Genomic DNA, 72,089 nt, shown 5'->3' on the forward strand with positions numbered 1-72,089 from the left:
GCTTTATTTGTAGTTTTCTCAGGAAAATGTAAGGGACAGAAAGCTTTGGCTACTTTCCTTTCTTTTTGGCTGAAGAGTATTATTCATTTTGCCTATGAAACTGCTGGACTGCAACCTCCAGAGAGAGTTACGGCTCATTCCACGAGGGCTGTTGCTTCCTCATGGGCATTCAAAAATTAAGCTTCTGTGGAACAGATTTGCAAGGCTGCAACTTGGTCCTCTCTTCACACTTTTTCAAAATTCTACAAATTTGACACTTTTGCCTCCGCTGAGGCCACTTTTGGGAGAAAGGTTCTTCAAGCAGTGGCGCCTTCCATTTAGGGTGCCTGTCTTGTCCCTCCCTTATCATCTGTGTACTATAGCTTGGGTATTGATTCCCAATAGTAATTAGATGATCCGTGGACTCATTGTGTCATTAGAAAGAAAAGAAAATTTATGTTTACCTGATAAATTATTTTTTTCTTGACACAATGAGTCCATGGCCCGCCCTGTTCTAAAGACAGGTTGTTGGTTTGTTATAAACTTCAGACACCTCTGCACCTTGTTGCTTCCTTTCTCTTCTTTACTTCAGTCGAATGACTGGAGTGGGATGGAAGGGAAGTGATAATTAACAGCTTTGTTGTGGTGCTCTTTGCCTCCTCCTGCTTGGCAGGAGAGATATTCCCAATAGTAATTAGATGATCCGTGGACTCATCGTGTCAAGAAATAAATAAATTTATCAGGTAAACATACATTTTCTTTTATATGGCAAACAATTAAATAGTAGGATGGAATATTAAGGGCCCTGATACAGATCTATATCCCATCTTAGATTTATGTCAATTGGTTCCCTTGTATTTAACCTCTCTATCCAGTAGTTGTTTAAATCTATCTCCTCCTTTTAGCTGAAAAGGGACAAAATGTATTTCTTGAAACCTAAGTGCTTTTATCCCTTCTGAGTGTTTGCGGAAATGTTTGGCTATTGGGTCTTCGGAGGGTCCTTCTCAATAGAGGATAGATGTTCCCTTATTCAATCTTTAAGGTTGCGACTAGTGCAACCTGTATATTGTTTATTACAAATTTTACATGTAATTAAATACACAACATATTTTGAACAACAATCCAATCTGAAATTCATATTAAACCTATTTCCTTCTACTTTGGAGGTAAAATCTTTACCCACAATTGCATGTTCACACGTCATGCATGTATGTCTACCACATCGAAAAAAAAACTTTATTAGAGAGCCATGATTCTCTACCTGTTGTTGTTTGTATACATAGTTAATAACCTTGGGATTCTATGGTTGGAGCTCTCCTGGGTACATATTTTCATCCCTTTTCTAAAATAGAATTAATTTTTGTGTCCAACCTCAGAATATCCAGGGTTTGGTTTTTTTTATATAATATATTTATTTCCAGCAGTGTATACCAACATACAGATAAGATGTCATTATGTTGTGCAGGGCAGAGTATTTTCCAACATATAGACAAACAATTCAAGCAAGATTAAATATGTAAATTTAACATGATATAACATAATCTGGTGTAATTTCATTTAAAGGGACAGACAACACCAGAAATTTTGTTGTTTAACCCCTTAGTGACCGAGGACGTGCAGGGTACGTCTGAAAAAAAAAGGCAGTTAACGCCTGACGACGTACCCTGCACGTCCTCGGCTAAAGTGAGTGCTGGAAGCGATCAAGATCGCTTCCAGGCACTATTACAGTACTGCAGGGATGCCTCGATGTCTGGGCATCCCTGCAGTGCTGTTACGGAGTGCCGGGACCGGAGCGATCACTCCCCCTTGAGTGATCACTTCCGGTTTTGCTCCACGTGGAGCCCGGCAGTGCAGCAGAGCATCGGAAGCGATCGGACACGTTTCCGATGCTCTGCTAGTGTGCTAAGTGCCTCGGTGGGTCGAGGCACTTAGTTAGTGTATAAATAAACTTAAAAATGGGAATAAATAAATAAAATTTAAAATAAAAAAGCCCCACATATAGCGCCCCCCCCCCCTCCCCCATGAGGCTTCCAAAATGGCGATGCCCGGTGCATCATGGGGCATCTGGGGGTGTCCCTAGCCTGTCTCACCATAGGGGCAAGCTAGGGTCACCCAATCTGAGCCTTCTTAGAAAAAAAAAAAAATAATAATAAAATACCCCATTTGTCTGATCATGTCAATATTTGTAAATATTGACTCTGATCAGTGTGGATCTCCCTCCCTCTCCTCACTTGCCATTTTGTTGGAGAAAGAGAGAGACCTGTATTTTAGCAGAGAGAGATTTATTTCTTTTATTTGTTAAAAAATTTAAAATCCAAAGGCTCTTTTCAGAGCCATTAACCCCTAGCTTCACTGGCAGTAGCACAGCTGCACTTTTTTTTGCTGTCTGTGCATTTTTTTAGGGGTTAATTTTTGTTGTATTTTTTTTAAAAAAACTCAAAGGCTCCTTTCAGAGCCATTTAGCTAATTTAATTTAATTTAAAGACTATTTAACCCCTAGCTTGCCAGTGATCGCTATACATCACTGGCATTAGCATAGCTGTAATTTTTTGCTGTCTGTGCATTTTTTAGGGGTTAATTTTTGTTGTTGTAATTTTTTAAAAACCTAAACGCTCCTTTCAGAGCCATTTAGCTAATTTAATTTAATTTAAATAGTATTTAACCCCTAGCTTGCCAGTGATCGCTATACATCACTGGCATTAGCATAGCTGTACTTTTTTGCTGTCTGTGAATTTTTTTAGGGGTTAATTTGTGTTGTTGTAATTTTTTAAAAAACCAAAGGCTCCTTTCAGAGCCATTTAGCTAATTTAATTTAATTTAAAGAGTATTTAACCCCTAGCTTGCCAGTGATCGCTATAAATCACTGGCATTAGCATAGCTCTACATTTTTGCTGTCTGTGCATTTTTTTAGGGGTTAATTTTTGTTGTTGTAATTTTTTAAAAACCTAAACGCTCCTTTCAGAGCCATTTAGCTAATTTAATTTGATTTAAAGAGTATTTAACCCCTAGCTTGCCAGTGATCGCTATAAATCACTGGCATTAGCATAGCTGTACTTTTTAAAAAAAAAAACCAAAGGCCATTTAGTTAATTTAATTTAAAGAGTATTTAACCCCTAGCTTGCCAGTGATCGCTATAAATCACTGGCATTAGCATAGCTGTACTTTTTTTTAAAAAAACCCAAAGGCCATTTAGTTAATTTAATTTAAAGAGTATTTAACCCCTAGCTTGCCAGTGATCGCTATAAATCACTGGCATTAGCATAGCTGTACTTTTTTTAAAAAAAACCCAAAGGCCATTTAGTTAATTTAATTTAAAGAGTATTTAACCCCTAGCTTGCCAGTGATCGCTATAAATCACTGGCATTAGCATAGCTGTACTTTTTTTAAAAAAAACCCAAAGGCCATTTAGTTAATTAATTAATTTTGGTTTTCTGTGACAGATACAAAAATGTCACAGAAAAGATATAGTGTTGAGGAGGCGTATGCCATCCTTGCGTCAGAGTCAGATGCCTCTATGTCTGACTCAGACCCCAATTTTGACCCTGCCATATGCTCAGATACATCATTAGATGCAGTCTCAACTGATAGTGATGTATCTGTGGCTGCTAGCCCCCCTGCCAGCCCCCCTGCTAGCCCCCCTGCCAGCCCCCCTGCTAGAAGGAGGCGTGTTGCTGCCATTGCCGCTGAAGAGTGGGTAACGCCTCATCTCCAGAGGCCAGATATCCCACCCTTCACAGCAAATGCTGGCATAAATATAGATGTGGCAGGTTTTAGCCCCCAACAGTTTCTGGAGGTGTTTCTGGGTGATGATGTATTGGGGAACATTGTCGCCCAAACTAATTTATATGCCCATCAGTACCGTGCTGCAAAGCCTGAAACATATTTGGCAAAGCAGCAATGGGCCCCCATCAATGTGCCAGAATTTAAAAAATTCTGGGCATTGACTATGCTGATGGGCATCATAAAGAAACCCTCCGTTCGCTCCTACTGGAGCAGTAGCCCCATCTGCTCTACCCCCATTTTCTCCCAGAGTATGTCGAGGCAGAGATATGAAATGATTCTTCATTTCATGCACTTCAGCGACAACAGCCTGTGCCCCCCTAGGGAGCATCCCCAATTTGACAGGCTGTATAAAATCCGCCCCCTGATTACCCACTTTTCTGCCAGGTTTGCAGAGGCTTATACACCTGGAAGGAATATATGCGTTGATGAATCCCTGATGAAGTATAAGGGAAGGCTGGGATTCAAGCAGTATATTCCTTCCAAGCGCTCCAGGTATGGGGTAAAGGTGTATAAGCTCTGTGAGAGCGAGACTGGGTATACTCAGGCCTTCCGGGTGTATGAGGGAAAGGATAGCCACCTTGACCCTCCAGGTTGCCCAGAACATATGGGAACCACTGGCAAGATTGTCTGGGACCTGATATTACCCCTAATGAACAAAGGGTATCACTTGTACTTAGACAATTTTTATACAAGTGTCCTTTTGTTCAAGCTACTGTATTGCTTTGATACAGTAGCTTGCGGTACTATTAAAAAGAACCGCAAAGGTTTCCCAGGACAACTTGTACGCACCCGGCTACGAAGGGGGGAGACCTCTGCTCTGCGCCAAGAGGAGCTGTTGGCACTGAAGTACAGAGACAAGAAGGATGTATACCTTCTTACCACCATCCACACAGAGAGGACGGTGGCGGTCTCTGTACGTGGCAGAGCTGAGATCATAAGGAAGCCAGTGTGCATCAAATCTTATAACCGGCATATGGGTGGGGTTGATCTGGCAGATCAGCTGCTGCAGCCCTACCTAATTATGCGGAAGACAAGGGCCTGGTACAAAAAGGTTGCAATTTACCTAATGCAGATTGCAACCCACAACGCTTTTTTGTTGTTCAAAAAAGCAAACCCCGGAATGAAACTGACTTTTTTACAATTTCAGCTCCAGATCATTTCGGGGATTTTGTACCATGATGCACCTGCTCCCCGGGCGGTGATGGGAGAGAGCAGAGTTGGGGCTACTCATTTTATTTTTAAAATCCCCCCTACTGCCGCAAAGCAGAGACCACAAAAAAAATGCAGAGTCTGTACCAAGAGGGGGCAGAGAAGGGACACTGTATATCACTGTCCTGATTGCCCTGGACAGCCTGGACTCTGCATTGGGGACTGCTTCAAGCGGTACCATACAATGGTCAATTTTTAAAAAATAAATAAATTTGCTGTTATTTTTTTTTTGTTATGTTTACTGTTAAATTTTTTGTTATTTTTTTACTTTTAATGTGCCAGATTTTTACATTTCACTAATATATTTTTTTTTCTAAAATGGGGCTGTTCTTTTTTTTTTTTTTACAAAAACCCCTGTCAAACCTATGCATGGGGACATAGGTGTACTCAGGGTGCCTAGCAGAAAACAACCTGTAGTATTTTTTTTGCACTAACTTACAACAGTCTCTCCTAAATCATAGTCAAAAAGCAATGTGTGTGTAAAAATGAAAATTGAAAAAATGCCACCATACACTTTCTCCAATTTTTTTAGCTAAAACAGTTACTTCAAATGCATCAAAGCACACCATATACAATACCTTGGGGTGTCAACATTTCAAAAATATGCACATTCATGGCAATAAATAAAAGTGGGGTTTACAATAGGCCCCAAACTAAAGATAGGCCTATCAGAAGAAATACTCTCACTTAATAACTAAAATCACAAGTCATAAAATTGTAACATAACCTTCCCAAAATCCTGGCAAACCTATGCATGGGGGGCATAGGTGTACTCAGGGTGCCTAGCAGAAAACAACCTGAAGTATTTTTTTGCACTAACTTACAACAGTCTCTCCTAAATCATAGTCAAAAAGCAATGTGTGTGTAAAAATGAAAATTGAAAAAATGCCACCATACACTTTCTCCAATTTTTTTAGCTAAAACAGTTACTTCAAATGCATCAAAGCACACCATATACAATACCTTGGGGTGTCAACATTTCAAAAATATGCACATTCATGGAAACAAATAAATTGGGGTATGTTAAAATACCCCCAAAAAGACAATAGGCAAAGAAAATATGTTAAATGTGAAAAAAAAATCACAAACGCATGTTGGACATTTGGCATTACACCCCCCGAACAAGCCAAGAAACTTATGCATAGGTGGTATCACTGTACTCAGGAGATGTTGGTGAACACATATTGGGGTCTTCTTTGGCAGTAACACATAACAGGAGCTGAGAATTCATGTCTAAAGTACAATGTGTGTGAAAAATAACACACAAAAAATGACTGCCTAATAGTTTGACAAAGAATTAGTGCATGGAAAGTGTTAAAATACCAGCATTTGAAATACCCTAGGGTGTCTACTTTTCAAAAATATATGGTTTGATGGGGGTAAATTACATTGGCCGGCTTCAGAAATGTCCTACATAGGACATGGGTGCATGGGATGTGAAAATTCCAAGTTGAAAAACTGGAATGCGCCCCCTAAAATTAAGGCCTTTTAGCCCCCAGAGAACCCAACACACCTATACATGGGGGGTATCACTGTACTCAGGAGATGTTGTTGAATACATATTGAGGTTTTTTTTGGCAGTATCACATAACAGGGACTGAGAATATATGCCTAAAGTACAATGTGTGTGAAAAATAATGCAAAAAAATGACTACCTAAAAGTTTGACAAAGACTAGTGGTTGAATTAGTGCATGGAAAGTGTTAAAATACCAGCATTTGAAATACCCTAGGGTGTCTACTTTTCAAAAATATATGGTTTGATGGGGGTAATTTACATTGGCCGGCTTCAGAAATGTCCCAAATAGGACATGGGTGCATGATGACAGATGTGAAAATTCCAAGTTGAAAAACTGGAATGCGCCCCCTAAAATTAAGGCCTTTTAGCCCCCAGAGAACCCGACACACCTATACATGGGGGGTATCACTGTACTCAGGAGATGTTGTTGAATACATATTGAGGTTTTTTTTGGCAGTAACACATAACAGGGACTGAGAATATATGCCTAAAGTACAATGTGTGTGAAAAATAATGCAAAAAAATGACTACCTAAAAGTTTGACAAAGACTAGTGGTTGAATTAGTGCATGGAAAGTGTTAAAATACCAGCATTTGAAATACCCTAGGGTGTCTACTTTTCAAAAATATATGGTTTGATGGGGGTAATTTACATTGGCCAGCTTCAGAAATGTCCCAAATAGGACATGGGTGCATGATGACAGATGTGAAAATTCCAAGTTGAAAAACTGGAATGCGCCCCCTAAAATTAAGGCCTTTTAGCCCCCAGAGAACCCAACACACCTATACATGGGGGGTATCACTGTACTCAGGAGATGTTGTTGAATACATATTGAGGTTTTTTTTGGCAGTATCACATAACAGGGACTGAGAATATATGCCTAAAGTACAATGTGTGTGAAAAATAATGCAAAAAAATGACTACCTAAAAGTTTGACAAAGACTAGTGGTTGAATTAGTGCATGGAAAGTGTTAAAATACCAGCATTTGAAATACCCTAGGGTGTCTACTTTTCAAAAATATATGGTTTGATGGGGGTAATTTACATTGGCCGGCTTCAGAAATGTCCCAAATAGGACATGGGTGCATGATGACAGATGTGAAAATTCCAAGTTGAAAAACTGGAATGCGCCCCCTAAAATTAAGGCCTTTTAGCCCCCAGAGAACCCGACACACCTATACATGGGGGGTATCACTGTACTCAGGAGATGTTGTTGAATACATATTGAGGTTTTTTTTGGCAGTAACACATAACAGGGACTGAGAATATATGCCTAAAGTACAATGTGTGTGAAAAATAATGCAAAAAAATGACTACCTAAAAGTTTGACAAAGACTAGTGGTTGAATTAGTGCATGGAAAGTGTTAAAATACCAGCATTTGAAATACCCTAGGGTGTCTACTTTTCAAAAATATATGGTTTGATGGGGGTAATTTACATTGGCCGGCTTCAGAAATGTCCCAAATAGGACATGGGTGCATGATGACAGATGTGAAAATTCCAAGTTGAAAAACTGGAATGCGCCCCCTAAAATTAAGGCCTTTTAGCCCCCAGAGAACCCGACACACCTATACATGGGGGGTATCACTGTACTCAGGAGATGTTGTTGAATACATATTGAGGTTTTTTTTGGCAGTAACACATAACAGGGACTGAGAATATATGCCTAAAGTACAATATGTGTGAAAAATAATGCAAAAAAATGACTACCTAAAAGTTTGACAAAGACTAGTGGTTGAATTAGTGCATGGAAAGTGTTAAAATACCAGCATTTGAAATACCCTAGGGTGTCTACTTTTCAAAAATATATGGTTTGATGGGGGTAATTTGCATTGTCCGGCTTCAGAAATGTCCCAAATAGGACATGGGTGCATGATGACAGATGTGAAAATTCCAAGTTGAAAAACTGGAATGCCCCCCCTAAAATTAAGGCCTTTTAGCCCCCAGAGAACCCGACACACCTATACATGGGGGTATCACTGTACTCAGGAGATGTTGTTGAATACATATTGAGGTTTTTTTTGGCAGTAACACATAACAGGGACTGAGAATATATGCCTAAAGTACAATGTGTGTGAAAAATAATGCAAAATAATGACTACCTAAAAGTTTGACAAAGACTAGTGGTTGAATTAGTGCATGGAAAGTGTTAAAATACCAGTATTTGAAATACCCTAGGGTGTCTACTTTTCAAAAATATATGGTTTGATGGGGGTAATTTACATTGGCCGGCTTCAGAAATGTCCCAAATAGGACATGGGTGCATGATGACAGATATGAAAATTCCAAGTTGAAAAACTGGAATGCGCCCCCTAAAATTAAGGCCTTTTAGCCCCCAGAGAACCCGACACACCTATACATGGGGGGTATCACTGTACTCAGAAGTTGTTGTTGAACACATATTGAGGTGTTTTTGGTCAGTAACATATAACAGGAACTGAGAATCCATGCCTAAAGTACAATGCGTGTGAAAAATAACACACCAAAATGACTACCCAAAAGTTTGACAAAGACTGGTGGTTGAATTAGTGCATGCAAAGTGTTAAAATACCAGCATTTGAAATACCCTAGGGTGTCTACTTTTTAAAAATATATGGTTTGATGGGGGTAATTTGCATTGTCCGGCTTCAGAAATGTCCCAAATAGGACATGGGTGCATGACGACAGATGTGAAAATTCCAAATTAAAAAACTGGAATGCGCCCCCTAAAAATAAGGCCTTTTAGCCCCCAGAGAACCCAACAGACCTATACATGGGTGGTATCACTGTACTCAGGAGATGCTGCTGAAGACATATTGGGGTGTTATTTGGCAGTAACCCTTAACGTTCTCAGTAAATGTATTCTTGAATTGCTATTTTGTCAAAAAATCACCATTTTTTTTTTTTTTTTCAAACTTTGGCATAGATTGGTGGTAAAATAGTTGCATGGAAAGAGTCAAAATACTCCATGTTTAATACCTTAGGTTGTGTTCTTTTAAAAAATATATATATGTGAAGGGTTAATCAGGGATTCCTGACAGATATCAGTGTTCCAATGTAACTATCGCTAATTTTTTTAAAATTTTTTTGGAAATAGCAAAGTGCTACTTGTACTTATTGCCCTATAACTTGCAAAAAAAGCAAAGAACATGTAAACATTGAGTATTTCTAAACTCAGGACAAAATTTAGAAACTATTTAGCATGGGAGTTTTTTGGTAGTTGTTGAAGTGTAGGAGATTTTGAGGGTCAAAGTTAAAAAAGTGTGTTTTTTTCAATTTTTTCCTCATATTTTATAATTTTTTTTATAGTAAATTATAAGATATGATGAAAATAATGGTATCTTTAGAAAGTCCATTTAATGGCGAGAAAAACGGTATATAATATGTGTGGGTACAGTAAATGAGTAAGAGGAAAATTACAGCTAAACACAAACACCGCAGAAATGTAAAAATAGCCTTGGTCCCAAACGGACAGAAAATGGAAAAGTGCTGCGGTCATTAAGGGGTTAAAAAAGATGGATAATCCCTTTATTACCCATTCCGCAGTTTTGCATAACCAACACTGTTATATTGATATACTTTTTACCTCTGTCATTAACTTGTATCTAAGCATCTTCTGACAGCCCTCTGATCTTATGATATTTTATTTATTTTCTATTGACTTTTATTTTAGCCAATTAGAGCAGTGTCTGCCACAAATCACAGGCGTGATCAAAGTTTTATCTATAGGGTTTACATGAACTAGCTCTCCCCTGTTGTGAAAAGCAAATAAAAAAGCGTGATGAGAGGTGACCTTATCATATGAGCCGTCCTAGGTTTAGCTCTCAACTAAGAATACCAAGAGAACAAAGCAAAATTGTTGATAGAAGTAAATTGGAAATTTATTTAACATTACATGCCTTATTTGAAACATGAAAGTTTTTTTGGACTTGACTGACCCTTTAAGTACTACTAAGATATCAATAATTATCACTCATAAATTGTATACATTGTTGGGTATTTTCTTTTTTTTTACCCATACTTCCACAACATTAAACAACAACAGATAAAATAAAACAAAACAAAAACTAACAAACAAAAAAAAAAGAAGAAAAAAGGGGGGACCCCCTCCCGCTCCTCCATCCTCCTTCCAGACAGTCAGCCAAAGGATCAGATCAGATCGGGGGGAAATTTCTCTTAAGGCCAGGGATTGAAAAAAGTCAGATTTATGTAATTGTAGCGTGAGCATATATTGAGTCGTTATTGGGAAGGATAAAATAATGTTAAGCCATTTAAAGATAAACAATTGAGATCTGCCTATCTTGGGATGATTTGAGATTGAATTGCTCAAAACTAATTTGGGAATGTATAATTTTGATAAATGTAGAGAAGGTAGGAGCTTTTCTAGATTTCCATTCCTTTAATATTAAAGGGACACTAAACCCAAAAATGATTCAAGTAGAGAATACAATTTTTAACAACATTCCAATGTAGTTATATTGTCCAATTCGCTTCATTCTTTAGGTATCCTTTGTTGAAGAAATAGCAATGCACATGGGTGAGTCAATCACACGAGGCATCTATGTGCAGCAAGCAATCAGCAGCTACTGAGCCTATCTAGATATGCTTTTCAGCAAAGTATATCGAGAGAATGAAGAAAATTAGAAAATAGAAGTAAATTAGAAAGTTGTTTAAAATCACACGCTCTTTCTAAATCATGAAAGAAAAAAATTGGGTTTCATGTCCCTTTAAGTTACATCCTATCATGATAATAGTATTAACAAGGTTACGTTCGTGTATTTACATCTGTGTGAAGAAAAATAATATGTTTCGGGTGAATCATGATTCTAGACTCCATTATTTTGTTTAGTCAGTAGAATTTTTTTCCCAAAATTGACACATTTTTGGACAGTACTATAAGCACTGTAAAATATCCACCTGAGGGAACTTACATCTGGAACATGTTCCATTCTCATCCTGTTTCCATTTAGAGATTCTTTGGTGGGTAATATAAACCTGAATTATCAACTTGATATGCGATTCTTTCCATGTATTAGAGATTAAAGCTTCTCTGATCCATCTAATACTATATTTTATATCTATTAAATTAAGATCTGAGAAATGTTTTACCCAACTGGCTTTAATTGTGTGTAGGAAATCTTGACCCTGTTTTATTAAGCAAATTTTATATAATAAAGAGGAAGAATAGCTTCTGGATCGATATAATTTAATATAATCTTCCAGTTTCCCTAGATCAATTGTCATTTGGGCCACAACTACCTTACCTTGAATGAAGTGCCTAAGTTGCAGATATGCATAAAAAGATTTATTTGAGATCATATATATATATATATAATTTCAAAGGATTTTATCTGCTTAGTACTATTCAAAATTTGGGTTATGCAGATCAGTCCTTTTTCTGCCCATGTTCTGAAAGCTTGTGAGTCTAATCCTGGTATAAAGTTAATATCCAGGTTTGATTTAACTATGTGGACAATTTGTTGAAATTGATTACTAAAGGGAGTGACAAAGAATACTTTTTGAAATTTTTTCTTTAGTTTTTTTTCTCTTGTTGGCCTTATTCCTGCTACCTTTTAGAAGCTTGGATCTATCACAATCCCTCACCTGTGCTCTTAAAGTGAATGTAAATTTTTATGCTAAAGTGCCTGGTTTTTAAAACTTTGATTAAAAACAGGGGCACTTTAATTCATCAAAGTTTACATTTCACTCCTGTTGTGACAAAAAACTTACCTTTTAAACTTCACAGAAGCTCCAGGTTCCTCTGGTCTCACAAGCCATTTATGATGTCAGAAATGATTGATAGGTCATCCTCCAATCACAGCTTCCCCCCCCGGGGGATTCAGTGTCTGATTCACTGCTGTAATTGGAGGAAGCCAGATGCCTCCTTTTAGACCCAGGAAGAGGCTTTGAAATGGGTGGAGGAAGCTGGAGCTGCTTTGAAGATTAAAAGGTAAGTTTTTTTTCACAACAGGAGTGAAATGAAAATTTTGATGAATTAAAGTGCCCCTATTTTTAATCAAAGTTTTAAAAACCGGGCACTTTAGCATCAAAATTTACATTCACTTTAACATCATAAGATTTTGTTTATTAAATCCTCTACATTCTAAACGATTAACTAGGTCTAAGGAATGTTCATCATACTTTGATATTGTATTGCATAGTCTTCTAATTCTAATCAGTTGGTCTTTAGGAATCGCTTGTGTAACATGTTTTGGATCAGGAGTCCGCCCTCAGTATTGTATTCCTTGCTATACTTTTCTGACATAATTCAGTATTTACAGTATTACCTCCGGTTAGTTGAATGTCAAGATATGCTATACATTTATCACTCAACTTATAGGTACACTCCAAATTAGTTTCATTGTCATTAAGGTATTCGATGAAGGACTCCACCTGCAGACCCGTGCCATTCCATACTATTATTAAATCATCAATATACCTTGCATATAGTTTGACTTTATCATGAAAGATGTTATTATCACCAAAGATATATGATGATTCAAACCATCCCATGTAGAGATTGGCATAAGTGGGGGCAAATTTTGCCCCCATCACCGTGCCACAGGTCTGCAGGTAGAATCCTCCATCGAAAAGAAAAAAATTATGTGTTAACAGGAACTTTAGAACTTCCAAAACAAAATCAATCAAATCACTCGAAAAAAGTGCTTTTTAGTAGAAGAATATCTCATGGCTTCAATACCTAATTCATGTGGGATACAAAAATATAGTAAACTCACATCAACAGTGAGCCACTTATAGTTGTTATCCCAAGGAAAATTTTCCAATTTCTTCAGAATGTGTGTTGTATCTTTAAAGGGACAGTCAAGTCCAAAAAAAACTTTCATGATTTAAATAGGGCATGCAATTTTAAACAACTTCCCAATTTACTTTTATCACCAATTTTGCTTTGTTCTCTTGGTATTCTTAGTTGAAAGCTAAACCTAGGAGGTTCATATGCTAATTTCTTAGACCTTGAAGACTGCCTCTAATCAGAACACATTTTGACCACTAGAGGGCATTAGTTCACATGTTTCATATAGATAACATTGAGCTCATGCACATAAAGTGACCTAGGAGTGAGCACTGATTGGCTAAACTGCATGTCTGTCAAAAGAACTGAAATAAGGGGGCAGTCAGCAGAGGCTTAGATACAAGATAATTACAGAGGTAAAACGTGTATTATTATAACTGTGTTGGATATGCAAAACTGGGGAATGGGTAAGAAAGGGATTACCTTTCTTTTTAAACAACAAAAATTCTGGTGTTGACTGTCCCTTTAATAAATCCTGGTAGAATTTTTGCAAAAAGTTGTAACAAGTTGTCAAGCCATTCTCCTAATTTTTTTCCCAGCGACCCTTCCCCCACTACTATTGGCCTTCCTGGAGGAGACATGGGGTCTTTGTGAATTTTTGGTACCAATCTAAAGTTAGCTGTTTTTGGAAAAGGTCTGTATAGATAATCACACAAGGCCTTGTCCAAAATACAATGGAGACCCCAATCCAATAGTTTATGGAGCTCCAATTGAAATTGTTTGGTGGGATCCCTAGACAGTTTTCTATATGTATCTCTATCACTCAGCTGACAGATGGCTTCCCTATGGTAATCTTCCAAGTTTTGGACTACAATTGTGCCCCCCTTGCCTGCTGGAGTGATTGAGATATCTGTTCTCTGTTTCAATTTGTTTAAAGCAACTCTTTGTATGTTAGGTTTGACATGGCTCGCTTTTGTGTATTGTTAGTTATTTTATCATGTAGTTTAACCAGATCCATATGTGTCTTTTCCTGAAATAATTCTATATATGAGCTGCGTGAGTGAACCGGGTAGAAGAGGCTTTTATTTTTTAAATGCTCATTGCATTTCTTTTGTTCATAAACATGCTCTACATCTCTACATGATTCACACCGCAACTCCACTAACATCTGAATAGACCTGTCATCATTAAAGGAGGTGTGTACTTCCTGATTATTATATGCTGAAGGGTAGGATGATTGGGCTATACTTTAGGCTATTGCAAATGTATCTTGGCTCTCATATACTGGTTGGACTGTGTTGTCCTTGGGCTCTGAAGGAAAGAAGTGTTTCTTCAAAACTAGAGTTCTGACAAATTTGTTTAAATCAGTTATGGTTTTGAATAAGTCAAAGTTAGTAGTCAGAGAGAAACCAAGTCCTTTTTGCAAGACTTCTTCCTCAGTAGTTGACAATGGATGCAATGAGAGGTTAACTATGGTTTGTATCTTGTGGACATCTTCTTGTGGTTTTTTGACGATTGGTCTGGTTTTGTTTGTAAATGTTGTTCATTTTTCTTTTCAGTTGTTGTCTGCCCCTATGTGGGAGGAGTCTGCTTCTGATTTTTGTCTTTAAGTCTGGCTCCCAAATCTTTGGCGGACTGTTCCAATTCCTCTGTAGTTTCACAATTGTCTGTACAATTGAAGGATCGTGTAATAGGAGTAGATGCTTGATTACTTCGTACTGAAGCATTGGAATCAGAGAAGCTCACTTTTCTTTCGCCTCTACTACCTTTTTTTGTTATTTTTATCTCTGTTTCCTTTTTTAATTACCATTTATTTTCCCCTTACTATGTACAAATTACGTGTTCCAGCTGTATACTGTATCCAAACCATAGTCCTTTTCATCTCTTTGCATCTTTGTATCCTTTCTGCTTTTCAATTCAAACTCCAATTTGTCTAGATGTTTGGCCAATTCAGCATTGTATTGCTCATACTTTTATTGATCTTGCAGAGCTGTTAACTTCATCTATAGTTCTTTTATTTCGACTAGAACTTGATCTCTTTTCTCACTTTTATGAGATTGAAGTTTCTGCATAAGTTTGAGTGAACATTCGCTCAATGTCTCATTCCATTCAGCCATAAATACCTTTTCTTCATCCTTTTCAATATTTGGATACTTTTTGAATCGCAGACCTCTCGGTATGATTTTTTGACTTTATATATTTGTCAAGATAGATGATCTCATACCATAATTTCAGCTCTTTAACCCTTAGGTTTTCCATAAGGATAAAGGTCTGCCTCAAGTCACTGTGTTTGATGTGGTGTTAAATCCTTCCTACACTCCTCGTATGTTAATTTACAATTGAAGATGTCCTCTAGTGCTTTGGATTGTGAAATAATTATTTATTTATTCACTTTGAAAACCAAGAATTGCTTTTTCCAAAAAATTGTAGATAAAAAGCAATATTTATAAAATTGATATCTTCTGCCTTTTTGTGGAAATGTACGGGATGTCTATCCCCCTCTCTTTCTCTTGTCATGTTGCTATTCAAATGTATAAAAGATAAATGCCAAGACATTTTCTTGCAACCTGACTTGTCAGAGGGCCACAGAAAAAAAAACTTAAAAAAAAAACTTTTAGAAAAAACGGTTTTCAGTCTGTATTATGCAGAATTCAGAGGTGAGTCTTTGAAACAAAACGATAGCCCTCAGCTATCTAGCAATAAATACAAGAGGTAAGAACTCCTATAACTGAAATCACTATGAATCCTACTCACTGTGAATAGAAACCATCCGATGTTTCACCAGCTGAAAATCCACAGCGTGTATAACTTGAACAAAGAAAGATTTTCTAAACAAGTGAGTAGGCCAAGTTTCAAGGCAACAATATTACAATTGCACTAGTGTAAAGTTAAAAACTAAAATATTTATTGACAAACTTTAAAACTTACAATTTGCAGAGGACACAAACGGAGGAGTGTAGGTGATGAGGACACAGCCTACGTCATCTGACGCTTTTTACGCCTTGATGTGTAGTGGATGCGGGCAGAGTGCTATTTTTTTAAACCTTATGGTAACACCCTATTGATAGCTCTGACCAATAATAGTACAGATCCAGTACCAGCCTCCACTGCACTGTGTTGCGTAGGTAAACACTCAATATATTAAACAGCCAACACTTATTGCTTTTTAAAAACACAGAATCAAAATAGAAATTTGTTACTTTTAAAGAAAAAGTTACATCAAACAAAGTATCCAAATATTGAATATAAATTGATTTAGATCGTTATCAAGGGAATATTGGAGTTTAGACATTCATACATTGCAGAGCAATACTAAATGTACTATTATGGAGTTCTGGACATAGTTAGGGATATATATCTGTGATACCCATCAACAAGTGCACAAATGTAACAATAGATTGAGAATTATATATATATATATATATATATATATATATATATATATATATATATATATACATATACAGGGAGTGCAGAATTATTAGGCAAGTTGTATTTTTGAGGATTAATTTTATTATTGAACAACAACCATGTTCTCAATGAACCCAAAAAACTCATTAATATCAAAGCTGAATAGTTTTGGAAGTAGTTTTTAGTTTGTTTTTAGTTATAGCTATTTTAGGGGGATATCTGTGTGTTCAGGTGACTATTACTGTGCATAATTATTAGGCAACTTAACAAAAAACAAATATATACCCATTTCAATTATTTATTTTTACCAGTGAAACCAATATAACATCTCAACATTCACAAATATACATTTCTGACATTCAAAAACAAAACAAAAACAAATCAGTGACCAATATAGCCACCTTTCTTTGCAAGCACACTCAAAAGCCTGCCATCCATGGATTCTGTCAGTGTTTTGATCTGTTCACCATCAACATTGCGTGCAGCAGCAACCACAGCCTCCCAGACACTGTTCAGAGAGGTGTACTGTTTTCCCTCCTTGTAAATCTCACATTTGATGATGGACCACAGGTTCTCAATGGGGTTCAGATCAGGTGAACAAGGAGGCCATGTCATTAGATTTTCTTCTTTTATACCCTTTCTTGCCAGCCACGCTGTGGAGTACTTGGACGCGTGTGATGGAGCATTGTCCTGCATGAAAATCATGTTTTTCTTGAAGGATGCAGACTTCTTCCTGTACCACTGCTTGAAGAAGGTGTCTTCCAGAAACTGGCAGTAGGACTGGGAGTTGAGCTTGACTCCATCCTCAACCCGAAAAGGCCCCACAAGCTCATCTTTGATGATACCAGCCCAAACCAGTACTCCACCTCCACCTTGCTGGCGTCTGAGTAGGACTGGAGCTCTCTGCCCTTTACCAATCCAGCCACGGGCCCATCCATCTGGCCCATCAAGACTCACTCTCATTTCATCAGTCCATAAAACCTTAGAAAAATAAGTCTTGAGATATTTCTTGGCCCAGTCTTGACATTTCAGCTTGTGTGTCTTGTTCAGTGGTGGTCGTCTTTCAGCCTTTCTTACCTTGGCCATGTCTGAGTATTGCACACCTTGTGCTTTTGGGCACTCCAGTGATGTTGCAGCTCCGAAATATGGCCAAACTGGTGGCAAGTGGCATCTTGGCAGCTGCACGCTTGACTTTTCTCAGTTCATAGGCAGTTATTTTGCGCCTTGGTTTTTCCACACGCTTCTTGCGACCCTGTTGACTATTTTGAATGAAACGCTTGATTGTTCGATGATCACGCTTCAGAAGCTTTGCAATTTTAAGAGTGCTGCATCCCTCTGCAAGATATCTCACTATTTTTGACTTTTCTGAGCCTGTCAAGTCCTTCTTTTGACCCATTTTGCCAAAGGAAAGGAAGTTGCCTAATAATTATGCACACCTGATATAGGGTGTTGATGTCATTAGACCACACCCCTTCTCATTACAGAGATGCACATCACCTAATATGCTTAATTGGTAGTAGGCTTTCAAGCCTATACAGCTTGGAGTAAGACAACATGCATAAAGAGGATGATGTGGTCAAAATACTAATTTGCCTAATCATTCTGCACTCCCTGTATATATATATACTGTATATAGGTATAACAGCAAAGAGGAAAGGCAATATTGTAACCTTTCATTAACCCAGGCTGCATATTTATATGACAAACAATTAAATAGTAGGATGGAATATTAAGAGAACTGATACAGATCTATATCCCATCTTAGATTTATGCCAAATTGTTCCCTTGTATTTCATTTAAATATCCACTGGACCTTTCTATCCAGTAGTTGTTTAAATCTATCTCCTCCTCTTAGCTAAGAAGGGACAAAATCTATTGCTTGAAACCTAAGTGCTTTTTTCCCTTCTGAGTGTTTGCGGAAATGCTTGGCTATTGGGGTCTTCAGAGAGTCCTTCTCAATAGAGGATAGATGTTCCCTTATTTGATCTTTAAGGTTGCGACTAGTGCAACCTGTATATTGTTTATTACAAATTGTACATGTAATTAAATACACATGTTTTGAACAACAATCCAATCTGAAATCCATATTAAACCTATTTCCTTCTACTGTGGAGGTAAAATCTTTACCCACAATTGCATGTACACACGTCACGTGATGTCTACCACATCGAAGAAAACCTTTTTAGAGAGCCATGATTATCTGCCTAATTGTTGTTGTTTGTATACATAGTTAATAACCTGAGATTCTATCGTTGGAGGTCTCCTGGGTACATATTTACATCACTTTTCTAAAATAGAATTAATTTCTTTGTTCAAGTTATACACGCTGTATATGGCGTGTTATTTTCAGCTGGTGAAACACCGGCTGGTTTCTATTCACAGTGATTTCAGTTATAGGAGTTCTTACCTCTTGTATTTATAATCTGTTCATATATTGCTTTCTGGGAAGATTATTTCCTGTGCCCGTTTGTTCATAGGGTTCATTCATTTTAACTGCAGAACTTGAGTTTGATTTGGCCTGCTTTTTTTTTTTTTTTAAACTAATTATTTGGATTTGCTTTTGGCCAGATTACGAGTTTTGCGTTATGAGCTGTAATTTACATACATCTCTGGTATTACAGGTTTTTACAAACCCGGCGTTAAAAGGCAAGAAGTGTGTGTAGAGCAAAATTGAGCTCCATACTGCACTTCAATACTAGCGCTGCTTAAGTCAGTGGTGAGCTGGTCGTATGTGCTCGTGCACGATTTCCCCATAGACATCAATGGGGAGAGCGAGCTGAGAAAAAGTCTAAAACCTGCCAAAAAGCAGCGTAAAACTCAGTAACGCAGCCCCATTGATTCCTTTGGGGAAACACATTTTATGTTTACACCTAACACCCTAACATGAACCCCAAGTATAAACACCCCTAATCTTACACTTATTAACCCCTAATCTGCCGCCCCCAACATCGCCAACACCTATATTATATTTATTAACCCCTAATCTGCCGCTCCGGACATTGCCGCCACCTACATTATACTTATTAACCCCTAATCTGCTGCCCCCAACATCGCCAAAACCTACATTATATTTATTAACCCCTAATCTCCCTCCCCCAATGTCGATGCAACCTACCTACATTTATTGACCCCCTAATCTGCCGCCCCCAACGTCGCCGCCACTATTCTAAATTTATTAACCCCTAAACCTAAGTCTAACCCTAACCCTAACACCCCCTAACTTAAATATAATTAAAATAAATCAAATAAAATTACCATTGTTAACTAAATTATTCCTATTTAAAACAAAATACTTACCTATAAAATAAACCCTTAAATAGATACAATATAACTAATAGTTACATTGTATCTAGCTTAGGGTTTATTTTTATTTTACAGGCAAGTTTGTATTTATTTTAACTAGGTAGAATAGTTACTAAATAGTTATTAACTATTTAATAACTACCTAGCTAAAATAAATACAAATTTACCTGTAAAAAAACCTAACCTAAGTTACACTAACACCTAACACTACACTATAATTAAATAAATTCCCTACATTAAATACAATTAAATTAAATTAGCTAAATCACAAAAACAAACAAACACTAAATTACAGAAAATAAAAAACAAATTACAAGATATTTAAACTAATTACACCTGATCTAATAGCCCTATCAAAATAAAAAAAGCCCCCCTAAAATAAAAAAAACCCTAGCCTAAACTAATCTACCAATAGCCCTTAAAAGGACCTTTTGCGGGGCATTGCCCCAAAGAAATCAGCTCTTTTACCTGTAAAAGAAAATACAAACAACCCCCTCAACAGTAAAACCCACCACCCACACAACCAACCCCCCAAATAAAACCCTAACTAAAAAAACCTAAGCTCCCCATTGCACTGAAAAGGGAATTTGGATGGGCATTGCTCTTAAAAGGGCCTTTAGCTCTATTGCTGCCCAAAGCCCTAACCTAAAAATAAAACCCACCCAATACACCCTTAAAAAATCCTAAGATTCGAAGATCGAAGATTCACTTACCGGGAGAAGTCTTCATCCAAGCGGCAAGATGTCCTCAACGAAGCCGGCAGAAGTGGTCCTCCAGATGGGCAGAAGTGGTCCTCCAGATGGGCAGAAGTCTTCTTCCAGATGGCATCTTCTATCTTCATCCTTCCGACGCGAAGTGACTCCATCTTCAAGACATCCGGCGCGGAGCATCCTCTTCAATCGACGTCTTCTTCGGAATGAATATCTCTTTAAGTGACGTCATCCAAGATGGCATCCCTTAGAATTCTATCAGCCAATCGGAATCTATCAGCCAATCAGAATTAAGGTAGAAAAAATCCTATTGGCTGTTCCAATCAGCCAATAGAATGCGAGCTCAATCCTATTGGCTGATTGTATCCTATTGGCTGAAGGATGAAGATAGAAGATGCTGTCTGGGTGAAGACTTCTGCCCATCTGGAGGACCACTTCTGCCTGTCTGGAGGACCATGTCTGCCGGCTTCGTTGAGGACATCTTGCCGCTTGGATGAAAACTTCTCCCGGTAAGTAAATCTTCTGGGGTTAGTGTTAGGATTTTTTAAGGGTGTATTGGGTGGGTTTTATTTTTAGGTTAGGGCTTTGGGCAGCAATAGAGCTAAATGCCCTTTTAAGGGTAACGCCCATCCAAATGCCCTTTTCAGGGCAATGGGGAGCTTATTTTTTTTCAGTTAAGCTTTTATTTGGGGGTTGGTTGTGTGGGTGGAGGGTTACTGTTGGGGGGGGGTGTTTGTATTTTTTTTACACGTAAAAGAGCTGATTTCTTTGGTGCAATGCCCCGCAAAAGGCCCTTTTAAGGGCTATTGATAGTTTAGTTTAGGCTAGGGTTTTTTTTATTTTGTGGGGGCTTTTTTTATTTTGATAGGGCTATTAGATTAGGTGTAATTAGTTTAAAGATCTTGTCATTTGTTTTTTTATTTTCTGTAATTTAGTGTTGTTTTTTGTGATTTAGCTAATTTAATTTAATTTATTTAATTGTATTTAATGTAGGGAATTGGTTTAATTATAGTGTAGTGTTAGGTGTTATTGTAACATAGGTTAGGTTTTATTTTACAGGTCAATTTGTATTTATTTTAGTTAGGTAGTTATTAAATAGTTAATAACTAGCTAATAACTATTCTACCTAGTCAAAATAAATAGAAACTTGCCTGTAAAATAAAAATAAACCCTAAGCTATCTACAATGTAACTATTAGTTATATTGTAGCTAGTTTAGGGTTTATTTTATAGGTAAGTATTTAGTTTTAAATAGGAATAATTTTGTTAATGATAGTAATTTTATTTAGATTTATTTAAATTATATTTGTTAGGGGGTGTTAGGGATAGAATTAGGTTTAAAGGGTTAATAAATTTAGAATAGTGGCGGCGACGTTGGGGACGGCAGATTAGGGCTTAATAAATGTAGGTAGGTGGCTGCGATGTTGGGGGCATCAGATTAGGGGTTAATAAATATAATGTAGGTTGCGGCGATGTCCGGAGTGGAAGATTAGGGGTTAATAAGTATAATATAGGTGGCGGCGATGTTAGGGACGGCAGATTAGGGGTTAATAATATTTAACTAGTGTTTGCGAGGCGGGAGTGCAGCGGTTTAGGGGTTAATATGTTTATTCTATTTACGGCGATGTCCGGAGCGGCAGATTAGGGGTTAAAATTTTTATTTTAGTGTTTGCGATGCGGGAGGGCCTAATAGGTAGTTTATGGGTGTTAGTGTACGTTTTAGCACTTTAGTTATGAGTTTTCTGCTACAGCTTTGTAGTGTAAAACTCATAATTACTGTCACTTTTTGGCCTCCCAGGACAAACTCGTAATACCAGCGCTATGGAAGTTAATACCAGCGCTATGGAAGTCCCATAGAAAAAAGGGTTTACAAACTTTACGTACGTCGGTTTGCGGTAAGGCTAAAAAAGTGTGCGGTGCCCCTAAACCTGCAAGACTCGTAATACCAGCGGTAGTGAAAAAGCAGCGTTAGGATCTGTTAACGCTGCTTTTTCAGCTTACCGCAAAACTCGTAATCTAGCCGTTTGTTTTTTCCTGAACCTGTTTTGACCTCTGCATTTTCCTGGCAATTCTTTGGATTACCTTTGATACTACTCTGCTTGACTGGTTTGACTTTGGCTTCTCCTAATTATTACATTTGTCTACTTTATTGCTGGCGCTGCTATCCTTTATCACACGAATACAGGGACAAGTTTTGCTTTTAACAGTAATACCTACTTCAGACTTAAGGGGTCATACCTGAATTGTATAAGCTTTACACAGTGCTGTAGTAATGAAAGGAGGCTGGATAGCTTTTACTATTACTGCAAATTGCAGTTACCCAGTTCAACAGTTGATTGCTCATTTATTGATTTGTTTCTAAACAACTGGTCCTCTATGTCAGGAGACATTTTGTATAGACTATAGAGGGAGGGTCAATAATGGTGGTATTGGCTCGTTGCCTCTTTAATGTATTCACAATTATACTAAACATGATGCATTAAATTAAAATATTAAAATCTCATGTTTATTTAAAAATGACAAAAATTACTGTTGGTAAATTTAATTTAACTGAAAATAGTATTAAAATGTGGAAGAGTGAATTTTTTTTTAATGAAATAAACCACTTTGGTACCGAAGGCCACAAAGAAATCCTTGGGGCCCATGGACCTTAATTTGTGCAACCCTGCTCTGTGGTGCGTTTTATGGTCCTATGAGTGGATAATATTAGTGGTTTGATTTTATAAGGAAAATACAGGTCTCTAATATTTAAGAACTGCACAGACATGCCCTCTGTCATGAGCGCTTCCGTTCATCGCCGTGTCGCCGCGGCTCCCGGAACTCCTCTGTGTCTCTGACGTCATGTTGCTTAGCAACATGACGCTTTCTCTCACACCCCTCTGATGACGGTTACGCTCCTGCCCTTTAAATCTCGGCGGGAGATCTGAATCTGGGCCCGTTTGTTTGTTTCCCTGGATTGTGAGTACCATATCAGTTTTATTCTTCTGTGTACCGACTTCTGCCTGCCTGACCAAGCCTCTTGCCTAATCCCTACTTGCTGATATTTGGACATTGACTTCTGCCTGCCTGACCTTGCCTGTAGCTATTACCCTTTTGCTGATACTTGGATGCCGACTTCTGCTTGCCTGACCCTGTCTTTTGCCTATACCTTTTGCTGATATTTGGATGCCGACTTCTGCCTGCCTGACCTTGCTTTGGCCTTTACCTTTAAACCTATTCTTTGTTAAACAAGACCTGCTTAAAGGGACATTTTACTTTTACAAGCTGCAAAAGAGAATTTTGCCTTTCTGTTTGTTATACACCTGCTTAAAAGGGACATTTACTTTTACAAGCTGCAAAAGAGAACTTTGCCTTTCTGTTTGTTATACACCTGCTTAAAAGGGACATTTACTTTTACAAGCTGCAAAAGAGAACTTTGCCTTTCTGTTTGTTATACACCTGCTTAAAAGGGACATTTACTTTTACAAGCTGCAAAAGAGAACTTTGCCTTTCTGTTTGTTATAAACCTGCTTAAAGGGACATTATACTTTTACAAGTTGCAAAAGAGAACTTTTCCTTTGTTTTACAAGCCTGCTAAAGAGGACCTTTTTCAGAAGCTTCAAGTAAGAGCATTTCCTTTTTGTTCGTTGTACTACTTAAAGGGACGTTTTATCCTTTGTGGCTTTCCTGCATTCTGGAACAATATTCATTTTTGTTATCTTCTAATCTGCTTCCTGAGTGGGTCACGTCCTGGATATTTCTCAGTGTGCTAGCGTGTGCTTTCAATTCACGCTAGCAGTTGGGTTACATCCCGGATTGATTCCAGAGCGGCTGACATTACAAACGGGCCCTAAAAATGGACCCCACTGAATTATCTATGGCCGTGGCTCACCAGGGACAGCTCTTGGGTTCTCATGCCACTCACTTGCAGTCTCTGGACACTAAACTTGATCAAATTACTGCTCTATTACAAAATTTGGTTGCTACCGCACCTCCCAATCCTAATCCCAATCCAAATCCGATTGAGGCATTACCTCCTCCGATTCCTAACAATCAGTCTCAGGTACAACTAAGTCCCAGGATTCCTCTTCCGGATAAATATGATGGGAATCCTGAAGAATGTAGAGGCTTTTTGAATCAATGCCGTCTTCATTTCCGAAATAGCCCTACTCTCTTTGCTACTGCCTCTTCTAGAATCACGTTTCTTATTTCCTTAATGAAAGGAAAAGCCTTGGCTTGGGTGTCACCTTTGCTAGAAAAGAATGATCCTATACTGTTGGATGTTGATACATTTCTATCTACATTCTCAATCGTATTCGATAAACCTGGAAGGTCATCCGCTGCTGAAGCAACTCTCCTGGATTTACGTCAAGGAAATCAACCAGTCTCTCAATATGCAATTGAGTTCCGCACCCTTGCCTCTGAAACCACTTGGAATCAGGGAGCACTCAGAGCCGCTTTCCGTAAAGGACTTTCTGAGCGTCTCAAGGATGAATTGGTGTATCGTGAACTTCCAGAGTCCTTAGAAGCCTTAATAAATCTCTGTATCAGTCTCGACGCCAGGTTTCGTGAACGCCAACAAGAAAAGGATAGGACACAGAGGACTACCACTCGAACTCCTTTTCGTTTAGCTCCTCGTTTTTCTAATCCAGTCACTCCAGCCTCTCCTACTACTGATCAGGCTGAACCCATGGAAGTAGGAAGTATAAAATTAACTGAGACTGAACGCTTAAGAAGACGGACTCTTGGCTTATGTCTGTACTGTGGCCTTAAAGGACATTTATTAAGGGATTGTCCTACTAGGCCAGTAAAAGCCAGGGCTTAACTCTAGTCCAGGGAACTGAGTTAAGCCAAAATAGTGGTCATTCCCTATACAAGAAACTCTTTGTTCCAGTAACTCTTCTAATTGGACATAAGAAGATCTATACCCAAGCTCTAATTGATTCTGGTGCTGGAGGTGTGTTCATTGACTCTACATTTGTTTCTACTCATTCTATACCCTTACTAAAGAAGGAGTATTCCATTTCAGTCTCTACGGTCAGTGGAGATCCTTTGGGTTCTGGATACATTCAGTTTTCTACTCAACCCTTAATCCTCACCGTAGGAATACTTCATTCTGAGACAATTTGTTTCGATGTCATTCCCACTCCGCAATTTCCCATTATCTTGGGATTACCCTGGCTCCAGATTCACAATCCCATTTTTTCTTGGACTTTCGGTGAACTCACTTCCTGGGGATCTACATGCCAGACTAAATGTCTTCAAAAGATTACTAAGTTACCACTCACTATTGCTCTCACAGTTGAAACTCCGGAATCCTTACCTATGCATTACCATGACTTTGTGGATGTCTTCTCCAAAAAAGAAGCGGAACGTCTTCCTCCTCATCGCCCTTTTGATTGTCCCATTGACCTCCTTCCTGGGGCTGCCTATCCTCGAGGCAAGACATATCCACTTTCTAAACCAGAAAACATGGCTCTGGAAGAATATATAAAAGACAATCTGGCTAGAGGATTTATTCGACCCTCCTCTTCCCCTGTAGGGGCTGGTTTCTTTTTTGTGGGAAAAAAGGATGGCGGATTAAGACCCTGTATTGATTATCGTGGATTGAATCAGATTACCATCAAGAACAGTTATCCTCTGCCCCTTATTCCTGAACTTTTTACTTATCTTCAGGGAGCCACCATTTTCACCAAACTCGACCTACGTGGTGCATACAACTTGATCCGTATACGCAAAGGAGATGAGTGGAAGACTGCCTTTAACACTCGATTTGGGCATTATGAATATTTGGTCATGCCCTTCGGGCTATGCAATGCTCCGGCGGTTTTCCAGCATTTTGTAAATGAGATCTTTCGTGATTTTTTGAATATTTTTGTTATCATATACCTGGACGACATCTTAATTTTTTCTCAGAACCACCAAGATCATGTGCACCACGTCAAGAAAGTACTTCAACGTCTAAGAGAATTCCATCTGTTTGCTAAACTGGAGAAATGTTCTTTCCATCAAAAATCCATACCCTTTCTGGGTTATGTAATATCGGCATCTGGATTCTGACTTCTTTGAAGGCTTTACAACGTTTCCTAGGCTTCGCCAATTATTACAGAAAGTTCATCAAGAATTTTGCTACTATTACTTCTCCTCTTACTTCTCTCACAAGAAAAGGACAAAACTGTAAAGTATGGCCGTCTGAGGCTATAGAAGCTTTTGAATCTCTCAAAGAAGCTTTTTCCTCAGCTCCTATCCTTCGTCATCCAAATCCTGAGTTTCAATTTATTCTGGAGGTGGATGCTTCCTCTGTTGCTGCTGGAGCGGTTCTGTCTCAACGAATACCAGAGACTGGAAGGATTCATCCTGTTGCTTTTTTCTCTAAAAAATTCACTCCTTCCGAATTTAACTATGACGTAGGGAATAAAGAGTTGCTTGCCATCAAGATGGCATTGGATGAATGGAGACATTGGCTGGAAGGTACTTCTTTGCCATTTACTATACTTACTGATCATAAGAACCTTCTGTATCTCCAAACAGCCAAACGACTAAATTCCAGGCAAGCACGCTGGTCCTTATTCTTCTCTCGGTTTCACTATAATTTGTCTTACATACCTGGTTCAAAAAATATTAAAGCAGACGCACTTTCCAGACAATTTCAAGATACCCCAGTTCCTGAGTCTGGTACCATTCTCCAACCTCATGAAGTCATTGCCCAGTTAACAACTTCTTGGTTACAAGAATTACAGTCCGCTCAAGAGCATCTTCCTTTGTCCTGTAAACCTCCCAATGGTTTACTCTTTGTTCCTGAACGCCTTCGTTCCAAGATTTTATTTTGGGCTCATGATAGTCCCCTTTCTGGACATCCTGGCATCAGTATTACCACTCGAAACCTCAAACAACATGTCTGGTGGCCTACACTCTCTCAAGATGTGAAGGATTACGTCTCAGTATGCACACAATGTGCCATGAACAAAACTCCACGCCAACTTCCTTCAGGATTACTCCAACCATTGCCTATACCTCACCAGCCTTGGACTCATGTATCCATGGACTTTATTACCGATCTTCCCTTGTCCACTGGGAACAATACTATCTGGGTGGTGGTCGACAGGTTCACTAAGACGGCTCATTTTGTACCCTTGCCAGGATTACCATCTGCCAAAAGACTCTCTGAACTTTTTATTCTACATATTGTAAGAATCCATGGATTTCCTCTTGATATTGTTTCAGATAGAGGGGTACAATTCGTTTCTCGATTTTGGAGGTCACTTTGTAAACATTTTGGTACTACTATATCTCTCTCTACTTCTCACCACCCACAATCGAATGGTCAGACTGAAAGAGTAAACCAGTGTCTTGAAACATATCTTAGACATTATGTGGATCATTATCATTCTAACTGGACTTCTTACCTTCCTTTGGCTGAATTGGCCCATAATGCCCGGTACAATTCCTCCCTTCAGACTTCTCCTTTTCATGCAGCTTACGGATATCAGCCTAGGACATTCCCTTTGCATACTTCCTCCACAGTGAATCCTGCTTCTGATCTTACAGCCCGAAGATTAACTCGACATTGGCAGAAGATACATCGTATTCTTTCTGTAACTTCTAGACGTTACAAGTTCTTTTCGGATCTTCGACGGAAAAAGGCTCCCAAATATCGCCCTGGTGATAAAGTTTGGATTTCCTCTCGATTTCTTCGCCTGAAACAACCTTCTAACAAATTGGGACCACGATATGTGGGTCCTTTCCGAATACTGGGTCAGGTATGTTCCACTGCTTATCGGGTAGCTTTACCCAAGTCTCTCAAAGTCCATCCGGTATTCCATGTTTCTCTTTTAAAACCTGTGATGATTAACAGGTATTCTAAGCCTTTTTCTAAACCTCCACCGTTATTGGTGCATGGACATCCTGAGTTTGAGATCAGCCATATTCTAGATTCCAAATTGCGGGGCAAGAAATTGTATTATCTCATTCATTGGAAGGGTTATCCAGTCACGGAACGTTCTTGGGAACCTGCTCATCAAGTAAATGCTCCTATATTGGTCAAGACCTTCCACAAGACTCATCCTGATAGACCTGGTCCTGTCCCCCGGAGGGGTCCTTGAGGAGGGGGTGCTGTCATGAGCGCTTCCGTTCATCGCCGTGTCGCCGCGGCTCCCGGAACTCCTCTGTGTCTCTGACGTCATGTTGCTTAGCAACATGACGCTTTCTCTCACACCCCTCTGATGACGGTTACGCTCCTGCCCTTTAAATCTCGGCGGGAGATCTGAATCTGGGCCCGTTTGTTTGTTTCCCTGGATTGTGAGTACCATATCAGTTTTATTCTTCTGTGTACCGACTTCTGCCTGCCTGACCAAGCCTCTTGCCTAATCCCTACTTGCTGATATTTGGACATTGACTTCTGCCTGCCTGACCTTGCCTGTAGCTATTACCCTTTTGCTGATACTTGGATGCCGACTTCTGCTTGCCTGACCCTGTCTTTTGCCTATACCTTTTGCTGATATTTGGATGCCGACTTCTGCCTGCCTGACCTTGCTTTGGCCTTTACCTTTAAACCTATTCTTTGTTAAACAAGACCTGCTTAAAGGGACATTTTACTTTTACAAGCTGCAAAAGAGAATTTTGCCTTTCTGTTTGTTATACACCTGCTTAAAAGGGACATTTACTTTTACAAGCTGCAAAAGAGAACTTTGCCTTTCTGTTTGTTATACACCTGCTTAAAAGGGACATTTACTTTTACAAGCTGCAAAAGAGAACTTTGCCTTTCTGTTTGTTATACACCTGCTTAAAAGGGACATTTACTTTTACAAGCTGCAAAAGAGAACTTTGCCTTTCTGTTTGTTATAAACCTGCTTAAAGGGACATTATACTTTTACAAGTTGCAAAAGAGAACTTTACCTTTGTTTTACAAGCCTGCTAAAGAGGACCTTTTTCAGAAGCTTCAAGTAAGAGCATTTCCTTTTTGTTCGTTGTACTACTTAAAGGGACGTTTTATCCTTTGTGGCTTTCCTGCATTCTGGAACAATATTCATTTTTGTTATCTTCTAATCTGCTTCCTGAGTGGGTCACGTCCTGGATATTTCTCAGTGTGCTAGCGTGTGCTTTCAATTCACGCTAGCAGTTGGGTTACATCCCGGATTGATTCCAGAGCGGCTGACACCCTCTTTAGTTGAAGTGACACCTGTTGTTCAGAAACACATTTTTGAGTTGTCAGATGTGAATTAAATTGACTGCTTGCTTTTCTCACTTGTCACACTATAATTATTATTTGCAGGTAGAGCAAAAACCTGACACTCTACTTTGATGTACGACCATGTCACAAATAATCAGGTATTAAACATAATGTACAATTCCTGCAAGATCACTAAAACCCAAACCTGGGGATCAGAAGACAGCCTGATACATACAGTATTTTGTGTCAATTTTGTTTTGATAGCACAATTTTAAAGGGATAGAATGGTCAAAATTAAAATATGCATGGATGCTTTTAATTTTGAAATAGAAGCATTTTTGCAATATACTTCCATTAGCAAAAAAAAGTTCTAGTAAAAGTTAGTGCTGATTTTCAGCAGCATACACACATATGTTAAGAGGGCATGTGCACTTGTATTTAAACACCACACTTTCACAAAGAATCAGCAGTAGCTTGAATGACACAAACTTCATCTTACAAATGCATACAGAAAGAGAAGCGCTCTACTAGGAACAAACAACAGCTCAGTATCTTGTTCTATGGCGAGTTACCTCCCAGGAGCAGCCTCTTTTAGCTCAGTTGTGCTTTTCCTAAAGTATATCAGTCTGATCCCTCATAGTTAGGTCAATCCAGCCCCGAAATACCAGGCCTCCCCTGAACAAGGAACATGGCAACCCCAGACGATCATTTCAGTGAGGTGCGGCCATATTCCTCTAAGCATACTGGCTTTCCCCCATCACCCTTAGAGAGACTTCCCCAGGCTCATAATACAAATGCATACAAAAAGAAAAGCTCTCTACTAGGAACAAAAACAACTCAGTAGCTTGTTATATGGCGAGTTACCACCTAAGAGCAGCGCAAAATTGTGCTTTTCACTGAAGTATATAAGTCTGATGCCGCCTAGTAAGGTCAGTCCAGCCCAGAAATACCAGGCAACCCTCGTCTAAACAAGGGACATGGCAACTCTAGATGATCAGCAGCATTTAAAAAAAATTACCACAAAAAAGAAAATACAGCCTCCTCCAGTACCAATTCTCTGAATGGTCAGCCCTCTCCTGCCCATAAACGTATCTATTATGTTTGGAATTCACTTCCTTATCTGTTGCCATCACTGTGAGAGTGCCAAACTCTAACACAGTGCGTGCAAAGTTTATAATGAAAAGTGCACAGTGTATTGAACAGTGCACTATGTTTGTGAACTTATGGTTCGTGTTCCAACAGAGAGGCCTCTGCATGCCAGCTGTGGCACGTGTGCCATAGGTTTGCCATCTCTGGTATATAGGGATTTTTTCTAGCAACTGAAAACCTGCTTGCAAGTGCAAGAATCAGCCAAATTATCACTATTGTTATTGTGCAGAATTGAAAAACATAATTAATGTAAGAACTTACCTGATAAATTCATTTCTTTCATGGTGGCGAGTCCACAAGCTGTTACGTATGGGATATACATTCATACTAGGAGTAGGCAAAGTTTTCCAACCCTCAAAAGCCTATAAATACCCCTCACACATACCTCAGTTTAATGCATAGCCAAGTGGTGAGGCGTTTAAGGAGTAAAAGCCAAAAAAGAGGAGCAGGAAAAAAGATGTGCCTTTTAAACAAGCAAAAAAATATAACCCACAAATGGGTGGGCCTCTTGGAATCTTACAACCATGAAAGAAATTATCAGGTACGTTCTTACATCAATTATGTTTTCTTTCATATAGGTGTTGAGAGTCATCAAGCTGTTACATATGGGATATAATACCAAAGATGTGGAAGTCTACGAGTAACAAGAAAGGGAGTGATACAATAAAAACTGTTTTTTTCTGTGAGAAATTAAATCCAAAACTCAAAATAATGTCTTTATAACAAAAAACTCAAAATATAGGCACAATTATCAAACTGAGACAACTGCCTGAAAGACCTTTCTACCAAAAGCTGCTTCTGACGAGGCAAAAACATCAAAATGGTAAAATTTAGTAAAGGTATGCAGAGAAGACAAAGTGGCCATTTTACAAATTTGATCAACTGAAGCCTCATTCTTGAAAGTCCAAGATGTCAAAACCATAAAAATGATAACATTTAGTAAAGGTATGCATAGAAGACCAAGTGGCCATTTTGCAAATTTGATCAACTGAAGCTTCATTCTTGAAAGCCCAAGATATGGCAACTGATATAGTAGAATGAGCTGTAATTCTCTGAGGTGGAGACTGACCCGCCTCCAAATAAGCTTTGTGAATCAAACATCTCAACCAAGAGGCTAAAGAAATAGCTGATGCCTTCTGACTTTTCCTAGAACCAGAAAAAAAAGAACAAACAAACTAGAAGTCTGCCTAAAATTTTTAGAAGCATCAAGATAATATTTAAATGCTCTAACAACATCCAAAGAATGCAAGATTCTTTCAGAATAATTTTTTGGATTAGGACACAAAGAGGGAACAAAAATTTCCCTATACATTTTGTTAGAATTAACAACCTTAGATAAAAATTTGAATGAAGTCCGCAAAACAGCTTTATCTTGATGGGAAATCAGGTAAGGAGCAGATTCAATTGAATCTGCTCAATTCAATTCAGAGACTCTTCTAGCAGAAGAAATAGCAAAAAGAAACAATACTTTCCAAGAAAGTAGTTTAATACCCAAATAATGCATAGGCTCAAAAGGAGGAGCTTGTAAAATCTTTACCACCAGATATAGACTTCAAGGAGGAGAAATTGGTTTAATAACAGGTTTAATTCAAATTAACGCCTGAAGAAAACAACGAATATCTGGAAGATAAACAATTTTTCTGTGAAACACGACAGCATGAGCAGAGATTTGTCCTTTCAAAGTACTGGCAGACAAACCTTTATCCAAACCATTACTAAGAAAATGGAGAATTATAGGAATTCTAAAAGAATGCCAGGAGTAATTATGAGTAGAACACCAAGAAATATAAGTTTTCCAAACTTTGTGATAAATTTGAGTCAGAGAAACCTCTGTGACAGAGAACTAAGCATTCTATTTCCATGCCATTAAGTTTAGAGACCTTAGATCTGGATGGAAGAAGGGACGTTGTGACAGAAGGTCTGGCCTTAGAGGAAGAGGCCAAGGTTTGCAACTGGACATGCAAACTAGGTCTGCATACCAAATCCTGTGAGGCCATGAAGGGGTTATCAGAATTACAGAGGACTGTTCCATCTTCATTTTGGAAATTACTCTGGGAAGCAGGTCTAGAGGAAAGAATAAGTAAGCAGGCTGGTAAGACCAAGGCACTGCTAGAGCATTCAACAACTCCGCATGAGGATCCCTGGACCTGGCAAGGTATCTGAGAAGTTTCTTGTTCAAACGTGAGGCCATCAGATCTATTTCTGGAAGACCCCACATTTAAACAATCTTAAAAAAACACATCTGGGTGGAGAGACCACTCTGCTGCATGTAGAGACTGATGACTGAGAAAATATGCCTCCCAGTTGTCCACACCTGGGATTTGAATCACAGTGATGAGACAGGAATTGGATTCCGCCCAAGAAAAAATTTGAGATAATTCTGTCATGGCTAAGGAACTTTGAGTTCCCCCCTGATAAATGGCATGCCACTGTTGTGATATTGTCTGTCTAATAAGGCTTGTTCTTCAATAGAGACCTAGCCTGAAGAGCCCTGAAAAGAGCACAGAGTTCAAAGATATTGATTGGTAACCTCGTCTCCTGAGGATTCCAAACTCCCCCAGATGGCTCCCCAACCTGTAAGACTTGCATCTGTGGTGATCACAGACCAGGTAGGATGAGCAAAGGAAGCCCCATGAAGAATAAGGTGGTGATTTAACCACCAAGTCAGAGAAAGTTATGTCTTGGGATCTAAGAATATCAGCTGTGATATTGGAGTACAGTCCTTGCACCATTGGCAGAGTTGAAGAGGTCTCATATGAAAACGAGCAAAAGGGATCACATCCGATGCTGCAATCATGAGAGCTAGAACTTCCATACACATAGCCACTGAAGGGAAAGATAGAGACTGAAGGTTTAGACAAGCTGAAACCAATTTTATTTGTCTCTTTTCTGTCAAGAAAAGGGTCATGGACACTGAATCTATCTGGAAACCTAAATAGGGGACCGTTTACTGAGGAATCAAGGAACTTTTTGGTCAATTGATCCTCCAACCATGTCTTTGAAGAAACAACAGTTTTGTGAGAGATTCTGCTAATTGAGCAAGTAATAAGATGTCGTCCAAATAAGGAAACACTGCAATACCCTGCTCTCTGATTACAGATAGCAGGTCACCGAGAACCTTTGTAAATATTCTTGGAGCTGTTGCTAGGCCAAAAGGAAGAGCCTCGAACTGGTAATGTTTTTCCGGAAAAGAGAACCTCAGAAATTGATAATGATCTGGGTGGATTGGGTTGTGAAGTTAAGCATCCTGTAAATCTATTGTAGACATAAAGTGATATTGCTGATCAAAGAGCAGAATAGTCCTTATAGTTTCCATCTTGAAAGTTGGATTTTTCACAAATTTGTTTAGAGTCTTCAGATCCAAAATTGTAATCTTTCTTCTTTGAAACAATAAAGAGATTTGAATAAAACCCCATTTCTTGTACCTATAAAGGAACTAGGACAATCCCATATTTACTGGATCTGAAACACATTTCAGAAAAGCCTGAGCTTTTAACGGATATCCTGGAATATATGTGAGAACAAATCTTCCCATAGGAGGTCTTAGTCTAAAACCAATTCAATATCCCTGAGAAATTATATTCGGAATAAATAGATTTGGACTGAAAAAAAATTCAGTCTGCCCCTACTATAAGATTTGGAATGGGGGCCGCACCTTCATGCTGTCTTAGGGGCTGAATTGGGTTTCTTATATTGCTTGGATTTATTCCAACTTGAAGAAGGTCTCCAGTTAGAGCCAGAGGCTTTAGTGGATGGGATAGTTTTGTGTTTTCTGTTCTGATGAAAGGAACACAAACGACTGGGAGCCTTAAATTTCCCCTTAGACTTTTTGTCTTGAGGAAGGAATACTCCCTTACCTCCAGTAATAGTGGAAATAATAGAATCTAGTTGTGAACCAAATAGATTTTTTTCACTGAAAAGAGAGAGATACCAAATCAGCATTCCAAGATTTAAGCCATAAAGCACTTCTTGTAAGAATAGCTAGGGACATTGTCTTAATGTTTGAACATTTAGGATCAGATGACAATTGCTGAGCAACACTAAACAACAAAAAGTAGAGGCAATAGAAATAGCAGGTCAAAGAATATAACCAGTATGTAAATAAGCCCTTCGTAGATAAGATTCTAATTTTCTATCTAAAGGATCTTTAAAAGAACTACTATCTTCCAAAGGAATAGTAGAATGCTTAGCTTGAGTGGAAATGGCCCCATAAACATTGGGAACTGTTTCCCACAGTTCTAAATTAGCATTAGGTAGAGGGTATAGTTTTTAAATCTCGAAGAAGGGTTAAAAAAGGGTACTAGGCTTAGTCCATTCTTTAGCAATCATATCAGAGACTGCAGCAAGAACAGGAAAATTTTCAGGGAGATTGACAACAGTTTTATACACTGAATTCAGGCGATTCCAGGGTTTATCATCAAAAGGTTTAGCTTCTTCAATACCTAAAGTAACTAATACTTCCTCCAAAAGAGAATGAATATACTAAATTCTAAATAAAAAGGAGGTTCTGTTAATGATGGGAGGGCCTCAGTATCTAGGAATCCTCATAATTAGAAGATACTTCAGTATTTTGTTGATCAGTACAAAAATTACTAGTAAAAGCTAAAATATGAGATGACCTTTTTCATTTATTTGAAGGTGGTAATGCAGTCAAAGCCCTCTCAATGGCTGTAGCAATATATTTTCTCATTGCTGGGGGGTACGCCATCAGCATCCATCTGTGAGTGAGAAACAGAAGGAGCATTTGTACAAATGGAAACATTATTAGATTGATCAGTACGTGACAAAAAATCTAAACATGAGCCACACAAATGAGCTGAAGAAAACACATCAGAAGCTTTGGTAGAAAGAGGTTTAGTAGGCTCAGTTCCTATAGGTACTTCAGGGACAGGATCAGGCTGCTCTATTATGGCAAAAAAACTATTTAGAGAAATTGCAAATAATGAATAAATATTCCCTTTGAAAAAATAAGCTTGTAGGAATAGGGAAATATTGTCTTTAGAAAGCTTGCTTAAGCATATACATATAGAAAAAATATCAAACAGTAAACTTAGAGAAATATATAGATCGCTAAAGTAAATCTAATAATATCTTCTAATTTGTGAGAAACCAAGCCTTCGATGAGTGATCTAAGGTGTATGAGAAAGGGGGAAGCGTCTATTTAAGAAAAAAATAGTGGCATGAAAATTACCTGCTTAAGATGCGCCTAAATTGCACGCAAAAAAGATGTCACACGCTCAGATAAAAAAATACAAGGGAAAAAACTGAGCTTGGTAAGTAAAAACAATTAGAATCCAGAGAATCCCTATATTTAAAAAAACATTATTTATGTAAAAACTTACCTGATCATTTTTTTTTTATATTGGCAAGAGTCCATGAGCTAGTGACGTATGGGATATACAATCCTACCAGGAGGGGCAAAGTTTCCCAAACCTCAAAATGCCTATAAATACACCCCTCACCACACCCACAATTCAGTTTGATGAATAGCCAAGTAGTGAGTAGGGTGATTAAAATAGGGAGTAAAAAAGCATACAAAAAGAGGAACTGGAAATAAATTTGTGCTTTTATACAAAAATCATAACCACCAAAAAAGGGCTCTTGCCAATATGAAAAAAATGAATTTATCAGGTAAGTTCTTACATAAATTATGTTTTCTTTCATGTAATTGGCAAGAGTCCATGAGCTAGTGACGTATGGCATAGAAATACTCAAGATGTGGAAGACCACAGAAGAGTCACTAGAAAGGAAGGGATAAAATAAAAACATTTATTTCCACTGAAAAAAATTAAATCCACAAAAAAATAAGTCATTATTTAACTTAAATCAAAACTTAAATCATAAGCAGAAGAATCAAATTGAGACAGCTGCCTGAAGAACTTTTCTACCAAAGACTGCTTCAGAAATAGCAAATACATCAAAATGGTCAAAGTTTGTAAATGTATGCAAAGAAGACCAAGTTGCAGCTTTGATAATCTGATCAACCAAAGCTTTATTCTTAAAAGCCCAAGAAGTGGCAATTGATCTAGTAGAATGAGCTGTAATTCTCTGAGGCGGAGACTGTCCCACCTCCAAATAAGCCTTGTGAATCAAAAGCTTTAACCAAGATGCCAAAGAAATGGCAGAGGCTTTTTGACCTTTCCTAGTACCAGAAAAAACAACAAATAGAATCTTCCTGAAATCCTTAGTAGCTTTGACCTAATATTTCAAAGCTCTTACAACATCCAAAGAATGTAAAGATCTTTCAAGAGTATTCATAGGATTAGGACACAAGGAAGGAACAACAATTTCCCTACTAATGTTGTTAGAATTTAAAACCTTAGGAAGAAATTGAAACAAACTCTGCAAAACAGCCTTATCCTGATAGAAAATCAGAAAAGGAGATTCACAAGAGAGAGCAGACAATTCAGAAACTCTTCTAGCTGAAGAGATAGCCAAAATAAACAACACTTTCCAAGAAAGTAGTTTAATATCCATAGAATGCATAGGCTAAAAAGGAGGAGCCTGCAAAGCCTTCAAAACCAAATTAAGACTCCAAGGAGGAGAGATTGATTTAATAACAGGCTTGAAATGAACCAAAGCCTGAACAAAACAGTGAATATCAGTAGGTTTAGCAATCTTTCTATGAAACAAAACAGAGCAGAGATTTGTCCCTTCAAAGTAATTGCAGACAAACCTTTATCCAAACCATCCTGAAGAAACTGGTAAATTCTAGGAATTCTAGAAAAACACCATGAAATATAGGTTTTCCAAACCAGATAATAAATCTTCCTTGAAACAGACTTAGAAGCCTGTAGGATAGTATTAATCACTGAGTCAGAGAAACCTCTATGACTAAGCACTAAGCGTTCAGTTTCTATACTTTCAAATTTAGCGATTTGAGATCCAAATGGAAAAACGGACCTTGAGTCAGAAGGTCTGGCCTTAAAGGAAGTGGCCAAGGTTGGCAACTGGACATCCGGATAAGATCTGCATACCAAAACCTGTGAGGCCATGCTGGTGCTATCAGAAACACATGCAATTGTTCTATTATGATCTTGGAGATCACCCTTGGAAGAAGAACTAGAGGCGGAAAAATGTAAGCAGGTTGGTAAAACCAAGGAACTGCTAATGCATCCACCATCTCTGTCTGAGGATACCTGGACCTGGAAAGGTACCTGGGAAGCTTCTTGGTTAGATGGGAAGCCATACGATCTATTTCAGAAAGACCTCATATCTGTACAATCTGACAAAATACATCTGGATGGATAGACCACTCCCCTGGATGTAAAGACTGACGACTGAGATAATCCGCTTCCCAATTGTCTACACCTGGGATATGTATCGCAGAAATTAGACAGGAGTTGGATTCCGCCCAAGAAAGTATCCAAGATACTTTTTTCATCGCTAAAGGACAGCGAGTTCCACCCTAATGATTGACATATGCCACAGTTGTGATATTGTCTTTCTGAAAACAAATGAATGATCCTCTCTTTAACAGAGGCCAAGCCTGAAGAGCCCTGAATATAGCATGGAGTTCTAAAATATTGATTGGTAACCTCGCCTTTTGAGGATTCCAAACTCCTTGTGCTATCAGAGACCCCCAGACAGCTCCCCAACCTTTGAGACTTGCATCTGTTGAAATCACAGTCCAGGAAGGACAAACAAAGAGGCCCCTTGAATAATCTGATGATGGTCCAAACACCAGGACAGAGAGAGTTGAATGTTGGGATTTAAGTATATAAATTGTGATATCCGAGTATAATCCCTGCACCATTGATTCAGCATGCAAAGCTGCAGAGGTCTCATATGAAAATGAGCAAAGGGGATCGCATCCGATGCTGCAGTCATGAGACCTAAAACTTCCATGCACATAGCCACTAAAGGGAATGATCAAGACTGAAGGTTTCGACAGGCAGAAACCAATTTCATTTGTCTCTTGTCTGTTAAATACAGAGTGATGGACACTGAATCTATCTGAAAACCTAAAAAGGTGACCCTTGTTTTAGGAATCAAGGAACTCTTTGGTAAATTGATCCTCCAACCATGTTTTTGAAGAAACAACACAAGTTGATTCGTGTGAGATTCTGCTAAATTAAAAGATTGAGCCAGTACCAAGATATCGTCCAAATAAGGAAACACCGCAATACCCTGCTCTCTGATTACAGATAGAAGGGCACCGAGAACCTTCAAAAAGATTATTGGAGCTGTTGCTAGGCCAAATGGAAGAGCAACAAATTGGTAATGCTTGTCTAGAAAAGAGAATCTCAGAAACTGAAAATGGTCTTGATGAATCAGAATGTGAAGATATGCATCCTGTAAGTATATTTAGGACATGTAATGACCTTGCAGAACAAAAGGCAGCATAGTCCTTATAGTCATCATCTTGAAAGTTGGGACCATTACAAATTGATTGAAAAACTTCAGATCCAGAACTGGTCTGAAAGAATTTTCCTTCTTCAGAACAATGAGTAGATTTGAATAAAATCCCAGACCCTGTTCCAGAAGTGGAACTGGTACAATTATCCCTGAAAGCTCTAGATCTGAAACACACTTCAGAAAGGCCTGAGCTTTCACAGGATTTGTTGGTATGTGAGAGAGAGAAAAATCTTCTCACAGGAGGTCTTATTCTGAAACCTATTCGATACCCCTGAGAGACAATAGTCTGAATCCAATTATTCTGAATGGAACCTGCCCAAACATATTGAAATAATTTCAATCTGCCCCCCCCCCCCCCACCAGCAGAACTGGATTGAGGGCCGCACCTTCATGCAGTCTTGGGGGCTGGCTTTGGTTTCTTATAAGGCTTGAATTTATTATATAGAAATGGCAGGTCTGAGAATATAGCCAGAATGTAAATAAGCTTTCCTTAGATAAGATTCAATTGTCCTATCTAAAGGATCCTTAAAAGAGGTACTCTCTTCCATAGGAATAGTAGTACGCTTAGCAAGAGTAGAAATAGCCCCATGAACCTTAGGGACTTTTTCCTAAAACTCTAACTTAGCCACTGGCAAAGGATACAACTTTTAAACCTTGAAGAAGGAACAAAAGAAGTACCAGGCTTAGACCATTCCTTAGCAATCACATCAGAAATAACATCAAGAACAGGAAAAACCTCAGGAGTAATCACAGGAGGTTTATAGACAGAATTTAAACGTTTACTGGATTTATTATCAAGAGGTCCAGACTCCTCAATATCCTGTCAGGGTGCCAGGAATCAGACTGAGACGAGAAGTGCAAAAATAATCACACCTTTATTAATAGCAAAATATAATAAAAAGTCCACAAGTGAAATAACAAGCCAGGAATTAAAACCAGAGCTGGTAGTCAGATGAGCCGAGTCAGGAGCCAAAGCGAATAGTCAGATGAGCCGGAATCAGGAACAAAGAAAACAGCAGAGTCAGGAACAAGCCAGGGATCAGGAACCAGGAAGGACGTCAGGCAGCCAGGTAATACACAGGAACTCACACAAACATGTCTGAGACAACACAAAGGCAAAGCATACTGAACAGATGACATCACAATTCTGAGACTGCATCCTGTCTCACATGGATGATGCACACCAGTCTGGCCATAAAAGGAAGTGCAGGAATTGAGCAGTATCCCCCACAATGCACCATAGTCAAGAAGAAAGGTGAGTAAAATGGCTGCCAGCAGCACATGGCAAACACAACAGGGAAAAAACCCTGACATATCCAAAGTTATCAACACTTCTTTTAACAAAGAACGAATATACTCAATCTTAAAAAGATAAGTTGATTTATCAGTTTCAATGTCTGAAGTAGGATCTTCCGAATCAGAGAGATCCTCATCAGAGGAGGATATATCAGTATGTTGTCGGTCATTACAAATTTCATCAGTATTATGAGAAGTTTTAAAAGACCTTTTACGTTTATTAGAAAGCGCAATAGCAGCCATAGCCTTCTGTATCACCTCAGCAATATAATTTTTCATATCAACAGGGATATCATGTACTTTAGATGTTGAAGGAACAACAGATACTGTACTAGCACTAATAGAAACCTTTTCTGCATGCAAAAGATTATCATGACAACTGTTACATACTACAGCTGGAGATATAGGGGCAGGCTCGCCAAAAACAGCAGTTATGAAGCAGCGGTCACAAAGACCGCTGCTCCATAACCTGTCCGCCTGCTCTGAGCAGGCAGACAGACATCGCCGGAAATCAACCCGATCGAGTACAATCGGGTTGATTGACACCCCCCTGCTGGCAGCCTATTGACCGCAAGTCTGCAGGGGCGGCGTTGCACTAGTAGCTCTTGTGAGCTGCTGGTGCAATGCTGAATATGGAGAGCGTATTCTGTCAGACAGACCTTGATAAATAGAGGCCATAATCTCCACTAGCTCACAACAGATACACTTAGCTTTGGTAGAACTGTGTTCAGGCAGCATGGTTCCTACAGCAGCTTCTGAAACAGGATCAGATTGAGACATCTTGTAAAATGTAAAAGAAAAAATAACATTAAGCAGAACTATCTTATTTCCACATATAGCAGTTTCAGGAGTGGGAAAATATTCAAATGCTAAAATTAACAAAAAAGCAAATAGCTTAGCCCCGTGAGCATAAAGAAGGCAAGGAGCATATAGGAAGTGGGGTAAAATTAAATTCAATTTTTTGGCGCAAAGTATGATGCACGACGCAAAAGGAAGTTGAAAATCTTTTTGCCGCCAACAAACATCAGGAAATGACGCAACTCGTGTCATAACAAACACAATGTTGCACCAAACAACCTGGCGTCAACTAAGATTACAAACTTGCGCCATTACAGACGCACATTCGCGCCAAAAAATTCTCGCGCCAAGAATGACACAATAAATAATTGCATTTTGCGCCCTCGCGAGCCTAATTTGCCCGCAAGTTTTCAAAGAAAAAACAAGTCAAATTGGAAAAAAGATTATACCACAGGTAAGACAAACTTCCTAAAACATGATTGCAGACTGCAAAGGGAAATACACATAGACCTGACTTATGGAAAATATAAGTAAAATACATATATTTAAAACTTTATATTAATACATAAAGCGCCAAACCATAGCTGAGAGTGTCTTAAATAATGATACATACTTACCGAAAGACACCCATCAACATATAGCAGCCAAACCAGTACTGAAAACTATCAGTAGAGGTAATGGTATAAGAGTATATCGTCTATTTGAAAAGGGAGGTAGGATATGAAACCATATGACCGATAACAGAGAACCCTTGAAAAGATTTCCCAAGAGGGAAAACATAAAATCAATAGGCGATACTCTCTTCACATCCCTCTGACATACACTGTACTCTAAGAGGAATTGGGCTTCAGAATGCTTAGAAGCGCTTATCATAGGAGAAATCATAAAAATCAAGCACAAACTTACTTCACCACCTTTACAAAGTTTGTAAAACTGAATTGTGGGTGTGGTGAGGGGTGTATTTATAGGCATTTTGAGGTTTGGGAAACTTTGCCCCTCCTGGTAGGATTGTATATACCATACGTCACTAGCTCATGGAATCTTGCCAATTACATGAAAGAAAGCTTAATCTTTAAAAATAAAACTCCTATTGATAATTTGAGACCTCTGGAAGCGTTCCCCTGATATCTAACATGCTCCCTGTTTAGAAGCCCTTAATAAACATTACTTTTAAAACTTCTATAAGAAATAACAAAGAGAAAATATTATAGCCTGTCCCTGGGTCTCTATATAACTGAGCATATATAGAAGAACTTGATAAAGTGACCAAACTATAGCAGTGAGTGTCCATAAAATAAATCATACTTACCTCATAAACACTCGTCCACCGAAGCAGAAAGCCAAACCAGTACTGAAACATATCAGCAGATGCAATGGAATAGGAGTATAACATTGATCTGTAAAGGGATGCAGAAGATGAATCCCTGCGACGGAAATTACAGAGAGCCCATGAAAGATTTCCCGTGAGGTAAAACTTTGTGACATGAGGCAGTACTCCCTTCACTGCCCTCTAACAAGCACTGTACTCTGAGGGGAACCGGGCTTCAATATGCTCTGAAGCACATTTCACTGAAGAAGATGTGCACATCAAGCTTCAACCACCTCCTAAGGAGGCGGGTGGGTGGGGTATTTATAGGCTTTTGAGGTTTGGGAAACTTTGACTCCTCCTGGAATGTATATGCAATACATAACAGCTCATGGACTCTTGTCACCTATATGAAAGAAAGTTGCCTTTTCGGCCCAAAAACAGCATAAAAATGCAGCTTCAGATAGTTTGTGATCAAGGCCATGGTATGAACAGTAAAACAGAGTCCAGCAGACACTATTAAAGCTTTACTGACACTTTTTATTAAATGTCTAACAGCCCTTCCTATAGGGTCATCATTTATCCTGGCCAACTTAGGCCTAGTTTTCTTTGTTTTTGCAAACCGTGTAAACTGGTGGTAACATAAAAAATCTTGTTTTTTTCCCCCACATTACTACAGCAATAAAACTAGTCCTTAGTAGGCAATGAAAATCCTGTACTTAATAGAAACCTGGATATTCTACATTTTTTAGGTGATTTCCCTGCTTTCCTTCATCCTGATTGTGCTGGACAGGGGGTGGGACTACATACACTAGTGCATTTTGGCCTGTGCTCTGGCTTCCTGTTGTTACCAGGGGTGATTACAAGTGCACCACTGCTTAATACAATCACATGTTCTCTTCTGTTAATGCCTATGGTGTTTAAGTGAAACAGACAAGCTCAGGTACATGGAACCACAGCAGGCAATGTCTATTATCTCCACAGTTCCCACCATGGCTATAGCTGTGCAACCAGGTTAGCTACTTGCACAGATGAATCAGGCACAGATGATGCCTGAGGGGAAACTGAAAGTTGGGAATGTCAAACAGGGGAGGGATGAGAAGAAAGGAACTGAGGAGTCAGGGGCCAGGCATAGAACAAGTCAGTGATAGGGATAGCACTGATAAGCTATTGGGGGGCCCACTTTGGAATAAGTATTTGTGTATATCAAGGTGTGTTATTAAAGAGTAGTTCTTCTAGCATATGTTAAAAAAGTCTAATATGGCTCAAAATATGGCTCAAAATACACAAGTGTTTGGTTATACTTGGTACACCAATAAAGGTTAATACACAGATCCAATAAAAGTATATATATATTATTTATTACTAAACATTCAATATATTTTTCAGTTACATATAATAAAATAAAATAAGGATCCTTGATTAAAAAATATTAGCACTGATAATGATACATATATTCATTCAATGGTTTGTTATGAGTTCACAATATATTCAAGTATAATTTTATTTTATTTTTCTTGACCACATAAAACACTATTACTATGGGACCAAGTGGTAAAAAATCTATATATCAAATGCCATTGAATAAAAAAGAATAAAAAAGTGAAATATGAAAAAAGTGTTGATGGAAATTTTTTTTTTTTCAAAATTAGTTTCCAAGTGTCTGAGTCATAATTTCTCCTTCAATTTCGACACATATGTGATTGGTGCTGCAATATTAGCAGTGTATGTTGCAAAATAAAGTGCTTTAAAACAGTCTATAAATTGACTTTGTGAGGACCAACCGGTCCGTGATGAAGAGAAAATATTATTTTTTGCCTTGTAGTCGCTGATACTAAACGTTAAGGAGCTGGCTTAAAGCTTGCTGCTTTAGAGTGGTAATAGGTATTCCAAAACCAAGTGCTGGTTACTCTATATGCTTATAGGGTTAGTGGAAATCCTTTGTGGTATAAACGATTACATGTGAACAATTACCTACCCTTATCCAGATGGGTCTTCTCCCAAGGAGTTGTTTAAAACGGCTTTTTCTGATACAACGGATTTGTCCTGGAAACCTGTTCGTTTCTCCAGCTCGTTTCTCCAGCTGAGCTGTGGGTGATTTGTGTGAATGCCAATCAGGGTCCACCTCTACGCGTTTTGGCTACATCAGCCTTTATCAAAGAGTCCCTGACTGGCTGTTGGCTTTTCCTTTTGTAGAGCGTTGGTTTAACCCTTTCAAGGTATTGTGATTTTGGTTAGTTTTCTCACAGATCTTCTCTGTATTAGGGTAGTGATCATGGTGTCCATTGATATTATTCAATTGTGAGCAATTCCTTCCACTGTGTCAAATTTATCTTCAATTACGTGCTTTATTTTCGTGTGAAATTTCCAACCATTTGTCTTTAAGGACTACATATTCATCATTATTCAATTTTGCCATAAAATATATATATAATATATATATATATATATATATATATATATATATTTTTTTTTATATATATATATATTTTATATATATATATATATAGGCAAAATGAGTCAGTTGCACTCTCACAAACAATTTTCCAAGGGCCAGGGTGCTAGAGTAGGTGAAATGTAGTAGAGTAGAAAACAGCACTCTCTGGACTTAAATTCAAACAAATAGTTTAATAGGTAACGTTTCGGGGAATGCTCCCCTTCATCAGACCTGATGAAGGGGAGCATTCCCCGAAACGTTACTTTATTAAACTATTTGTTTGAATTTAAGTCCAGAGAGTGCTGTTTTCTACTCTACTATATATATATATGAAGATAAATACCACAAAAGTGTGATTAAAAATATGTGATTGAAAATATGTACTTAAAAATATGAAAAGAAAATGACTTACGTAAAAAACGGGATAAGGGCATATATATTTAATCTTGTTACATATGGGATCGAACTCGTGGTTCAAAAATCAGTTTGTCTTCCAAATGGCATAATGATAACCACTTGGCCACCTTCTCAATTTCTGTTTGACTTGGTCCCATTATCTATATATCTTAATAAAATAATGCAAATAGAAATGTATACAATGTGATGATTCTGAAAAATCTTACTTTTTGTATTATTTGTACAGAAGTTTCTGGATTTTCTCAGGATTGTTTCAATAAACATTTCTCATAATAAAAATAAATAAACATTTCTCATAATAGAAACAATTAGGTATATCGCCTGGGTATTTGAACCTCCGGTTTTTGGAAGATGGTTTTTTTTTCTGGTTCATTGTCTCAAACCACTACACTGTCTACTGTCTACTGAGAGGTTTTCAAATGTAATCTTGGGTTAGAAATAATATAGAAATGTTTAATATATTGTTATTATTGTGTGTTTGCACGAGTATTTTAACTTGATAGTCCTGTATATTACATTCAATATAAGTATTTGAGCTAGTGTATCTATTTGTTGAAATGTTATTCTTTATTGACCCTCCCATTTATTAACATATATCATTTAAGTGTTATTTCCAATATAAACGAATCACATTCTTTTATAGATAGCTGAATTTCTATTTTATATATAACAAAGCACATTCAGATCTAGTTCGGCATTCAAGCCTGATGGATGTAGAGTATCAAATTCATAAATCATTCTTGCTTCATTTAAGAGAAGTTTTTTTTTTTCAAAATTGCCCTTTCTACCTTCAGATTTTATTTTCTTAATACCCCAGAAAAGAAGGTATTTTGTGTTTCTTTTGTGTACTTCCCTAAAGTGTTTATATAAAATGGTTTCTGTCTTTCCTTTTTCAATTTGCCACAAGTGTTCTCTAATGCTGTCCTTTAGCTGTCCACTTGTTTGTCCTAAATACTGAAGAGAACATGAACATTGTAGTAAATAAATCACATTGTTATCCCCACATCTAATTGAATCTCTAATCTCGAACTCTTTATTTATGTTAAACATTAGTACTGATTTTGTTTTATGACTATGTTGGCATGATTTACAGTTTATGCAGGGATAGAAACCTTGAAGTTTATTGCCTGATAGATCTAGTTGTTCCACTGGGTGGGCCTTTCTTTTAAATTTGCTTGGGGCTAGTATATTTTTAAGGTTCCTAGCTTTTTTATAAATTAATTTTGGTTTGGAATCTACTAATCCACCAACAAATGGGTGTTCTTTAACCAAATGCCAATGTTTTTGTATGATATTGGATATGACTTTATGATCTGAGTTGTAATTTGTGATGAATGGAACACTCCATTCATTCTTGTTATATGTTTTTCTTTTGTTACCTGTTTGTTTTGAGATACTTCTCTCTTTTTGTTTATTATTGGTTAATAGTTCACTCCTTTTCATATCTCTAATTATTTGTATAGTTTTGTCTATTTTGAGGTCTCTTATCCCCTTTCTCTGAATCTATCTTTTAATATAGTTGATTGGATGTCAAAGTCTCTAATTTCGCTACAGTTTCTCCTTATTCTCATAAACTCTCCTTTTGGTATACTCTCCTTCCAGAGGTTTAGGTGACAGCTATCGGAATATATGTAATTATTTGCGTCTGTTATTTTAAAGTATGTTTTGGTTTTTAGACTGTCATCTTCTAAGTATACTGCTACATCTAAGAACTTTATCTTCTGGCGGTTTATTTCTGATGTAAAATTTGAACCATACTCATTATCATTCAGATCTTCCAAGAAGAGTTTAAGTAATTCTATATCTCCTTCCCATATTATGAAGACATTGTCTATAAATCTTTTATAGAGCACAAATATTGCTCACCATGGTAAGGGTTTAAGAAAAAAATCTTCAAAATGACCCATGAACAAGTTAGCATAGCTAGGAGCGAACCTTGTGCCCATAGCTGTTCCCTTTAGTTGTAGGAATTTTTTTTCATCAAATTTGAAATAATTGTTCTTTAGAATAAATTCTATAAAAAAATGTTTTTTTTTGAATTTTTTTTTTTATTGAGGTTTTATAATACATACACAAGAAAAGGAAACAAACGCCTCATATTGCCAATAGTAAACATGTCAACATATATAGAACGAAACCAATTGCAAAACAGTGTACAAATATAAGAGAATGATGCTAATCAAACCTCTATTTTATAATTTTTCGATCTTAATTTGACAGACTAATTAGAAGGCCACTCATGGACCCTTTTAGGTATACTAAATGAATCGGTATATTAGTCTGGAGAGTAGCCGCTTTTGGGCTTTATGATAGTTGGGGGGAAGTAGGGAACAAGTCAGCGGGTAAGCACCGCTCGGAGCATGGAAGAAAGGGGAAAAAAGGGAGGGGGGGGCAGAGGTAGCAGAAGTTCACTTGTTCAGTAATAAAGTGCCAATGACATTATAAGAAGTCATGACAGAATATGACAGAATATGTTATAGTAGATAATATGAAAACATCTAAATATATATAAATATATTTTGTATTAAGGAGCCTCTCTGGATATTTTATAGTACCTGTTGAACTGTTGTTTATAGAACATACTGTGTGTTAAAACAAGCGAATCAAAACATAAAAATGCAAGACCAAATGTTTGCTATCTAAACTAGTTTCTGTAGGTAGCTTACCTAAATATGCTGTACATAATAAATAGTATGACTCTGCTACCCTGTGGGAGCCAGCTGGGATCTGGGTCTAAGGCCTAATCCTGAATATACATGGGCCTCTAGACATAAGCAAGTTAAGAGATAAACATCATTGGTGCAATTGCAGATAAGCATTTAACTAGAGAATGAACATATAAAATCTAACAGCATTAGGTATATTAGGAAAACTTAGATATTATAATGTAGACTAGTGTTAAATAAAAGATAGCCTAATGCATTATAAGTCTCAAAACGCACAGTACAGTGCACATACATATAAATGCCTACATTAAAGGTGACAGCAAACTCTTAGGCTGCTTGATCCAGTACATAAAGAGGTAAATATCTAAATCTGTCTCAGACATATACAAAAAGCTAGCTTGAGAACACATATATACATACATCTGTGAGTCCAGGATCAATATACATGTTTTGTTAAGAAATACCTGGTTGTGAGATAGAGTTCTTTATAGGCACTATACTACAGCAATCATAAAATTAGCCCAGTTTAAGCAGTTAGAAACATATTATTATTGAGAGACGCAATCCTGCCTACAAACCAGTGTTTAATTACCTAACTCTGCAAAACAATAGACACCTTATATAACACAGGCCAGGGAGAGTATATGGGAGTGAAACTTACTGTCTCGGATATCAGCATTAGTGATGAGACCTTGAATGGGAGAGATTTCACTAGAATCTAGGAAAGCTTAACTATGAAGGCTATACTGCAGAGGGTATGTAGTATATAGTAGGCATAATCGTTAACTGTACTAAAAGTGTCAGCCCGACTCAACTAATTTTTTTCTTTTCTTTCCTTAATTAAATATGATGAACTACATACTCAATATCGCTGACTGACTACCCAGTCTAAAAGGGTCATAGATTTAGTGTACATATTGAGAAGTATCTAGGGACAGTCAATAATGAACAACATACTAAAACTAAAGCAAAATATAAAAAAAATGCAATGAACTGGTACCAGTCAACAGTTAACAAGCCAGCATGTCTGATATGCATAACTAATGTTACACATTATGATTAATAGCAAAAATCACATACAGTGCTATAATTAATGTAACTTTAGACAGGAGGATCAAATGGGGATGGAATATGCATACAACATAACATGAAGTATTCTTAGAACAAAAACCTTTTATAGCAAGAGTTTACTAGATTTTATATAGTCATACCTTTTGAAAAAGAAGAATAGTTAATTCTAATTGAAAAAGACAATTAGTCTAATATATATATAGTCCCTATTCTCTGTGTATGTACTGCAGAGTTGAGTAAAGACTACATTAACCGACAGCATAAAGTCACCTTTGTACAGTATTGAGATCAGACCCAAGGCCATCATTAAGCAGTACATCAGTAACCACAGTCCCAAATAAGAACTAATATTCTGATCTGTGAGTGTATGGAACAGTGTTCCCTGAGCTTAGATCAAACTTGTCTTTATGCTGCTCCCGCTATAAGGCAGACTACTCTAATGGCGTCAGGCTGAGTAGTTGTAATATAAATTGCATCAGCTAATAAAAACAGCCTTATCTGTCCTTTAATGGCAAACCTGAGTCATGCAGTATTTAGACTGTGATTGATGGAATCTTTTGCGGTTTGCAATAAAACTAAAAGTAAATGGCTATTTGGCCAAATATAAGAGGATATTGGTCATTCTCCAACACATCCTAGCAGTTGAAAAGAGTTTACCCCACTCCCGTCTTTAAAGAGCAGCTTGATGGGAGATCAATTTCAGGGCGCAGAGGGGGACAGCATGGCAGCCCTCCAGGCAGAACCGCATTGGAGCGTTGAAACTTCTTGCAACTCGGGCGGCCGGCAACAGCTGCCCGGTCAAATGGAGATATGACCCCTGGCTCGATCTTCTGCCCTCTTGGGGGCAGAGCGGGTGCGGTACCAAGGCCCTTCAAAATCCTCCGGTAGGATACAGAGTCCAGATCAGCTATGCAAGTCAGCATGTGGGGTATCGGTCTCCTGGGGACATAAGCGCAAGGCTCCAGATCCTTAACCTCCTCCGGATCCAGCATGGCGTGTCGGATGCCCAACCTACTTATGCTCACTGGCAAGTTCTCACCATCTGAGCCATAGTAAAGTTCACTTTCACCTGCCAGGACATGTGTCGCTTTGAAAGGTATGAGGTTGTCCGTTACAGGTAAGGATTGCGGGTGGGTTACTTCAAATGCTCCTACAACATCGCCGCCATCTTGTGTACCATGCAGACTGACAAACTGTTCAAGGAGATGCGCAAATAGTCGGCCAATTTCTGTAAAATGATCTTCCAGCAGCCCACAAACATGATCCTCAAACTTGTTTAGTGCTGCTTCTGGATCCATTTGGTGGGTATTGGGAAGGAGATGCTTCACAAATGTTAGAGTGAGTTGCGTCTACACCATCTGGAGAGCAGTTGTAGGCCCTAGAATGTGCCGCCACTAAGATAGCTCAAATGTCCATAAATCTGTTTTTTTGTACTCCAAAAAGGCATTAGGTGCAATTGCCTTTAATCTCTACTCAAGTTCAAAACCCAGGCTATTGCAAAATGAGGTATTTGTCCATTTTTAGGCATTTGTGGCAGAGGAGCTCCAGGCATGTACATCTGCTCACTTTGCCAGTTGGCTCCGCCCCCCAAATTCTATAAAATTTAATAAAAATGTTTTCTGGATGTCTAATATCAATTCATTTTTGTTCAGATAGAATTCTATTGCTTTTAAGCCTAATTCATGGTCTATGTTGGTATATAGAGAGCTTACATCACATGTAACCAAGATAAAGTTCTTCTGCCATTTGATATTGTTTAAGGTTTGTAAAAAATGAGAAGTGTCTTTTAGGTGGGATGGGAGTTGGGATACACTCTCCTGAAGAAAATAATCTACATACTGGTATAGGTTGGCTGTCAGGGAACCTATTCCGGAGATTATAGGTCTCCCCCTGGGGGATTTCGAAGAGTTTTATGGATCTTTGGTAAGAAATAGAAGATAGGGGTCCTGGGATTTTTTTCTAAAAGGAACTTGTATTCTGTTGTTTTAAGAATACCTTTATTTTCGTTAATAAGTTTAAATAATTCTTTATCTTGAGTACTTATAGGGTCACCACTGAGTCTTTTATATGTATTGGCATCTGAGAGAAGGTGTTCTGCTTCTTTTATATAATCAACTGTGTTCATAACTACCACCCCACCCCCTTTATCTGCAGGTTTTATGATAATATAGGGATTTTTTTTTGTAAATCTTTAAGTGTAGAATTTTCTTTTTTTGTTAAATTCCAATTGGTTTTTTTTTTATATTTTTTTCATCATATTTTTTAAGATATTCTTTGACTGTTTCTTCAAATTTCTTTAAAAAAATCCCCCTTCTCCTGTGTGGGGTAAAAATTGGATTTACATTTAAATTCTGTGTGAATGAATTTATTGTTAATATCTTGATGATTTCTTTCAATGGGATTTTTAGCAAAATATCTTAAGCGTAAGGTTCCTTACAAATTTTATCACACTTATTAAAGTGTTGAATTTGTCTAGCTTGCATGTAGGGGCAAAGGTGAGACCTTTTCCTAAGATGTTAGTTTGATCATTATTTAATGTGCTACTGCTCAGGTTAAATACTCCTGGGTTGTTTATTTTAGTCTCTTTACATTTTCTTCTAATTCCTGATCCTCTCCACCCTCTAGCCTTCGTTTTCCCTTCCTTGTTAACATGGGTTCGGTCTCTCTGTCTTTTTCCTTTTCTTTGTATGTGCCTTGATTTTTTGGGGTTAACCCTAAAAAAGATTCCTTTGGTGTAATAACTTCTTCTTCATAGTATGTTGATAATCTATTGAATCTATTATAAGTGGGTAGTCTTCTTTCTTCATAATCATAATTGTGTTCCTGCCTGTTTCCATTCTTATGTTGTTGCCTGGTGTAATATTCTCTCTCTCCTGTGGAATATTTCCTTTCTCTTTCCTTGTACCTATAGTTTGGTCTATTTACATGTGTGTATTGATTTTGTGGTCTCCAATCATAATGGTTGTTTTCTGCTCTATAGTAGGTGTTTTGTCCTTCTCTTTCTCTATGTTGTGCTCTGTTTAAGTTTCTTGCTTCATTGTGCGGTTGATAGTTGTCTCTCCATGTATTATTGAATCTTTGATAATGGTATTGACCATTCCCTTTATATTGGTGTGTATTGTGTTGCCTATTATATTGTGGATATCTGGTTTTTCTATGTTGTCCACTATTCCATCTCTGTCCATTTCTGTCTCTATTATGGTCAAAATGTCTCGTTTGTCTAGTTTCATGTTCTATATTTTGTCTATGTCTTGTATCTGTATAATTGCCATTATCTCCATAGTTAAATCTATTATAGGTATTTTTAAAAACGTTGTCTTGTACCCCCTCTTTGTTGTGTTTTTTGAAGAGGTGTAGATGGTTTCCTGGTGTAAAGTCTATTTCAACTATGTAAGTGGAACGCAACTGCAGATCAATTATTGTTTTGTATCACCAGGGTTTTTGGGCTATTTAGGTGAGCATAGACCAGTAAACCTGTGGTGAATTAATATTAAGTTAGAGGTTCAATGCTGTTAGTACTATCACAACATGAATCCTTCTAAGCACAATATTTCCAATACTGTTAGACTGGCACAGTATGGAAAAATAATGAAAAAATGATAGAAGAAAAATATGCTTCTAATTTAAAGAACTTGAAAGAACAAAAATTATTTTTTAAGCTTACATTAAATAAACATGTAATGCAGGAGAGAGTTGGTTAATCCTTGTAAGAAGTAAGCTTGGTTTGCAAGAGATATATTTTTCACAAGTCACAGAGAATGCTTCAGTTGTCTTGTAGCTGCAACTTTGAAACTGTGTTTATTGAGAGCAGCTGCTGCAGAGTAAGAGAGGAATTTGGCAAGATGCCCAGACTTGCAGTTGCAAAACCAAGTAACTCTTTTTATTTTGAAATATTTAAATACTCTTCAGTTCAATCTTGTAACTTAGAGTTCAAAGTCTTGTTCTTAAAGCAGCATATATATTATGAAGTGAGAAAGGAGACATTGATTCCCCAGTATGAAATAGTGTGCAGAGTTATTTAGAAAACTGCAGTGCCTGTCAGCTCCAGTTAAATTAAGAGTGATGCTGTAAGTGTACAATAACAATTCAGCAGTTAAGTTCTCAAATAGTATGCAAGGAATAAAATTAAGAGGTAACTTAGCTGTAAGTCCAAGGATGCAAACAGGATATTTCAGGGGATGTAATCCTTGTAGAAAATAGTACAGAGTAATCCAAGCAAACAGTCCTTTGTGAAAGCAGTTGGTTTGAGAAAAACAATGCAGCTCAGAGACTGTGTGTAAGCTGTTACTCCTGCTAATGAAAATAACTAAGCACCTGTTTGCTGACAGGTGGAGCCTTAAGTAACATGAAAGTGAGAGAACCATGTGATGAGAAGTGAGAGAAGTAAAACATGAAATGGAATCCTGACATAAGCCCCCCTTCAAGGAAGCCGATCCTCGGCTTGATGCCTGGGTCTATGTGGATAGCGTCTATGGAAGCGGGAGAGCAACCGAGGGGCATTGATGTGGGTGTGCGGTTCCCAACTGTCGTCATCTGGCGAGAAACCCTTCTACCTCACAAGGTATTGCAACTGACCTTTGTAGTATCTAGAGTCCAATAGGTCTTGGACCTCAAATATGTCAACATCCAAGGTCACCGGATCAGGGGGAAGAATAGTGTTAGTCGTTGAGGTAGAAGAAGCCGGTTTCAGGAGCGAGACATGGAAGGTGGGGTGAATAGGTAATGATGATGGAAGATCAAGAGTAACTGCATTGGCATTAACAATATTGCTTACTGTAAAGGGTCCGATAAATAGGCCAGCTAATTTTTTACTGGGAACAGGTATTTTGATATTTTTGGTTGAAAGCCAGACATTATCTCCTACTGCATAGACAGGAGAAGGTCTTCTACGGAGATCATAGTACTTCTTTTGTATAGCTTGTGCGTTCTGGATGTTTAGACGCAAGGAATGAAAATTCTCCGCTATCTTTTGTAGAAGGTCATCAACCGGTTGAGAAGTTGGGGCAATTGAGTCATGGATGAAGAAGTTAGGGTGGAAAGCGTAATTCGCAAAGAATGGAGACAAATTGGTTGAACTGTTTTTACTATTATTATATGCAAATTCTGCCATGTATAGGTACCGGGCCCACTCTGTTTGTTGGTATGAGCAGTAACAGCGGATGTACTGTTCAAGCCATTGGTTTAACCTTTCAGTTTGACCATTGGTCTGCGGATGGAAGGCTGTACTAAGTCGATGATCAATCTGTAGATGTTGGGCGAGGGATTTCCAGAATTTTGAAGTAAATTGAGCTCCTCTGTCGGTTGTTATGATGTTCGGGATCCCATGGAAGCGTACAACCGAATTCAGGAAAAGTTGAGCAGTCTATGTGGGTACCTTGTGATACGGAATGAATAAAGCCATCTTTGTAAGAATATCTGTAACAACAAGAATAGTATTAAATCCAGAACTTAAAGGAAGTTCAACAATAAAGTCCATACCTATATGAGCCCAAGGTCTTTCAGGGATATCCATAGGTATTAGGTGACCATAAGGTTTATTTCTATCCTTTTTAGAAGTGATACAGATATCACAGTGTTGTATATAATTATGGACGGAATCAGACATGTTTGGCCACCAATAAAGTCTTGATAAGAGATCTAATGTCCTTTTGATACCAGGGTGTCCAAGCAAAGGAGGATCATGATGTTGTTTAATCAAGTCATTCCTGAGAGATTCTGGGATATATAGCTTGGAGTCGTGATAATAGAAATCAGCATTTTGAGTCAGATGTAGATGGGATCTCTGATTATCTGACTGTAGAGCAGTAAGGAGTTGAGTTTTAAATGTAGGCATCAGGCCCAATAATTTGTTTGCAGGTATGATGGAAGTAACTTCTTGAGAATTTGGTGGTCTGGGATCTCTCCTGGAGAGAGAGTCAGCCTTCCCATTTTTAGATCCAGGTCTGTATACTATAAGATAGTTAAACCTGCTAAAGTACAGGCTCCATCTTACTTGTCTACTGGACAGAGTTTTATTTTTCTGCAGGAATTCCAGGTTGCGATGATCTGTATAGATTATGATAGGTTGTACTGTGCCCTCTAGAAGATGTCTCCATGTATCGAAAGCACGTTTAATTGCGAGAAGTTCTTTTTCTCCGATGGAGTAGTTAATCTCGGCTGGAGAGAGTAGCTTAGAATAGAAAGCTACTGGATGAAGTGGTTGTGTAAGACTTTTCCTTTGGGAGAGAATAGCGCCAAGAGCAAAATCTGAAGAGTCGACCTCGAGGACGAATTGGAGGGAAGGATCTGGAAATTGTAGTATAGGTGCAGTAGTGAATGAGGTCTTCAGGTTGCGAAAGGCCTCATCGGCATCTTTATCCCAACGGAATGGCACACAGGTGCTGGTGAGTCTAGAAAGAGGTTTTATCTTTTGGGAGAAGTTCCTAATAAATTTGCGGTAATAATTACTGAAACCTAGAAAGCGTTGTAATTCTTTTCTGTTAGTGGGTTGTGGCCAGTTTCTCACGGCTTCTACCTTATTTTCTTGCATTTGAATGCCATTGGGTCCTATACTGTAACCCAGGAAATCAATTTCAGTAACGTGGAAAAGACACTTCTCAAGTTTAGCGTAAAGTCTATGCACTTGCAGTCTTGACAAGACCCAGCTAACATGCTTCACGTGATCTTCTAAAGTTTTGGAATAAATAAGGATGTCGTCCAGGTATACCACAACGCAGATGTCAAGAAGGTCATGGAAAACATCATTCACGAAAAACTGAAATGTGGCCGGAGCATTAGTAAGCCCGAAGGGCATTACAAGATATTCAAAGAGACCATATCTCGTACGGAATGCGGTCAACCACTCATCACCCTCTCTTATTCGAACAAGATTATAAGCCCCTCTAAGATCAAGCTTGGTAAAAAATTTTGCATCTTGAAGGCATTCGATAAGTTCGGGGATGAGTAGTAAGGGATACCGGTTTTTGATGGTTATTTTGTTCAACTCCCTAAAATCAATTATAGGTCGAAGTGAGTTGTCTTTGTTTCTGACAAAGAAGAAACCAGCTGCGGCAGGTGAAACAGAGGGGCGAATAAAGCCTTTTTTCAGGTTTTCATCTAAATAGGTTTTAAGATGGTCCAACTCTGGTTGACAGAGAGGGTATAGATGGCCGTATGGAGGTGTGGTTCCTGGTTTGAGGTCAATAGGACAGTCGTAGGTCCGATGAGGAGGTAAGCTGTCTGCCTCCTTTTTGCTGAAGACTTCTTTAAATTTGTCGTAAGCTTTGGGGATACTGGGCACTTCAGTAATATGTAAAAGAGTTGTAGGATGTAAGCAACTTTATTGACAGTATTTAGAATTAAATTTGATGTCAAGAGAACTCCAAGTTATTGTTGGTTCATGTAATCGAAGCCATTGTAAACCTAAGACAATAGGGAAGAGTGGAGAACTGATAATATCAAACGTGATATATTCTTGATGTGAGTCAAAGGTGGTAACCAGAATGGGGATGGTATGTTGTATTATAGGTCCTGAAGAAATTTCAGACCCATCCACTACTCGAATAAAAACAGGAGACAATTTTTTTATGAGTGGTATTTTATTTGTTAATGCAATAGAAGCATCCATGTAGTTTCCTTGTGCGCCTGTATCAATTATGGCCTCTTTCTTCAGCTGTTTGCAGTCCCATTGTAAAGAGAGGGGTAGAATACAGTGAACGGGTTTATCATATACCAATAGAGAAGTCAAACTAGAAAATGACTTACGGTTCTTGTTCTTGCGTAGAGATGGACAATCCTGAACAGAGTGAGCAGCGGAACCGCAATACATGCAAAGTCCTTTGGATTTACGTCTGAATCTTTCTTCAGAAGTGAGGGGGCCTCGAATGAAGCCAATCTCCATAGCCTCTGGAGCACTGCTAGAAGAATGAGCAGTGGAAGTTGTTTGAATGGGGTGAGTAGGCCTTTTATAGGAGGGCTCTGTGTGTTGGCGTTCCGTCTTTCTTTCTCTTAATCTCCTATCAATCTGCATAACCAATCTCATAAATGCTTCCAAAGAGTCTGGGATATCTATACGAGCAAGTTCATCCTTTACCTGATCAGACAGACCTAATCTAAATTGACTTTTAAGAGCAACTGCATTCCATTGGGAATCAATAGCTTGTTGTTTAAATTCAGTAATATAGGTCTCGACTGGTCGGTTGCCTTGTTTTAACTTCCTCAGTTTATCATCCGCTGTATGTTGGAGGTTGGAATCTGAATATAACTCATCCATAACAGCAAGGAAGGACTGTAAAGAGGACAGAAGAGGGCTGTTTGACTCAAACAAAGTATCTGCCCAAATGCGGGGTTCCCCACGTAGATAAGTAATCATGCTCAACACCTTGGTCCTGTCATTAGCATATGTGACAGGTTTCAGACTAAATGTTAGTACACAAGCATTTCTGAATTGACGATACTGACGTCTGTCACCATGGAAAAAATCTGGCGGAGCAATGATTGGCTCAGTAACAGGCTGTGCAGGAACAGGTTTGCTAGAAACTGAATCTTGAATAACCTTCCTAAGGGTCTCATTCTCTACTTTTAAATCCCTGAGACCCTGGTTAAGTTCATCCACTCGTTTAGAAAGGTTATAAACAAGTGTTGGGAGATCTGCTGGTTCCATTGTAGGGCTTAGTTATTATGTAAAGTCTATTTCAACTATGTAAGTGGAACGCAACTGCAGATCAATTATTGTTTTGTATCACCAGGGTTTTTGGGCTATTTAGGTGAGCATAGATCAGTAAACCTGTGGTGAATTAATATTAAGTTAGAGGTTCAATGCTGTTAGTACTATCACAACATGAATCCTTCTAAGCACAATATTTCCAATACTGTTAGACTGGCACAGTATGGACAAATAATGAAAAAATGATAGAAGAAAAATATGCTTCTAATTTAAAGAACTTGAAAGAACAAAAATTATTTTTTAAGCTTACATTAAATAAACATGTAATGCAGGAGAGAGTTGGTTAATCCTTGTAAGAAGTAAGCTTGGTTTGCAAGAGATATACTTTTAACAAGTCACAGAGAACGCTTCAGTTGTCTTGTAGCTGCAACTTTGAAACTGTGTTTATTGAGAGCAGCTGCTGCAGAGTAAGAGAGGAATTTGGCAAGATGCCCAGACTTGCAGTTGCAAAACCAAGTAACTCTTTTTATTTTGAAATAGTTAAATCCTCTTCAGTTCAATCCTGTAACTTAGAGTTCAAAGTCTTGTTCTTAAAGCAGCATATATATTATGAAGTGAGAAAGGAGACATTGATTCCCCAGTATGAAATAGTGTGCAGAGTTATTTAGAAAACTGCAGTGCCTGTCAGCTCCAGTTAAATTAAGAGTGATGCTGTAAGTGTACAATAACAATTCAGCAGTTAAGTTCTCAAATAGTATGCAAGTAATAAAATTAAGAGGTAACTTAGCTGTAAGTCCAAGGATGCAAACAGGATATTTCAGGGGATGTAATCCTTGTAGAAAATAGTACAGAGTAATCCAAGCAAACAGTCCTTTGTGAAAGCAGTTGGTTTGAGAAAAACAATGCAGCTCAGAGACTGTGTGTAAGCTGTTACTCCTGCTAATGAAAATAACTAAGCACTTGTTTGCTGACAGGTGGAGCCTTAAGTAACATGAAAGTGAGAGAACCATGTGATGAGAAGTGAGAGAAGTAAAACATGAAATGGAATCCTGACACCTGGGTTATTATCTGAGTTCTCTATAGTGATGTTTTCTGTTTCAATAATGTCTGTATCTATGTCTACTGCTTCAATGATATCTTCTGTGTTGTAATCATTCTCATCTCGATTACATTTTTTCCATTTATTGTTAAGGATATCTTTGTTCTGATAATTTATTAATGATTTCATCTTTCCTAACCTTATATAGTTCATCGTTACCATATGGTTCTAAATCTTTCTTAAGGTTTTTTTTTTATTTTTTCCTCTGTTTCTGTCAGTGATATATTTCTTGCTTTTACTATTACTTTTTTTTTTTTTTTTTTTTTTTTAAATTACCATCTTTATTGATTGCAAGTACGAAATAAGAAAAGGTTACAAACAACGGTACACTTACCGTAAAAGCGATACAATATAATAGGTGTACTTTCAGTAGCAAGGTAGTCCCAGATGGTGTTTTTTAAACTAAATATGACGCATCACAAACAAAAGTAAAGAAAAGAAAAAGAACAATGAACGGAAACAAAACAAGAACAAAACGTTACTGACCAATGTTACATTCACAGCTATTAGAGAGAATTGCATATGCTGATTGAGATTGAGCTGGTGACCAAGTCTTATCCCCTCTATCTTGGTTCCGTAATTGGGTGATAGATTAAGGGTTTAGGCTCCTATCAATTATATCATTAGTTGAAGCCCCCACCAGGTTTATAGAGAAGCCTATGTGTTAACTCCTTCCAGTAAGCGGGGAGAAGGGTCCCTATCTCCACGCACCACATTTGTGTCAAGGTCTTGGCGAGGCACAGTCAAATTGGGCTGGGGTCTAGTCATTGTCAGTGATTCTTCCCATAGGAATCTCACATTATGGAAAAATTCTAGCCTAAGTCTTTTAAGATAGCCAAATTCCTCAAGGCTCAGCAGCTCTTCAGTTTTGACTAACCACATTTGTCCAGTCAGAAGAATAGGTGATTTCCATCTCAAAGCTATCAGGGCCTTGGCGCTATTAATTCCGATCTGCAATAATTGTCTCCTAAGCTTGCAGGGAACTTGGGGGGGGTTTGTTTAGTAGTGCTACCTGAGGTGTGAGGCGGAGGTCTGTGATTAAGCTGTTTCTAAAATGTTCCTCAATGTAGAGCCAGAGTTGTTTAACAAAGTCGCATTCCCACCACATATGAAGGTAACCTCCTCTTTTCCCACAGCCCCTCCAGCATAAGTCACTAGAGTTTGGGTAAATAGATCGTAGTCTTGTCGGGGTTAGGTACCAGCGTGTTAGTACTCTGAAGTTTAATTCTAGGATCTTTGGTGAGGTTGAGGATTTTTTAGTATGAAGAAATATTGATCCCCAGTCCTCTGTGTTAAAGGTGTCGCCCAATTCCCTGTGCCAGTTAGTAGTGTATGAAGGGAGTTCCTCTCTCATGTACGTCTGTAGTATGCCGCGCATTTTAGAAAGCGTGTGGGGCATTGGAATATTGGTTGAGCAAAGCTTCTCGAATGTGGTCAAGGGCCTCAAAAAGTCTGTCTTATATGGTGTAGTAAGGAGAAAATGTGTGAGCTGCCTATATTTTAGCCACGGATGGTACGCACCATGTGCCACCTCTTTTAATTCTTCTCTGTTCTTAAGTTTACCTTCTCTTATAAACTCCGCTAAAGGGGTGGTGTATCCCCATTCAACCCTCCTTTGGAAGTTCTTATCTAGTCCTCCTGTAAGTTCAGCATTGAGGGGGACGGGAAAGAGGGGGGATCTAGGCCCTGTGATGTCTCGTCTTTTATGTTTAATTGTGTCCCATGTCTCAAAAAAGTGTTTGTGTATAGGAAGCGTCATGCAACTTGGAGGTCTCAAGGACCTAGGGACCCAGCATAAAGCCCCCACAGAGGGAACCTTTAAGATCTGAGAGTCTATTGCTATCCATGCCTTGTGCTCTGAGGATGCGTGCCAATCGTACACTCTCTGAAGTACAATGGCATCTAAATACACCTGAAGATTCGGTAGACCTAGCCCACCTGCCAGAGTAATTCTGTACATCGTAGCTTTGTTTACTCGGGGTTTGCTAGAGCCCCAGATAAACCTGTTTATATGACCTTGGAGCCTCAGTGGGAACCAACCAGGCAACGCTACAGGGAGAGCTTGAAGTATATATAGGATTCTTGGTAAGGTTGTCATTTTTATGCACTGTATTTTCCCCCACCAAGACAGGGGTTTCGTCGCCCAGGAATTTAAGTCTTTTTGTGTTAGTGATAAGAGATCCTCAAAGTTTTTTTTAAAAAGGGTGGTGGGGTTGGGAGATAGATGAATACCTAGGTATTTTATGGAGTCTGTTCTAAGCGTTAGTGGGCAGATTTCTGCAAGTTTCATAAAATCTTCTCGCCGAAGAGAAATGTTCAGTAACTCTGATTTGGTTGTGTTTACCACAAAATTAGAATGGGTTCCAAATCTGTGTAATTCATGCATGATTGCTGATAGGGACTGTGTTGGGTCTGTGATAGTGAAAAGAACGTCATCCGCATATAAGGCGACCTTGAAATTATGGGGGCCAATTTCCACACCCTTTATAGAGTGATTATTGCGGACATGCGCTGCTAGTACTTCCATGGTAAGTACGAACAAGAGGGGGGATAACGGGCAACCCTGTCTCGTCCCATTCATGATTTGGAACGGGGGAGAGAGGACACCATTTGCCCGTACTCTCGCAGTGGGGTGTGCATACAAACTAAAAATTCTACTGAGCATCTGGGGTCCCAGTCCAATCTCCAGTAGGGTTTCTCTAAGGAACTGCCAATCGAGCCTGTCAAAGGCCTTCTCGGCATCTGTTGCCAAGAAGACCGTCGGGATATTATGACACTTGGAGTAGGACATAAGGGTCAGGGCTCTTATTGTATTATCCCTGGCCTCTCTGTGGGGTATAAATCTGACCTGATCGGTGTGTATGACATTTTCAAGTAATTTGTTCAGTCTCTTAGCTAGGATCTTACCCAAGATTTTGAGATCTACATTTAGCAGTGAGATGGGCCTGTAGCTTCTAGGGTCTGTGGGAGTTTTGCCAGATTTTAAGATAACTGAGATGTGGGCTTGTTGCATCTCTGTGGGGAGCGCATGGCCGTCATCTATGGTGTGAAATAATTTTAAAAGGTGTGGGGCGAGGGAGGATCTGTATATTTTATAATAAGTACCGGTAAATCCATCAGGGCCTGGGCTTTTTTTGGAAGGCAATTTCGCAATCACCGAAAGAATTTCTTGGAGGGAGATGGGTGTTTCAAAGTCGTCTTGCAGCTGTGTTTGTATTTTAGGGAGGTTAGCCTCTGTGACGTAAGCTTGGAGAGTGGTCAGCCTGTTCGGGGAACTGGGTATCTGTAAATTATATAACTCTGAGTAATAACTTCTAAACTGATTCGCTATTTCCCCACTATCTATCAGTTGTTGGCCTAACGGCATCACTAGTTTGTTAATGTGGGACTTTGTATGCTGTTGGTTCAATAACCTAGCTAGTCTGGCCACTGCTCTGTTGTTTTCGAAGAAATACATTTTCAAGAGTGCTAATGCCTTTCTCTGTGCTTCTTTGGATAGTATGTTATTAATTTCTAGTCTAGTCTTCGTAACCTGTGATAGAAGTGTTCTGTTAGAAGGATCATGTTTGTGTTGTGTTTCTAGACTGTGTAATTGTGCAGTTAACGAAGCTATGGAGGACTGATACTGTTTTTTTCAATCTAGTTTTTTGTTTTATACATTCCCCTCGAATAAAGGCCTTATGTGCCTCTCACACATAGCTAGGGTGTGAGTCACCGTTATCATTAAATTGGAAGTATTCAGAGATTGCCGTTTGTAACTTTTCTTGGATTGGGGGGTAGTGAAGGAGTGAGTCATCTATTTTCCAGGTAAAAGTTGTGTTTGGTGTGTCAGGCCACTCCAGAACCATGCTTATGGCGGAATGGTCGGACCAGGCCATAGGTTGGATGTCAGAATCTTTCAACAGGGTTAGGTGATTCTGGTCAATGAACAGATAATCTATACGGGTGTAAGTTGCCCAAGGGTGGGAGTAAAAGGTGTAATTGTTTTGTGTCGGGTGTTGTATTCTCCATGCATCTAAAAGGCCCAATTCTTCCATACTGGTAAGAAGTGTGTTCGGCGCCCTGGTTCTAGACTGTCCATATTTTGTGGAAGAGTCCATGGTTGGGTCTAGTGTGGTGTTAAAATCTCCACCCATAACTATTGGGCCCCTCCTATGTTCTAAAACCAGGGATAGCATTTTTTGGAAAAAAACTGTTTCTGCGACTAAAGGGGGCATAAATATTAACTAGAAGTAATTGGATTATTAAACAAAAGCCCTACTATAATAATAATTCTGCCTTCTGTGTCTACGACCTTATTGTGCAACTGAAATTACAAGTGTTTATGGAGTAGTATGCTAACCCCCTGCTTTTTAGTGAGGTATGCATTATGGTAACTAACAGGGAAATCTCTTGATGTCAGGGAGGGTTCTGAGCCCGCTACGAAGTGAGTTTCCTGTAGAAATATGATGGAATGGGGGGTTTTAGCTAAATGTTTTAGGGCAACAGAGCGTTTATTAGGTGAATTAAGGCCCATAGTGTTTTGGGATATAATCTGTATATTAGGAACCGTCATGATTTTTAATGGTAGTGGGCACCCGCTGAGTCTGTCTTACCTGAAAAGGGGAGATGCGTGGAGTATATAGGGACCCTCTGTATTCAGAACACAGCAGCATGGCTGTAGAAAAGTGTGGACAGTCAGGGTTGACAAAGCTACAAAAACCTGGAAGCGGAAATCTAGGAGGAGTAAGCATAGCAATACAATCGGTCAGTATAACAAACAAACAAAAATAGACATGTAAATAGAACAAGTAAAACACAATAAAAACATTTCCATCACTATTCATTTAACAGAATAAACAGATAATGGGTGAGCGGGGGGGGAAACTAAGGCTGGTGACTTAGCCTTCAACTCATTAATGGGCATAAATGAGCTAGTGTAATCATGTTATTAAATGAAGTCTGTTTCAATCAACTGGGTCCGTAGCAAAAAGGCTGTAAAGACATAATAATAAGTCCCGTATCCAAACTATGTAATTATCTATGAATAAAGGAGGTGAGAAAGAGGGAAAGGGGAGAGAGGATGAGATGAGTAAAAAGAAAAACCTCCATCATCAGACATCTTCTCATGGTGGATCTTTAGAGTGGATAAGAGGGTCAGTCATTGTGGTGTTCCTTCTCTTGGTTGGTCTAGTAGACCAGCTCCTTCTTTGTGGTTTAGGTGAAGATGATCTCCTCTGGGAGTCGCTTTTTGCAGCTTCTGAAATCTTAGGCAGAGATGGGAGCGAGATGTCTAGCTGTTTGCAGAATAACTCTAGATCCTCTGGGCAACGATATACATAGTTTTTCTCATCCTTCAGCACCTTGACAGCGAAAGGGAATCCCCATCTGTAAGCAATGCCTAGATCCTGCAGGTGCAGGGTTAAGTACCTGGCTTCCTTGCGCTTAGCCAAAGTGATTGGGCTAAGGTCAGAGTAGACTTGTAGGGCATCTTCTCCAAAGTAAATTGGTGACTTCCTCCTGGCCGCTTGCAGGAGTTTTTCCTTGTCTGCGAATCTGTGGCAGCATAGAATGACGTCTCTAGGGGGTAAGTTGTCAGAAGGTTTTGGTCTCAGGGCCCTGTGGGCTCTGTCTAGAGGGATGGCTTCTTTCTCCGGGTCGAGCAGAAATTTGAAGAGGTTCTGGAGGTAAGAGGAAAGCTGTTGTGGGAGTATCTTTTCGGGGATACCTCTTATCCTGAGGTTCTGTCTCCGTCCCCTGTTGTCAAGGTCTTCCATTTGGATCTGTAAACGTTCTATAGCCTCATGCTGATACTGGAAGGCTTGGGTGGTGTTATCTGCAGCTTTATTAACTTCTTCTACTTTTTCCTCTAGTTCCAGAACCCTATCCCCTAGTTCATTGATGTCCTTCTTCACTTCTGCTAGGCCGTCTTTTATGGCTTTACTGACTTGCAGAACAATAGCTGATAGATCTGCTTTGGTAGACAGGGTTTGGAGATCAGCACGTGTGACAGGGGTTGTGTCATCTATTACTGTGGTGGCTGTCTGGGAAATGGATTCTGGTGAATCAGGAGCCTGTAGCCTCATGTCACCTATGGCACACGTGTCTTGACTTTTGAAATAAGAGTTCAGTTTGCCTCCTGCAGTTATATTCCCCTTCAGTGTCTTGTCAGTCTTGTTTTTACTTTTAGAGGTCATTTTGTTAGAGTGTCTTATATATTTTCACCTCTCTTGATTATAAATGTTTAGGTGTTCCCTTTTCCGTTTTGTTTCAGAAGGTTTATATCAGGAACTGTGCCAATGCAGCATTAACTAAAAAGTTTTGCAAACACTCTGGATGTCTGTACGCCACAAACTATTAACAAGCCTGTGAGGCCTAGTGTCCTTCTGTGTTAGTGTGTGGTTTCTCTTAGTTATTAATGTCCAGGTTCTCCCTTTGTACTTTATTTATGGGAGGTTTATATCAAGCATTGCGGTAGTGCAGCCTATTCAAGCAGTGTTGCATATCTCTGCATCGAAGATAGAAAAAAAAAGAACAGGCTTATGAGGCCCGCGGACCTCTTATTTGATAATGAAGGCTAATGGTAGCGAGTCCCGGATCATATGAATTGTGTTTATAGGAGACCGGGTTATAGGGCAGCTGGTACCCGTGAGCTGGTATATGATGTGGTAACCGAGTTTGTCACGGTGATAGGGCTATACTGTAAGGTTTTAGCTCACCTCCTCAGGAATGCTGAACGCCCGGTTCTGAATATCCACCTGCGTCACTTCGGCTAACAGGCCCAGGGCGCGCCACCTCCGTGAACCCACATCGTTCTAATAACTGTTTATGGCTGCCAGTCTATGTGTTTGTGGGTAGCGATCATTCCGGTCTCCTCATATCTAGTTGTAGCCTGATTCATCCCGGATCTCGCCACACTATGCCGGATCTCTCTTCTGTACCCTTCCGTCCTCAGGGACTGTCAGTAGGCCTCACACTGTATCTTCCACCGCAGAGCTCCGTGAAATCACCGGCTCTTAATAAAAAGTTCACATTCAGCCTCAGTTAGTCTGTATTTGTGATTAGTGACCCAGTGATAGTCAGTAATTCGTTATAGAGTGCCCATTATAGAGAGCATTAGCCGGAGCTCGAGTGTTGTGCGACCATTCGGCTTGCTGGTCGGCTCCGCCCCCTCTTTTACTATTACTTTTAATAAATCTAATGATGCATTTTCTAAAATACCTCCCTATTCATTTAATGGGAAGTTACAATTTTCTTAAGTCTAAGTCCCCTTGGGACTCTTTTCGCATCTATGTATTTTTGAATAAATTTTCCCTCAATTCTTAATTTAATTTCTTTATTTAAGGTATATTCTAAATTTTCCATAGTTTTTGATAGGCTAAAATTATGTTGGGTAATACTGCTAGATAGTTCTTTTACTGTTGTTTTTGTAATAGAACTTTTATTAATGTCAGTGATGAGATTATCCCTAAATGAGAATATATCCATAGTGGTTAAGTAAGTTAATCAGACTGGGAGATAAAACACAAGATACAACAAAGAACAAAAGGTCTGATGATTTACGAAACTTCAATGTAGCTAATCCCTTAGATATAGACCCTCACTCCCTGAGGGTTTACAGATTATTATAAAACAAGCCAGTGATAGAGATAATTATCTGTAAACCCTCAGGGAGTGAGGGTCTATATCTAAGGGATTAGCTACATTGAAGTTTCGTAAATCATCAGACCTTTTGTTCTTTGTTGTATCTAGGGGTCAGGCATAGGAAAAGAGTGGGGTTCAAGAAAGAAGATATAGGGTAAAGTAGGAAAATAAGCAGAGTTTATAGACAAATGGAAACAATGAGCAGTAGATTATAGAGTGAAAAGTTTACATCTGCAGGTGGGTATACACTTGAAAAAAGGACATAAACAGGGTGGAATTTACAGCAATAGCCTATCAATCTTCAATATACACACAAGAAAAGAACAGTGATATACATTTAAATGGACATGCTACTGTAAATGTTTCTTCTCCTTAATTTGTTCATAGAGACTAAGTATGCCAACTGTATACTTTTAAATGCACTTGAAATTGCTTCTTACGTTCTTTTTTGGGGGGGTTGCAACTGAAATAGATGGGTTTGCTCATTGAAACCACCCATAATGACAATTTCAGTACAAAAGTATTCTAAGCAAGAATGAGATAGAATAAGGAGATCTCCTCTTTCTGCAGACTCTCAATAACAATGGGTGGTTATTTCAATGAGCAAGACTGTCTATTTCAAATGTAAAAAAAAACATTAAAGGGACACGGAACCCACATTTTTTCTTTCATGATTCAGATAGAGCATGCACTTTTAAGCAACTTTCTAATTTACTTCTATTATCAATTATTCTTCCTTCTCTTGCTATCTTTATTTGAAAAAGAAGGCATCTAAGCTAAGGAGCCAGCAAATGTTTGGTTTCAGAACCATGGACAGCACTGGTTTATTGGTGCTGTCCAATCAGCAAGGACAACCCAGGTTGTTCACCAAAAATGGGCCGGCATCTAAACTTACATTCTTGCTTTTCAAATAAACATACCAAGAGAATAAAGAAAAATTAATAATAGGAGTAAATTAGAAAGTTGCTTAAAATTGCATGCTCTATCTGAATCACAAAAGAAAAAATTTGGGTACAGTGTCCCTTTAAGGAACAATTTCCAAAATGTTTAATGCTTTGTAGCTGGTGTAGTGAATCTTTGAGAACACACTACAGAAAAACATATTTACAGTACAGTGTCACTTCAATGGCTGGCCTAAGGTAGACAGAGCAGAAAATTACCAAAGTAATAAAATAAAAGTTGAAGAGGAGACAATCACCATTTTTTTTATATTCCCTACAATTAAAATAATTAACATTACAAAAGCTTTATTTCTAACAAAAATAGGAGGACTATTGTCTCATTGTTTATTGTAGGATCTGTCTTAGTTTACACAGCTAAGTACCAAAATGAAGCAATAATGTTAGTCATATGATAAATGTATGATCTGTATTGTAACTTATAGGTTATGCTTCATAGGTGTGAATCACTGATAACATAATCTATTAGGGCTATATAAATACCATGGTTTATTATTGTAGAAGAAAGTTCAAAAATGCAACATTATCAAAACTAACAGTAGGTTTAGCAGCACAGAATCAAAACACAAAGGGCCAGATTAAAAGCGGACCACAAAATATCGCTTTCATAAAAGCGATATTTGCTCTCCTCTGTGTAATACCAGTGCACGCTAATGTGTGCTGGTATTACAAGTTCACAGCAATGCGAACGCGACCCTGCGTTCGCATTGCTGGGAAGCATTGTGTTCACGAGAACGCGATTCCATAGGCTCGTTCTGATGACGTCAGAGACAGTGTTCTATCAGATTTTGCTCCTTTGTCAGAATCTGCTACCTCTGGCTACGCATGCTCTGTATTATGTAATTGTATATGTTAAAAATAAAATTTTGGAATGTGATTATGTAAATCAGCAGCATGTGCACTGAGAGGTAGCAAATTCTGACAAGGAAGTTGTCCTGTCAGATTTTACTGGGGCTAGAAATTGCACGCATGCGCTGTTGAATTGACTGTGACGATAGTGTAAAACACAAAGGGCCAGATTAAAAGCGGACCTCTAAATATCACTTTCATAAAAGCGATATTTGCGATCCACTGTGTAATACCAGCACACGCTAATGATAGTAGGATTAAATTAGAAAGTTTCTTAAAATTACACACTTTCTGACTCATTAAAGAAAAAAATTGGATTTAGTGTCCCTTTAAATGTCATGCCTCACATTGTACTGATAATAGTCAATAATTGTGAAGAATATGTAGCTTGTCTGTAGTTAAATACATACAGACATATATGAAATGTACAAATTGATAAACTGCTGGCAATTCCCCATGTGCACCCCTATAGAATTGCCACTGGCCACCTAAAATTTAAAAAAAAATGATTATCAAGAAGAGCTGTTTCCTGTTTAAAGGAAACACTAGTCCTCAGACATAATATTTGTAGAGACCACTCTTGCAGATGAGCTTTAAAGGGACACTGAATCCATTTTTTTTTCTTTCATGATTCAGATAGAGCATGACATTTTAAGCAACTTTATAATTTACTCCTAATATCAATTTTTCTTCATTCTCTTGGTATCTTTATTTGAAATGCAAGAATGTAAGTTTAGATGCCAGCCCATTTTTGGTGAAAAACCTAGGTTTTTCTTGCTGATAAATTCATCCACCAATAAAAAAGTGTTGTCCAGTGTTCTGAACCAAATAAAAAGCTTAGATGCCTTCTTTTTCAAATAAAGATAACAAGAGAACGAAGAAAAATTGACAATAGGAATAAATTAGAAAGTTGCTTAAAATTGCATGCACTATCTGAATCATGAAAGAAAAAAAATGGATTCAGTGTCCCTTAAAAGCTCATCTGCAAGAGGGGTCTCTACAAATATTGTGTCTGAGGACTAATGTAAAACCCGCAGTGAGATGTTCTCCTAACATATATTTATGAAATATTACAAATTGAATGTACGTCTGCTGAAGCCAAAAATGAAGTTATTTTTGTATTTGATTCTAAATATAGTTTTGTTCTATTGTTTATCATGATTACTAACTTGTCAGATTTCTATTTCTGACAGCCCTAAGAAATAAATGTGTGCTTATTATTTTGCTAGTGAACATCACTTGGATAATACAAGAAATAAAATTATAATGGTCAGGGGAGGCGTGTCTAGATGGCGGCCATCCATGACTGGTTGCAAAAATAGAAGCTCCTGAAATTTCTTAAATAAATATATAAAGAATCCAAAACTATAATACACAGATATCAGACAGGATAACATTGTTTTGCTAGCAGAACTTATTCTTGATAGGATAACATCATCTAGAGAGCCATTCCGGGCAGCTAGCTGGGCAAGGCTGCGGCCTGCAACATCAATCCCAACCCCCCCCCCCCCCCCCGCCTGCCGGGGTAAAGCAGGTCCATCTAACTAAGGACTTCAATTAGCAGGATGGAGGGATTCCAAATATCTATACGCACCTTGCTACTGGAATTTGATCGTAAGCTGGACAAAAAGTTTAATGACTATAGCTATCACTAAACGGGCCTGCAGGGAAGATGGCGCTGGACAACTACTACAACCCGAGCAAGACCACTCCTATGGCTTGACAGATTGGGATCTGTTTTATAACGAACACAGACGGATCTCAGGCTATGTCAAGAGAGAAAATGTTGACTACAGATCAGAGGCACCTACTTCAACTAATTTACCTACTCTCACTATGGCAGTGCTGAAACCCAGGAGGAATAACGCTACTCCAGTATCGGATGGTGATCAACTTCCAACTTTGGAACATCTGACACTTTGCCAGCCAGCCAACCACCTCTACTTTCTATTTGGACGGGGACCTTAAGCTTACCTTCTCAAGTCTAACATCTCTATCAGGAGATGCGGCCGTCTCCCGTAGACGAGATCCAGAACTATCCAAGAAATACATGGCACCGGAGCTAACAAGCAGGTTGGAGGAGACCTCGTTCTCCGATCCCATAAAATGGCTGACAGCAGAACCTCACTGGGAACTTTTACAGGCTATCTTCAGCAACACCAACAAAGAGTGGGACCTGACCCAATCTGGCATAGTGCAGAAGGGACGAAGAGGCATTCAACGTCAAGACAGAAGAGTCATGAGACAGATCACTGCAAGGCGAAAGATGCCTTTCAAGATGAGCATCTTGGCTCATTGGCGTATGAGTGTTTCTGACCCATGGAGGTCTCTTCATAAACGGACTCAGATTTTTATTGATATTGCATCTGGACGTGATCAACTGATGAAGTGTGGCATTGGGTGAATATGGTGATACCGCAAGTTATTTTATAAAGGGGTACTTGCTATGCACTTACCCATGAAGCCTCTATAATCACCCCACAACAATATATCCTAACTAACTGAGTGCATGAGCTCCTATTACTATGTTTGCATTTCCAATTTATGTTGTTTCTTTGTGTATCTAAGTATGGGTGCACAGTAGGGTGCAGTAGATGGATAAGAAACAGCAGTTCCGGGGGCGGAGCTAACCGCTGAACAGAGCAGACGTGTAGGCAGAGAGCTCCTGTCTCACGACTTTATTTTAGTATATAAAATACTTTCAACAATAGTAAAATCAGGCACATTAATTGACCCTCAGAGACATTTCATATTGGTGCATTATTAGAGCTCACGGATTTCTCTGCACGGAGACTTTTGGAGACGCTACTAGCGATCTGAAGAGCTGCCTGTTTTCCCAGCTACTAACAGCCTAGCCCAAAACTATGGCCTTCTGAGCTCCGGAGGGTCGGGGATCCGCTCCGGAGCAGCTGTGGGCTTCAGACATTGAGAGGCAACCAAGCTTACTCGAGTTCAGACACCAACCTTGCAAAAGAAACAGACCTGATCTCTCCCGCAGACAAGCTACTTACCTTTTTGAGGCGGCATTGGAGGTGAGCCGAGACTTGTGCGCTGACCGGAGGAGGGGAGAGAGGGGCTGTGGAGGACCTAGCAGTGGACCTGCTGGGAGTCGACATCGGAGCTGGTGTTGGCGCCAACGGCAGCCATCTTGCGGCCTGTGGAAGTGTCGCTGAGGATAGCCGTGAGGTAGTAGAGAGAGTATTGGGCTATCCTGACCCCACTCAGACTGACGGCGGAGACCTGTGAACCTTGCCGCTGCAGGGCCCTGCTCTTCTCTTGAAGGACCGGGTACGTGAGAGCCTCAGACTCTGTGGCAGTGGGGCCGTATCTCAGCCAGCATTAGAGACACAGGATCTAAAACCCACAAGGGTTACGACAGCTCCATACAGATTCAGCGCGGCTGAGTATCTTTGCCGGGATCCACTCAGAGACTGTTGATTCGCAGGAGCAGTGGAGCAGGGGCTCCGGGTAAGACCTTTTTACTGCACCTCACACCAGGCCGGTCCTACTAGCAGGCCTTGGGTTTATATTTTGTGGCCCCACATGTTAGACTTGTTCCAGGTCCCCCCTCTGCTGCAAAAGCCCACATAAATGTTTAACACCTAAGGATGTCCCATTGAGCCCCAAG

Source organism: Bombina bombina, chromosome 1 (genome assembly GCF_027579735.1).
Source record: "Bombina bombina isolate aBomBom1 chromosome 1, aBomBom1.pri, whole genome shotgun sequence".
In the NCBI taxonomy this organism is placed as follows: Eukaryota; Metazoa; Chordata; class Amphibia; order Anura; family Bombinatoridae; genus Bombina; species Bombina bombina.